The sequence below is a fragment of the Ammospiza nelsoni genome, chromosome 17, assembly GCF_027579445.1.
Source record: "Ammospiza nelsoni isolate bAmmNel1 chromosome 17, bAmmNel1.pri, whole genome shotgun sequence".
NCBI classification, from domain to species: domain Eukaryota; kingdom Metazoa; phylum Chordata; class Aves; order Passeriformes; family Passerellidae; genus Ammospiza; species Ammospiza nelsoni.
The window spans coordinates 2,966,407-3,027,354 of record NC_080649.1 but is presented as its reverse complement, the minus strand read 5'-3'; the positions used below and the strand labels follow the sequence as shown (position 1 = coordinate 3,027,354).

General features: G+C 50.4%; 6 protein-coding genes across 8 annotated transcripts; 3 read left to right on the top strand and 3 right to left on the bottom strand.

Annotated features, from left to right (window-relative positions):
• Positions 1-521: 521 nt before the first annotated feature.
• Positions 522-7,383, top strand: ARPC1B (actin related protein 2/3 complex subunit 1B). Its single transcript, XM_059484238.1, has 10 exons — positions 522-799; positions 3,190-3,263; positions 3,858-3,962; positions 4,471-4,693; positions 4,988-5,095; positions 5,376-5,582; positions 6,102-6,177; positions 6,269-6,465; positions 6,870-6,960; positions 7,081-7,383. The coding sequence occupies exons 2-10, from the start codon at positions 3,200-3,202 to the stop codon at positions 7,117-7,119; spliced, it is 1,110 nt and encodes a 369-aa protein (XP_059340221.1). The 5' UTR covers positions 522-799; positions 3,190-3,199; the 3' UTR covers positions 7,120-7,383.
• A 1,796-nt stretch (positions 7,384-9,179) lies between these two features.
• PDAP1 (PDGFA associated protein 1) lies at positions 9,180-16,686 on the bottom strand. The gene is made up of 6 exons (XM_059484214.1): positions 16,554-16,686; positions 13,478-13,569; positions 11,559-11,666; positions 11,108-11,229; positions 10,118-10,269; positions 9,180-9,526 (listed from the first exon to the last, which is right to left on the bottom strand). Exons 1-6 carry the CDS (start codon positions 16,561-16,563, stop codon positions 9,468-9,470), a joined length of 543 nt encoding a protein of 180 aa, XP_059340197.1. The 5' UTR covers positions 16,564-16,686; the 3' UTR covers positions 9,180-9,467.
• A 99-nt stretch (positions 16,687-16,785) lies between these two features.
• BUD31 (BUD31 homolog) lies at positions 16,786-20,151 on the top strand. 2 transcript variants are annotated; one of them, XM_059484728.1, is made up of 5 exons: positions 16,786-16,879; positions 18,519-18,670; positions 19,107-19,229; positions 19,417-19,583; positions 19,880-20,151. In XM_059484728.1, exons 2-5 carry the CDS (start codon positions 18,577-18,579, stop codon positions 19,928-19,930), a joined length of 435 nt encoding a protein of 144 aa, XP_059340711.1. In that variant the 5' UTR covers positions 16,786-16,879; positions 18,519-18,576; the 3' UTR covers positions 19,931-20,151. The 2 variants fall into 2 exon arrangements, with proteins under 2 accessions (XP_059340711.1, XP_059340712.1); XM_059484729.1 differs by lacking the exon at positions 16,786-16,879 and adding an exon at positions 18,268-18,396.
• Positions 20,152-20,592: 441 nt separating this feature from the next.
• PTCD1 (pentatricopeptide repeat domain 1) lies at positions 20,593-25,064 on the bottom strand. Its single transcript, XM_059484164.1, has 8 exons — positions 24,503-25,064; positions 23,832-23,972; positions 23,431-23,649; positions 22,980-23,081; positions 21,959-22,708; positions 21,606-21,722; positions 21,118-21,300; positions 20,593-20,918 (listed from the first exon to the last, which is right to left on the bottom strand). Exons 1-8 carry the CDS (start codon positions 24,965-24,967, stop codon positions 20,739-20,741), a joined length of 2,157 nt encoding a protein of 718 aa, XP_059340147.1. The 5' UTR covers positions 24,968-25,064; the 3' UTR covers positions 20,593-20,738.
• Positions 25,065-25,248: 184 nt separating this feature from the next.
• On the top strand, positions 25,249-31,887 carry CPSF4 (cleavage and polyadenylation specific factor 4). Of its 2 annotated transcripts, XM_059484165.1 has the most exons (8): positions 25,249-25,537; positions 26,461-26,511; positions 26,970-27,122; positions 27,856-27,951; positions 28,075-28,168; positions 28,860-28,932; positions 29,486-29,578; positions 30,673-31,887. In XM_059484165.1, the coding sequence occupies exons 1-8, from the start codon at positions 25,435-25,437 to the stop codon at positions 30,739-30,741; spliced, it is 732 nt and encodes a 243-aa protein (XP_059340148.1). In that variant the 5' UTR covers positions 25,249-25,434; the 3' UTR covers positions 30,742-31,887. The 2 variants fall into 2 exon arrangements, with proteins under 2 accessions (XP_059340148.1, XP_059340149.1); XM_059484166.1 differs by lacking the exon at positions 28,860-28,932.
• Positions 31,888-32,797: 910 nt separating this feature from the next.
• ATP5MF (ATP synthase membrane subunit f) lies at positions 32,798-34,457 on the bottom strand. The gene is made up of 4 exons (XM_059484167.1): positions 34,400-34,457; positions 34,199-34,306; positions 33,267-33,383; positions 32,798-32,942 (listed from the first exon to the last, which is right to left on the bottom strand). Exons 1-4 carry the CDS (start codon positions 34,410-34,412, stop codon positions 32,914-32,916), a joined length of 267 nt encoding a protein of 88 aa, XP_059340150.1. The 5' UTR covers positions 34,413-34,457; the 3' UTR covers positions 32,798-32,913.
• Positions 34,458-60,948: the final 26,491 nt, after the last annotated feature.

Sequence of the window (60,948 nt, the reverse complement as noted above, 5' to 3'; positions counted from 1 at the left end):
TCCTCTCCCTTCTAAACATAAAATAATCAGTGTTTCATTTCTTGCAGTCAGGGGATCTGGGGGGTAGCAGAGAGGGAAGGGGTGAGTGAGTGCATCCCTATGCCCAGAAGGGAAAAGGCATGAGTGCATCCAGGCAGGAATGGGATAAAAATGAGCTGCTCTGAAGCAGGAGGTGACAAGAGCAGAGGGCTGGCTGTCTGCTGCGTGGGGACACGGGCATGGTGAGCACAGCCAGCCTGGCTCTGGGTCCCAGCGGGCTCTGTGGGATGCAGGAACCAGCAGCAGCTGCTGCTGAGGGCTGCCGGATCTGGCTCCGCGGGCTCCCGCGGCTCTCCCCGGCCGTGGGAGGCGATGCCGGCGGGCGGGTCGCTCCGGGCACGGCTGTTCCCTGGTGGGCACCGGCACCGGGGAGTTCCCATCCCTCTGAAAACTCATCGGGGCCGGGGGTGAGCAACACCCAGATCCCGGCGGGGATCCTTCCCTTCTGTTCTGGCTCTGTCCTCCCTGGAGCACCCAGGGCGCGCTGCCCACGTCCAGCGAGGGCCGGGAGCGTCCCGGGCCCGGGGCCCCTCCACGTGCGGCGGTGCCGGAGCTCTGCGGCCGCAGGCACGGGGCAGGGCGCCCCAGAGGCGCTCGGCTCCCCCAACGCCCACGTAAGGAAGTGGTTGCATTTCTCGGAGAGGAAAAGGGAAGTCGGTCGGGGCAGGCACAGCTCCCGCCGCTCGCTCCGGGCTCCGTTCGTGTCGACTGCCCAGAGTCCATGAACGAGCCCCGCCGTGCAGGAACCGAGCCCAGCAAGGTAAGGAGGGCTCTGTGCTCGCCCGGAGCCGGGGCTGTCCCTGGGACAGCGGCTGTCACCGCTCCTGGCGCCCACACCCCGCTCCTGGGCTCGGGGGGTCCCCCCGGGCCGGGGTCAGGGGGGTGCAGGCAGCCCCTTGCCCCCTGCGAGCATCGCTGTCGCTGCGGTTTGGATATTTGGGGTTTTTTTCCAGCTTTGTCAGCAAGGTTCAGGGTTTTTTCTCTTGCCGGCGGTCTGACAGCTCTGGGGGGATGGAAAGAGTCCTCCTGTGAGGTCCCCTCGGGGTTAATGCCGGCAGGGACAGGGCTGCCACAATCTGTCCTCCCCTCCTCGGGAATCAGCTGCTCCCCGCTTCGCCCGGTGCGAGGAAGAGGAGGCTCAGAGCCGCCTTCCTCTGCCCTGGGACTGGGCTGTCCCCTCAGGGCCAGGCTGGCTCATGGGGTCCTGTTGCAGTGTGATGAAATTAGGGTACCCCCCCAGCAGCACTGGGCTCTGGGTGTCCCCAGCGTGGCCGGCAGGAACAGGGGCTGACACCTTCAGCTGCCGCAGGGAGCACAGGGGCTCTGGGAGTCGCTGTTGGGGTCCTGGTGGGGCAGGGGTCCCCCCACAGTGTCCGGGGAGAGTTTCGGGGGGTCCCAGCTTCCAGCAGGATCCTCACTGGGTGCAAACCCTGCTCCCGCCATCCCGCCAGGCTCGTAAAACCCAAACTCCATCTCCTCGGGTGCGCGGCTTCCTCCGGGACTGGGAGGAGCCCCCGGCCCCGGGCTCTGCCAAGGTTTGGTTATCTCCTCCGAGGATGTTTCCGAACTGCTTGGGCTGGCTGGGGAGATAACGGAGCTGTTCCAGCTCCCAGTCCCGCCCTGTCTGGCCTTCGGAAAATTCCCATTTTCCTCCCTCAAGAGCCTCTGGTTTGTTGGGGTGCGGTGGGGGATGTAAGCACGGCTCCTGTGCTGCTCTTCCCAGCTGGGAAGGGGCCGCCGAGCCCCGGGGGTCACTCTGGGCAGGGCAGGACTGGCCAGGGGGGCACCAGGAGCGGGGACTGGCTCGGAAGGGGCCGAGGGGAAATAAAAGGGCTCTGAAGGGGCCGAGGGGAAATTAAAACTCCACCCGCGGCCGGGAGCGGCCCGGCCCTCGCAGCCCTCGCTCCTTCCCGTGGCTGGCAAAGGTTTCCGTCCCTGGCCCGGCGGCTGAGCTCGTCCCTTCGCGATGGCACTCGGCAAGGGAGCAGCAGGGACCCCAGCGAGGAGGGTTAGTGCCTCTGAGCTCCCAAACCACCCGGAAAAAGTAAAAGTATTGCTGTTTTCCTAGCGTCAAAGCCAGAACGCTCCTCGGTGTGTCCTCCCTCCCATCCCTCCTCCCAGGAGCCCTTTCAGCCGGGTGCCCATTTCAGCCAAATCCCTTTTTCAAACATTTTTCCTCTCCTGATCTCTTGCAATGCCCCTGTCGCTGATGGTTTTGTCCATCCTGCTCCATCCTCAGGGCTCGAGGCAGAGTCCTGTGGTGGCAGCTGCAGCTTTGTTCCCCCTTGGGCCACCCTGTGCTGCACTCCAGGGGATCAGTGGGGCTGGGTAGGGAACTGCCTCCTCATCCATGTCCATGTCCTGTGTGACAGCCGGGCTGTCCTGCATCAGCTCTGGAATTTCTCAACATGCAGAAGGCAGCTGATGGAGCTCCTCAGATTTTCTTTTCCCCAGCTCAGGGATGGAGCTTTGCTAAGAGGGACTTTTTTCCTTCCCCTGTAACGTTTTTGCTGCCAAAGAAAACGGGACGTGCTCGGGGAGTTCCCAAAATAGCCGAGAGCAGGCTGTGAGTAATTGCCGTCGCCAGCCACACCCTGGCGAGGTGTTTCCCTGCCTCCCTGGGCGGGAAGGTCAAGGGGCTGTGATGCTGCTTGGAGCCCTTCCTGCTCCCGTGGCACCTGGGGGGGCCTTTGGCACAAACTCCCCATCCCATGGCAGCTGGGGAGCAGCAGGACTGGTGGGAGCCCAGCCCGGAGCAGGGATCAGTCCTGATGGGATGGAAATGCCTCCGTGGGGCTTTGGCCCTTCCTAAATGAGAGGTGTGGAAAGAGGGAGTGGATCTGGCGCTGCTGGGCTGGAGAGAGGAGGTGCTGCCCATGGTGGGACCCCAGCGTGCACATGGGGCTGCTGGCACCATTCCCTGTGTGCCCAGGCAGCTGGAGCAGGGTGACAGCGGGGTTTGGAAGTTCCTGGAAATGGACAGTTTGAGCTTGGAGATCCTCAGGAGAACCCTCTCCTTGGCTGAGAGACACGGTGGGCTGCAACACAGGGCTGATCCCAGAGGGATGGATCATTCTGTGGGGCTGGGGTCTCACCCCTGTGGCTGCAGCAGCCTGTCCTGACAGCCTGGGGCTCTGTCCCTGTCCCCAGCCCGTGAGCCATGGCCTACCACAGCTTCCTGCTGGAGCCCATCAGCTGCCATGCCTGGAACAAGGACCGCACCCGTGAGTTCGCCTGGGGCTGCCCGAGATTCCCGAGGGATCCCCGGGCACTGTCCGGGCTCAAATCCCCGGGGCAGGGCCGGGTTTGGGGGAGCAGATCCTGCCACGGGCGGGTTTGGGGGCTGGCACAGCCCATCCCGGTGTCCCCGGTGCCCGTGCGGGACCGAGCCGGGCACGGGGGTGCCAGGGCAGCGTCCGGCCCCAGGCAGCGGCCGGGGAGGGAGGGAAGGCGGGAGCGGAGCCGGTGATTCACGGGCGATGGCATTTCCCGAGCGCGGCCCGGGGGATGAGGGAGAACAAAAAGCGCTTTCTGTGCTGCGGCCGGGAGCCGGGCAGGCGGGGCGCGGTGGATGGGGCTGCTTTTGGGAGCTGTGCACCCCCAGCAGTCCCGGTCCTGCCCTGTCTCAGCCCACCAGCCCCATGGGACCGCACTGACCCTGGGCTGTGGGGTTCTCCCTTCCCATAGGGACAATGTGCAGGAGCAGGGTTAGGGGCTTGGTGGGGACATGGAGCCCAGGAAGGGGTGGGGGGGTTCTGGTTGGCCTGCAGAGCCTGTGACCCAGGGGAGGGCTTTGTCCTGGCCACTGTCACCCCCAGAGATCGCCCTGTGCCCCAACAACCACGAAGTTCACATCTACCGCAAGGACGGGGCCAAGTGGAGCAAAGTGCATGAGCTGAAGGAGCACAACGGGCAGGTGACAGGTGAGTCGTGGCTGGGAGAGGGGACAGGGACACGGATGGTGTCCCAGAGCCGCTCCAGCCCTGCTCGTGGCACTGGCACCCAGTGGATGGGGCTTGTGCAGGGGTGGAGGAGAATGGAACAGGTTGTGTGGGTGGGATGGATGGGATGGGAGAGGTGGAGAGGGATGAGGAGGAGGGATGGATGGGAAAAATGGGATGAGATGGATTGAGATGGATGGGAAGGATTGGGGTAGGGTGGGTGGATGGATGGATATATAGGAGAGATGGTTGGAATGGAATGGTGTGGGTGGCATGGGAAGGGATGGGGTGGAATGAGATGGATGGATGAGAGAGATGGGGTGGGATGGGTTGAGGTGGGAGGGATGGTCTGGGGCATAGAGGAGCTGTGGAGCAGAGACCACCCAGAACAACCCCACCTTCAGACACCCCCAGCCCTGAGTGCCACCATTGCCATTCCTGAGGCTCCCTGGGCCACCACGGGCCACCATCATCCCCCTCTCCCTTCCAGGCATCGACTGGGCCCCCGAGAGCAACCGGCTGGTGACGTGCGGGACCGACCGCAACGCCTACGTGTGGACCCTCAAGGGCAACGTCTGGAAGCCCACCCTGGTGATCCTGAGGATCAACCGCGCCGCCCGCTGCGTCAAGTGGTCCCCCAGGGAGAACAAATTCGCCGTGGGCAGCGGCTCCCGCCTCATCTCCATCTGCTACTTCGAGCAGGAGAACGACTGGTGAGGCTCTGAGGGGGTCTGTCCTGAGGGGGATGGATGGATGGATGGATGGATGGATGGATGGATGGATGGATGGATGGATGGATGGATGGATGGATGGGGAAATAAGAAACTGGAGGAGCTGGAGGTGGAGACAGATGGGGAAATGGAGGGATGGACTCCCCATGCCCAAGCTGCTACTGCAGCTCCTGGCACATTTGGAGCCCTAAACAACACCAGGCAGTTCCCCAAAATCCCAGGGGGGCTCTGGGAATGGTGATGCTGCCCCTCTGCTGCCACCCCCTCTGCACACAGGTGGGTTTGCAAGCACATCAAGAAGCCCATCCGCTCCACGGTGCTCAGCCTGGACTGGCACCCCAACAACGTCCTCCTGGCCGCTGGCTCCTGTGACTTCAAGTGCAGGTGAGGAGAAGGGGCTGGGGGATCGGGGGGACCCATGCATCCCCAAGGATGGGTTGGGGGCAGGCTTCACCCCAGGGGCTGTTTGGAGCAGGGAATGGAGCACTGGGGAGATGCAGGGAGGTCTGGGCACCATCCCAGGGGTACAGCACCCATAGGGGGTAGGGGGACACCCTAGGAGCTCTGCCAGGGAAACTGAGTCACACAACTGAACCAAGGGGCAGGGATGAGGGTGGCACAGATCCTGCATCCAGGCACACATGCAAGGCTCTCTCCCTGCCAGGATCTTCTCAGCCTACATCAAGGAGGTGGAGGAGCGGCCCAGCCCCACGCCCTGGGGCTCCAAGATGCCCTTTGGGGAGCTGATGTTCGAGTCCAGCAGCAGCTGTGGGTGGGTGCACAGCGTGAGCTTCTCTGCCAGCGGCTCCCGCGTGGCCTGGGTCAGCCACGACAGCACCCTGTGCCTCGCTGATGCTGGCAGGAAGATGGCGTAAGCAGGGCTGGGACACGAAGGGGGATTGGGGGAGGCTGTGCTGGGGGTGGCAGCAGGGCTTGGCCCCCAAACCAACACGGGCATGGAGGTATCTGGGGTGGGTTGGGCCAAGAGCAATCCCAGTGTCCATGCATGTGTGTCTGGGTAATGGAAGGGTTCAGCCTCAGGAGCTGGCTTAGTCCTAGAATATCCCTGGAGCATCTGTGAGTGTCCCCTGAGCATCTGTACTTGGGTGGGGGAGGTAGAAGTGTTCAGCCTCAGGAGCTGGAAATAGCCCTGGGTATCCCTGAGCATCCCTGAGCATCCCTGGATCATCTCTGACCATCCCTGGGTATCCCCTGAGCATCCCTGTACATGGGTGTAGGACACAGAGGGCTCAGCCCCAGGACCTGGAACGTCCTCAGGTCACCAGGGGTGGAGGAGGTGGGGTCTCCCCTGGTGGGTTCCCCCCGTGTGATGAGCTGTGCCAGTCTCAGCGCTGAGACTGGAGCTCAGCTCGTGTTTCTCACCTCGCAGCGTTGCCTCGCTGTGCACCGAGACGCTGCCCCTGCTGGCTGTCACCTTCATCACCGAGCACAGCCTGGTGGCCGCGGTGAGTGCGGGCAGGGAGGGACACGGGCTGGGAGCCGCGGCCGGAGCCGCCCGGGGTGCTGAGCAGGGCGGGTTTGGGGTTTGCTCCCCAGGGCCACGACTGCTGCCCGATGCTGTTCACCTACGAGGAGAGCCAGGGCGCCCTGAGCTTCGGGGGGAAGCTGGACGTGCCCAAGCAGAGCTCCCAGCGCGGCCTCACCGCTCGCGAGCGCTTCCAGAACCTGGACAAGAAAGCGAGCTCGGATACGGCCAATGCCACCCTGGACACCCTGCACAAGAACAGCATCAGGTGGGGCTGGCCAGGCTTGGGGCACCTCGAGGTCGATGGTCCCTGGGTGTGCCCAGGAGCTGGGACAGCCCTGGAGCATCCTTGGATATCCCCAGAATGTCCCTGGGCATCCCAGCACGTGTGAGGGAGAGACTGAGGCTCCAGCCCGAGGAGCTGTGACAGCCCTGGGTACCCCTGAATTTCCCAGGGTATCCCCAAAGAATCCTTGGATGTGGGACAGGGAGGTACAGAGGTCTAGTCCCAAAAGCTGGGATGGTCCTGGAGCATCCCTGGGTATCCCCAAGTGTCCCTGTCTATCCCCAGTACCTTCCTGCACTGTGGGGGAGACGAGGGGGTCCAGCCCCATTCCCACCCCTAAGGGCTCAGCCCTGGGACTGATTCCTGCTCCCTCCTTGCACCCACAGCCAGATCTCAGTGCTGACTGGTGGGAAGGACAAGTGCTCCCAGTTCTGTACCACAGGGATGGACGGGGGCATGAGCATCTGGGATGTCAAGGTAAGGAATCCCCGTGGACCCCTCAGGGTTCCCCCTTTCCAGCTCCCCAGCCACCTCCAGTGTCTCTGGGAGGCCATGAGCTGCTGGACACCTCCTGTTTCATTTCCTGTTTCATTTCAGAGCCTGGAGTCGGCGCTGAAGGATCTCAAGATCAAATGAAGGAGCCACCTGGGAAGGGCATCCCAGCTTCCAGCTGCCCCTGCTGTGCCCCTGCTGTGCCCCTGCTCTCCTGCTGCCCTGTGCCACCCCCACGCCGTGCCACACTGCCACCAGTGCCTGTCCCCGCTGCCAGTCAGCCCTGGTGGCTGTTTCCAGACATAAAACCTCCATTTTTCTTACTATTTTTGTTACCATCCTTCCCGATGCTGGTCATACATTGCTTGGAGAAATAGCAAATAAAGGATTTTCCTGAATAAATCAAAATGGTTTTCTTTTTTTGCACTTTCTTAGAACAAGTTCAGTGCAAACACAGGTGTGATCAATGCAGAACACAGTGCTGTGCCACATCTCACCATAGATGTCAAATCCTTTCTGCCACCAGTGCTGAGGAGGAATTGGGATTGTGGGGATAAAAGGAATGTCACTTTTCTGTTCCCTGCTTCAGCACCATTTCAAACCTGGATTGGTGTTGAGGAAAATGGAGGGCACAGGATGGAAGTGGCCAGGGAGCACAGGTTTATCATTCTCTCAGTTCCCTGGTAAAGTCCTGGCAGGTGGGCAATTCCCAAACCTGGAGCCAGCTCAGAGACCTTGGGCTGCCCAGCTAATCCTGCACCTTCCCCTGCCCTGGGACGGGAGCAGTGGCTGCAGAGGGACAATGACATTTGAGTTCTGCTCCAGCCCTCAGTCAGTGGGAGCTGTTACTTGGAGAAGATTTTTCCACCCCTTTCCATGTGTTCACAACCCTCAACCCTCTCCCCTGTGGCTCCTGCCCTGCTCCATCCCAAAACCTCCCCATGTCCTGCCCCATCCACCTCCCTGTGCTCCAAGGGTCACCCACTGTCCCATGCCAGGCTGTCCCCACCTGACCAGCTCCTCCCTGCTGGAGCTGAGAGCACAGGCACCTCTCCTGCAGCACCTGCTCATCTCCCACACCTCCCTGGGAGCATTTCCTACCCCAAATCTTGGCTTGGTTTGAGCTGTGCTTTGAGCCAGCAGCTCACACTGACACTCCCTGGGGCACAGTCCTGTGTCACACCCTTGTGCCCAAGTCCCTGCAGCCAGGCACAAGACCAAATCCTTTGTTTGTCACCCTTCATTTCCACAGCTGCAACTGCTCTCCCTGTGACTTCCAGAGCTCCAAGCCCTGGGGCTGGATGATGTCCAGCCTTTGGGGAGTCTGGGAAGCACTGGTGTCCCTGAACAGGCTGGCAGCAGGGCTCCCAGATCCCTGGGGCACAGCAGGCTGGAGCTGGTCCCCTCCACAGCCATCTGAGAGGAGGTGACAGTGCTGTGACATCTGAGGGGAGGTGACTGGGGACCAGGCCAGACATGGCCTGAGGGTAATTGTTTCCTCCACCGTGGTAAACAGATTGTGCAAGACATCCATCAGAATCAGCAGGAAAAGCTTTTTCCCTCAGGCTGTGTGTGCTCGGGAGCTCCTGACCCAGAGCCAAACCCCAAACATCACAACCAGCAGCCCCCCAGTGCAGCTGAGCTCCCCCAGGACCCCCCAGCTGTGCCCTTCACACACACACGAGGCCACAGCAGCTCTGATAACTTACAGTTTAATCAGCCAAATATACAAGTTCTCTTGGTGGTTTTTAAACTTGATCAAGTTTTTTTTTTTTTTGCTTTTTGTTTTTTTTTTTTTTTTTCCATCTGGATCTGACACAATAAATGTTGTTTGTTTTTTCTCCTTTAAACAAAGGATGATGTGGTTAAAAACTGGCACTATCCCTAATAAGGAGGAGAAGAAGAAAATGAAGAGGAGGGAAAAGGGGAGACTGGCTGCAAGAAAGGAGGGATGAATCCAGGAAGGAACGGCACTCCAGATGTCCATGAAGTCAGGCTCCCAGCTTATACTGCAACGCCCTGCAGCAAAATTTGATGGGCTCTTTGCCAACTGGATTCCTCAGATACATTATCCTTTGGGATTTCATACCAAGTCAGTTCCCCACCCCATGCCCCACCCCCAAACGACCCCACAATCTATTTTTCTTGCAATCTAGTATTTGAAGCACCTCCCCTCCCACACAGCTCCCTCCCACCCTGCCCCCCTCCCACCGTCTATGACTTCTTGATCCTAAAAACAGCAAAAACATTCATGTTTCCAAACTGTTACAGGGAATTGCTGTCCAGCACAGCTCTGCACTGCAGAGAGCAGCTGCCCCTAACCCCAAATGGAAATCTGTGCCAGGATGAGGACAAACACATCGTCAGTGTCTCTTGGAGGTGGAGGTGAGGTCAATGCTGCAGGGTGCCCTGCGTGGCAGCGATGGAAGGCAGAGCTCCTGGCAGGACCAGGCACAGCTCCCTGGTGTTTCCTCCTCTTGCATGGCCTGTGCTTACTTGTTAAGGGATAGTGACTGCAGTCTTTTACCTGCCATGGCTGCTTCGTCTTTTGCTGGGGAGGAGAACAACAAACAGAGTTTCATCATTTCATGGTGCACATCAGGGACTGGGGGAGCTCTGGCAGCCCCAGGGATTTGAACCCTGCCAGCTGGGTAATGAAAAAATCCCACCCTTCCCATCAATTTCTCAGAGGTAAGAGGCACAGCCCCTCTTGTTGTTCCCTTCCATCCCTGGCCTCTCTCCAGGTGTCCCCAAATCACCCTGATGCCCAAATTTCTCTGTGGAAGGCACCAAGGAGCCGTGCTCAGACTGTTGGCTCACACCTCCCAGGGAAGGAGTGCTGGGAACTCCCTGGGCAGTTCAGAACCCCGCATGCAAACCACACAAATCACCCAGCACAAGGAGCCTGCCAAACCCCCAGACTGGAGCCAGCACTGCCTGGGAGGCAGGGGACAAGATGGATATCCAGGGCAATTCCCTTCTCTGTTTCCCTGGTTTATAAAGCAAGAACTTTATGAGAGGGAAACAGCTGAGCCTGGCTTTGCTGAGGGCAGTTGATGGCACTCAGCAACATCACACAGGCTCAGAGGAGGGATGTGTGCCTCTTGGAAAGGTAGGAGAAAATGATTAATTATTCTCTAACCTTTTCTTTCTTCTTCTTTCTTTCTGGCAGCTTCTTCCCTTTGCTTCCGAATGATGGCTAATCGGGCCAGGTCTGCCTTGGCTTGCTCTGTTTTCCCAGCTAGGTGCATTTTCATGTATCTTTCTTTTGCCTTTTGCTTCTCTATTTCCTCTCTGCCCAAAGGAAACACACCAGTCACCAGGGTATTCAGGGGAACAGTCAAGAGTGGGGCTTTCCAACCAGTAAAAAACCCAAAACTGGGGGTCCTTCACCAGTTTTCAAGCACAGGTTCTGTTTATTTGCAGGGTTTTAACAGGGGTGAGGTGAGAGATTATTTCCACCTTCCTTCCTCCACACACAAGGAGGTGAAATGATTTAGCCCCACATCACAAGAACTGTGACATGTTTTTCCCTGCCTTACCCTCAAAGGTGTCCTTCTGCTGAAGCAATCTATCCCAAATAAAAAAGATTAAACCTTCCCTTCCAAACCTTACCATTGCTAAATGAAACTAGAAGATTAAACTTTGGGTTTCAGATAATTAATCTGGCCAGATGAAAATATTTGGAATCTGGGAAACTGCTACCTGTCACTAGAGAACCTTCTGCAGCAGAATTAAAGTGGATCCAAAGTGACCTCTGGTTAATGGATTTCTGCTCTGATTTTTGGCATAAAACTGCAGGAAAGGAATGGCCTAAATCCCTTTCACAGCAGTGTGATTTCAGGGTTTCTGTTAGGTCTGATTTTTGGCATAAAACCTCAGGAAAGGAATGGCCTAAATCCCTTTCTCTCAGAGGACCAGGGCAGGCTGCCTGGCTCCAGGATAGCCCAGAGGACAGACAACTGTGAAGTTTCTAAGGAACCACATTTTGAAGCACAGTGAGCTCAGTCTGCTGCTGCTCAGTGCCTGCCTTAGGCAGCAATACACTTCTAAGGATGTCTCTGAAACACTGCCACAGAGCAGGGGAAACACCTCCCTGCACCAAACTGCAGGGTGAGCAGGGAACACTCACCTCTCTCGTCTTGAGAGCTCCTTGGGTCCGTCCAGGTCCAGCTGAGTGACTTTTTTGGTTGTCTGAATGACACGGTTGGGGTTCTCTATGTCTATCAACCCCTCCACTCCTTTGCGCTTTTGCTGTCAAGAACAAGAGGGAGCTTGAGGAGCTCTCCCACCCCAAACACACTGCAAAGCACCCCAAAAGCACAAGGCAAGCTTTTACTACAAATCATTTATGAATTAAGGCACCTTCAGCCTTTTTAAAAATCCTGTTGTCTTTGTATTTCATTTGTAAATGTTCACAAGTTCTCATTCTGAGGGCAAAATGCTGTCAAAGTGAGCGTTTTTTGGTTTCTAAAAGTAGTTCTACAAAAAATGCACTCCAGGTGGCTCTGCTCAGAATGCAGAGTGTGCATCCCCCCCCAGCCCAAGTATTAGGTACATTAAGTGCCCTGAGAATGCAGTACCTGATAATCCTCATCATCTTCATCACTCTCATCCGAATCTAAAGATTTCTTCTCCTTTTTAGGGTCCCCTGTTGCTCCTTCTCCTCCTTCTTCTTGCTCCTCCTCTTCCTACAGAATCAGAGGAAATTTATGTCACTAAAAACCCCAAACCCAGCTCTTAAATGAGATTTTGGGGGGGATGAGCCAGCTCTGAGCACTGGTGCTCCTGATGTGGCCTTGTGCCACCAAGGGGGTCTGGCTGTCAAAGAATGAGGGCTCCTCCTCAGCATCACCTCCAAACAACTCTGCTGTTCTCTATAACAGGAAAATGACTCAGAAAGACACCACTGGCACTTTACTTTCCCCAAATCAAAGCTCTCCAGAAGAATTTTAGCCTGGGCTCCCAGTGCACACTACCTCAGAAACTGGAAACTACATGGATGCAGCTTTGAGCTTATCCTGTGGATAAATAAAAACACCTAGAGGAGAAAATTGACAACCATCAACCTGAATATTATTATCCAAGGAATTAAAGCCTTTTTAGCACAGCTTCCACCAGTCAGAACCTGGGAATTAATTTCTGAATCATAAGAAGAACAAGCATGGGTGTGAACAGCTTGTTTTACATACCAACATCTCTCATCAAACAACCAGCAAAGTGGATGAGCAAGGAACAGTAAGAGGAATAATTTTGTTAATTGTAGGGGATTTTAAAAGCTTTCCTTAATGTATCAGTGTTAGATGTAACCATCACTATGTGATATGGATCATCACAAAAAATAAATCCTTCTCAAAGAGCAGTTCTCTGGTTTGCTGTGAAACAAGACACACATTTCAAGTGGGTCCTGCTTTTGTGTTCCACTTCCAGTATTTTTATTAACAACATGGAAGCAGAGAACACTCACACAGTTTGTGAATGACATCACACTGGTAGGAGTTGGAATTATTTTGGAAAACAGGATGAGACTCATCAGTGGTTTCAGAATTTGGAAATATGGCATGAAACCAAGAAGGTGGGATCAGAAACCAACCAAGAGGAGTTACAGTTTGGAAGAAGAAATCCAACATGAAGCTGGAATATGTGGCTAAGCAGTAAACCAAACAATCATCTCGAGTTGCAGCTGGGCAAAACATTAAAAAGGACTCAACACTATGGCTCAGAACTGCTTGAGAGTCATCTCAGAGGTATTCACCAGGATTTCCTACATGGGGTGTAATTATCCTCCTGTGGTCAGTGCTGTGAGGCCTCAGCTGGAATTGTGTATTTGGGCTGAGGCAGCACTTCCAGAAAGTCACAGAAAACATCAGAGTGTCACCAGAGCTGTGATAACTTGGGATTAAAGAGAGCAAGAGCCCCAAAATGCAGCCAAGGGTTTTATGACAGCAGTCGGGTCGTGGTGGAAGTGGGGGGAACTGTTACAGTCCAATGCTGGGGCACAGAAATACACCCACACAGAAAACTTATCTCTCCTACAAAGCAGAGGCAAATATGAAAATCATGTGTTCAGGAAGAAGTAAAAGGAGTTTGGTCCATAAATCTATGATAGAAAGAGGGCAAAGAGTAATTTCAATATACAGTAACATGTCAAGATGTGGCTCTTATTCTCCAAAGCCAAACTGCAGAACATGGATAAAAAATGAGCTGACACTGGAGACTGAAATGATAAAATATGGGGAAAAAAGACCTCCAGAGCTGCTGTGTAATCAGCTCCCTGTCCTTCAACCTTCCAGTGCTGCCCTGGGTGCTCTCCCAGGCCTCAGAACCAGACTGGGTGATACCCTGGAGCCTCCCCAGCTGGAGATGTTTGGGATCCATGCTGTGATCCCTGCTGGAATGATCTGCAGCACTTGGCTAAGCTGCCATTGCTCCTGAGCAGTGAAAACCAGGCTGGAAAAGGCAGGAATTGGGACAGAAAGCACACAAAGGAGCAAACACATACCCTTGCCTTTTGCTTTTCTGCTTGGAGCTGGGCATCAATCTCCTCGGGACTCGTGTACTGCCTTGCTCGGCCTTTGTGGCCTCCTTTTCTACCTGCACAGAACAATAAAAATAACAAATGGTTTAGTGCTAACTTCCAGAAAGGTCTGCTCCTCCTGCAGCACTCTCTGGACTTTAGGTGTGGACAGGACAAACCAAAATAACTCCTCTGATAGACCCTACACAAAACCCCCCAGTGAACTTGGTGAAATGCTCCAAGATTTTTAGGTGAGACACAGAGAATTGGGATTATTGACATCACCCTTCCCTGCCTGTGCCTCTCCAATTCCCTTCCCAGGCTGGGAGGGGATGCTCAGTCCCACAGCAGATCCCAGTTTCCTGCACAGGAGGAATCACAGTGTGTTCCTGTGGTTACAACCAACATTCCAAGAAGCTTGGCTGCTTAACCACTCCCACTGTGCCAGGAAAAAATAGGAAGCTAATTGGACAAAAGCTTTGGGAATTACAATGGGAGCTGAAGGAGTCCTAAAAGGAGCCTCCAGTTTCATTGCTTTATTAGGAAAAATAAAAACAAGCTCTAGGAACCCAGAAGGGGAGTCACTGTGGCTGGCACTGCCCCAAGTTCCAGATTCTGTTATTAATGAACTGCTGAAGCCATTAATGCTCCCCTCAAGCCAATGCTCTGCTTATTCCAGCCCAAAGAATTGGGAAGCAAGTTGGACAGAGCCAACCCACAGCCCTGAGTGAGGGAGAGAGACTGGCACAAAGCAAACAGCTCTGGCAGGGCAGCTCTGCCACTGCAGCAGGCCTGGAGTGCCATGGGAGGAGCAGGGAACTCTGGATCTGCCTCATCCTCCCCATTTCACCTGCCAAGGACAATGGGAACCTTACAGGGATGGGAAGGGATGAGGGATCATCCATCCCTCCCTCCCTGGCACTGTGTGGGATCCATGGGAGAGCTGCTCTCTGTTGGACTGGGAGCCTCAGAGATCCAATATTTCCTGACCAATTTTCCTGGCTCAGCACAGACAAACTCTCACAATGCCTTAGTTCTGTCCCCAAATCTCACTGTGAAGCTTTACAGAAACTCCTAAGATACTTTCCCAAAAGACAGGGAAGTGCAGAGACCAAATTCCAGTCCCTGGGGAAGCTCATGGGCTCTCCAACCCTAAGCACAGGCAAAGCTTTGGTGCAGGCAGACAGGAGTTTGTCTGTCTGTCTGCTCCCAGCCATCCCACAGGGGAGCTCTGGCACCTCTGGAAGGAGATCAGCCCTGGGAATGCTCCTGGGGAGACAGGACCTCCCTGCCCAGCTCCTGACATCACCCCGAGGGAACAGCAGCGACATCTGGGACACAGCAACCCCAAAGAGCCAAACTGTGCTCCCAGCCTGGCCAGGGCTCCTCACCCAGCTCTGCCAGAACCCCACACTGGGCCCAGCACCAAGGAACACAAACTGCTCACAACTGCAAATAAACACTGCTGATAAGGGGGAGAAGCAACTAAAGAGAAATTATTTTATGTTAAAAGCCTAAAAAGAAGCAAATGGAAGAATGAAGCCCACAAGAGCTCAGCACAGTGCAGGGATGGGGCTCTGCTCCCACAGGGAGATCAGACCTCACATCAGACACGGGGAGCTGGACCAACACCACTGAGCAGCTCTGTGCCTCAGTTTCCCCATCTGAAAACAGGGATAATGCTTCTTCTCCACCTCTGTGAAGCACTTTTAAAGCAGAGCAGAATCACCTGCAGATTTCACCTGCAGCAAAGCCCAGTGGTGCCCGGGCAGGCCCACATTCAAACACATTTGTCTTCAGCTTTAAACAGCCTAATTAAGGAATTTAAATGGAAGACAGTGGAATAATACTGATGGAATCTCTTATTCTTAAAATCAAAGTATTAGGGGGGGGAAATGGGAAATTAATTTTAAAAAATCCTGTAAAATTTTTTAGTAGCTTCTTTATATCCCTCCATTTTATATTAAACAGTGAGTGCCAAAATCCACTCTTCTGCCACCAATCCAACAACTCCCACTGACTTGGGGGAAAATGACCAAAGCCCCTCTTCTTCCTAAAAGCAAAAGGTTTGAATCAAACACTGAAATCTGTACAATGAACTGAAGAGCAGGAAATCCTGAGTTACAGGCATTTAAATAAGAAAAATGGGGTTATAACCCGCCATGGTTCTTTGCCTTCACAATAACCACGTGAAAGCTTCAGCCTCATCTCCTATCACTGTGCAAATGGACCCAAAACGAAGTGGCTCAATAAAATCTAAACAAGAATCAGTTTGGTGCTAAAGGCTAGGAAGTGCTGATGAAACAAAGCAGAGCAAGCTGCAGGAGGAGGAGGAACGATGCGGGCTGGCTTTAACGCGTGTGCCCGGCTTCGCGAGAGCCAATTCTGCGGATGGTGCACGGGGAGAAGGTTCTGGGTGGATCCAGCCCGGCCGTGCCCCATCCCCGCTCCTGAATCACACCGGGAGCAGCAGCAGCAGCAAGTCCGTGCCCGCTCCGCACACCCAACCCGCGGCAGCATCAAAGAGCCGCCTTTGGAGCCCCGAGCCCCGGCCGGGCTGGCCGCCAGCCCCCGGTGCCCCCGGTGGGGCGGCTCCCCCTCCCCGTGAGCCCCACGCCCCGAGCCGGGGGAGTTCCCGTCCCAGCACACGGAGCGGGCCCGGGGCCGCGGGCACCCCCAGGCGCTGCCGCCGCCGCCGCGGCGCTTTGGGGGGCTCGGGCCGGGCCCGGCGCCGTGAGGGGCGGGGGAACGCGGCGAGGCAGCCCCGGAGCCCCCGAGAACGGGGAAAGGGAGCACGAGACCTTCTCCAGAGCGCAAACAGAGCCGCGTTTGGGGCCCGGTGAGGGGGAAAGGGACCCCCGCAGGCTCCGCCAAGGCCGGGAGAGCGGGAGAGCGGAGCCGCCGCGGCACCTCCACAGCCGGGGGCGAACACGAGCCCTGCCCGCGCCGGGGCCGGGGCGGCGCACACACACGGCCCTCAGCCCCCTCCTCTCCCGTGTCCCGTGTTCCCCCCGCCGCCGCTCCCCGCGGGGCACGCCCGGCCCGGCCCGGCCCCCACCACCTTTCGGCATCGCGGCGATGGCGGCGCGGCCCCCCCGGCCCGAGCGGCGCCGGAACCGGAACCGCCCCCAGCGGAGGCCCCCGCGCTGGGCTGCCCGAGCGGCGCCGCTGCGCTGCCCTCAGCGCCGCCCTCCCGGTGCTCCCGCCGGGGCAGCACAGCGCGGTCGGTTCCCCCCGGCGGCTCTCGGCTCTCTCGGGGCGGCGGCGCGGGCGGCGGGGAGCGCTTTGCTCAGGCAGCGCGCGGGGCAGCCCAAGGGGCGCGGCCACGGGCGGGGCGGCTGCGAGAGGACCCCGGGTGACGGCGGCGGCGGCGCGACGGGAGCGGCGGTGAGCGGGACCGGGATCGGGATCGGGATCGGGATCAGGGACCGGGGAGAGAGACAGGGACCGGGATCAGGGACCGGGATCAGGGACAGGGACCGGGGTCCGCACAGGAATCGGCACCAGGACCTGCGGCCTCCCCTCAGCCCGCCGGCCCCGGGTTCCGTTGTGGGGCTCTCGGGCCGGGCCGGCGGCCTCTGCCCGGAGCTGTCATCTCGGAGAAGGAGCGGCTGCCGCGCTTTGCTGAGGAGAAAAACTGACTTATCGTGCGGCAGGCACAGAGCTTTTCACGTAAAAGCTCAATTTTATCCTTAGTAGAAAACGGGCAGTGAAATAAACAGGGCCAGGAGACTTCTCCTTTTAAAAAGTGATCAGCTCAGGATTGGGCAGCTCGGCGGGCCTGCAGTCTCCTGTCGTGTCTCCCAGGGTGACTCAGAGGAGGAGGATAAGCGTAGCTTTGTCCACTCGGGGCAGAGCTGGGGATCAGGCCCTCGTGGGAGCCTTTATCGCGTGGTGATCCCATCCGATGTTACTTTTCCCGGCGCCGTACCTCTCAGTCTCGGCGCTGGGGACGACTCCCGTGGTCAGGGCGAGAGGGACTCCGAAGGTGTTCCGCATCTCTGCAGCCTCAGCACTCGGCTCCTCACGTCCAGACATCACTCCAGTCTCCCAGCTCTTATTTGGCTCGTTGTTTTTGGGGTTTTCTCAGTACGTTTGGAGCCGTAGTCCCCCACAACATGCTGGTCCTGGAGTCACTTTGCATAACCCCCCCACCCAGGTCTCTTCTCCTCACTGTTCGGGAAGGTCCCCACCCGTTACTGTCTCAGAGAAGGGGCATTACCTTGCCTCAGCCAGGGCTTTTACTAATACAAAAACAACCATTAACAACAACGACCCGTAATTACCATAACACAGGCAGCAGCCCAGCAGTAGTGGTAACCTTTTTCTCACAGAAAAAAATCAACTGAATTTTTGTTCATAACAGGAAGGGAGCACACAAACCTTAGCAGAAATATATCTGACAGTTGATTTCCTTCCTGTTGCGGTGTGTTGTAATGTCCTGTTTTAGACTTCCAGGTCACCTCCCAGGTGTGCCTATACCTCTCTCCCTTCCCCCTCGCCCCCTTGCTGAGTGAGTCCTGTCAATCAGGCTTAACATTCCAGGAAGGTCGTCGTGTCAAGTTCAAAAGATGCCCCTATGCCCAGAGGTCATTGGCCTGTCTGGGTGTCATCCTCCCCTGAGACCCTGCCCCTCCCACCTGGTTGGTGGCTCACCTGCCCCTTCCCTTCCCCTCCCCCGGGAGCTTTAAAAGGTAATCAGACCATGTGCTCGCGGTTCTGTTGGAGCTGTTGCCTACATTCAGACCTCTGTAACCATGGAATAAAGCTCTGGATATAACCCTCTGGCAGAATCCGTCTCCTTTTCCTCCTCACCATCGCCTGAAGCCTTCCCTCCTGAGATAAAGTTCCTACCAAGCCTGGACTTGTTTCAGTGCCCAGCTGCAATCTCCAGCAAGCTAAAGGTGTTTCTGGGGTGATACACCACAGTTGCTGCCTTTGGCCTAGCAGCAAGGGTCAGACTGGCCCAGGCACAATCTACCTGGTAATATTGGGATTCTTATTCTAATCCCTTCCGTTTCCCCAGTGGTTCCGAGGGAGTGCTGGCAGTTCCCCTCGTCGTTGGCCCTCTCGCTGCCGAGGCAATGCCCAAAGTGAAGAGGAGCAGGAAGCCTCCCCCGGATGGCTGGGAGCTGATCGAGCCCACGCTGGACGAGCTGGACCAGAAGATGAGAGAAGGTGAGTGGGTGTTCTCAGGGATGGGACCCCAAAACAGGCTCACAAGAGCTGCTTCATGAATACAGGGGAACCTTTTCTGTGTCTGTGCCTCCAGTGGTGCTGCAGGTTGATCCTGGGCCATGCTGGTCCCTAACTTTAAGGTTATGGAGCACAGAGGTTTGGTTACAGCTGGTTGGGGGATGAAGCTCATGGGTGTGTGGTAGCTCCTGTAAGGTGAAGTCACTTCTGATCCCAGTGTGGGTCATGTCATCCCATTACCACTGGTTTTATATCCTAAAGGAGCTCTTCCAGGTCAGGTCTCTCTCATTTGAGTCTCCTCCCATTAATCTCAGTTTTATCCCTGCCATGTAATAAAGTTATGAGCATTCTTGGAACAGTTCACTGCAGAGTGAGTGAGGGAAGCACTTGGTCACCTGGTGTTTGTGTTCCCTCCCAGCTGAGACGGAGCCACACGAAGGGAAGAGGAAAGTGGAGTCTCTCTGGCCCATCTTCAGGATCCACCACCAGAAAACACGTTACATCTTTGATCTCTTCTACAAGAGGAAAGCAATCAGCAGAGGTGAGGAGGGCAGGGCCAAACTGGAGTGAGTGAGGTGTTCACCTGTGGATGCCACTGAACTGGCAGCTGGTGGGAGCAGGTTTCTGGGGAAGGAGGGTGGAGGGAAGGCTTGGCAGCTGCCCAGCTCTACCTGCTGGTTACTACAGCTGGTATCTCCTGATAACTTGTGACTGTCTGCTCCCCCCAGAGCTCTATGAGTACTGCATCAAGGAGGGCTACGCTGACAAAAACCTGATAGCCAAGTGGAAGAAGCAGGGCTATGAGAATCTCTGCTGCCTGCGCTGCATCCAGACTCGGGACACCAACTTTGGCACCAACTGCATCTGCAGGGTCCCCAAAAGCAAGCTGGAAGTGGTGAGTCTCCAGCTTGTTCCTCTGCCCTGCTGTAGTTCTGACTTCTCCCGGCCCAGGGACAGCAGAGTAGTGCTGTAATTCCTGGTCATTTCCTCTGCCTTTGCTGCTAGAATTGGTGTCCAGCTGGTGCTGAAGTTACTGTCAGCTTTGGCATTCATTTAAGGTTGTTAAAAGTATGGGAAATAACACCAGACTGTGGAAACCCTTCCCACCCAGAGCCATTCCCTGCCTGGGGGTCTGAGCCTGCTGCTCTGGCTGTGCTTGGCTCTAACACCCTCCTCATGTTTGTTTTTCAGGGCAGAATCATTGAGTGCACTCACTGTGGATGCAGAGGCTGCTCTGGATGAAGCCTTCTGCCATCAAACTTGTATTTTGAACTCTGAGGGACACCCTCCTCCTTCTCCTCAATGGACTATGAGTGCAATTACAGCCATTTTCTGTGATGGGCTATTTCTGTATTAAATTAAAGCATCAGCATGATCACCTGGATTGTGCATAAATGGGGGGGTGCTTTGGAGTAGGGTTTTGTGTAGCCTTTTATTTTAAAATAAAGCTTGCCTTCCTGAGAGAGTGCTGTGATCTTCTGGTGAAATATTCCTGTGCCCCTCTTCTCCTGTTGGATGTGTTTTGGGTGCTTGAAGGTTGCTCTGTACAGCGAGCTGCTCTGGGTTTTTTCTCAACTGAGTCAATTTAAAAGGCTGTGTGGAAAGGAATTACAGTTCCCAAATGTCCAGTCTGGGTTCTTCCCTGACCATGTGCAGATGGAAGCTGCATTTCAGTGGAATTCTCTGCTGAGGTCTGTAACCTGGAATTAATGCACAGATCCCTTCAGGAATGCCAGCAGTCTAGAGATTTAGAAGTCACATGTGAAGTGACAGACACAGACAAAACCAGCACTGAGCTAAGCCCCTGTTAACTCTGATTTTGCTTCTTCCTTGTTTTGCACGGAATTTGCTAAACTACAGCCCATCTAATCCTCAGCAGTTGAAGGAAATTCACTGAAAATGTATTTGCTCCTCCTTAAAACAAAAGGAAATATTTTATTATTTCACTATTGCAAGAGCTGGGGGTTGGGGATACACAAAGCAGCTTTACTACAAGCCAGTTCAAAGAAGCAAGTCATGCATCTTCCTTGTGCTGGAAGAACTTGAAACTTCAGCATCCTGCTCCCTTTTCCTGCAGAGCCTCTGCCTCGCTGTCCTGCCCCCCAGGCTTTGCTGTCCTGTACTTGGCCCAGGGGTGGGGGGTCTCCTCTCCAGCCATCACCTTTAACCAGCGGTAGTAGTAGCCACGGAAACCATCAATCTTCTCCAGGTATGGGTTTTTGTGCTTGTACTGCAAAGAGAAACCCACCAGAACAAGTTTCTGTTAGATGAGAGCTCACTTCAGCACCAGCCTGCAGGAGCTACAAGATCCTACAAAGAAACAGTGATCAAGTAATCATCAATCAGACCAGGCAAACCCAGAGGACACTCAGGCAGACATTAAACCATCATATTTATGCCCTCACAGCCTGCCAGTCATGGCTCCTTACCCTGTCAAATTTGGGAGGGTACCGTGCTGCAAACTCCAGCTGCCGGATGATGACTTCATTGGGAGGCACCTGCCTGTTCCTCATGTCCCGCAGGATCTCCGTGAGGTAACTGTAATCCAGCTGCCTCACAGCTGCAGCTATCAGGCTGCTGTAGATGTGCTTGTTGGGGGTTATTCCAGACCTCTGGAAAGAGCAAATGCTATGGGTAAACAAGTTACCTTCTGACTAGTGCAGGAAGGAAAAGGCAGAGAGGCACTTTTTACTTTTTACAGCTCTCATCACAGGACCTGTGAAGCAGCTTGAGCAGTGCCAGCACAAGCTAAGACAGACCACTTGAGCTCCAGCTACTCTGGAGCTGCATGTTTTTGTGAAGAGAACAAAACCACTCATCACAAAAACCTCATCAGGTCTTTAAAAAGCATTAACACTTCACTTTGCCTCTTCCTGCAGCCCAGACCCCAAGCAGCAGAGCAGTTTTCTTTGATTACCTTCAAATCCGAGAGCAGCTGCAGTCCATCCTGCTGGTTGTGGCAGGCAATTGCCAGGTTACAAAATGTGTGGAGGTTAGGTGACAGTCCCCTCTTCACCAGAGCTGGCAGCATGCTCTGCAAGATACAAGTGTTGGCATCACTTCCCAAAAATTCTTACTGTAGCTTTCCAGACAGGGGGCTGGACATGCTAGAACAGAATCCATAAATACTCAGAAATTAACCCAAGCACCACCTTGTGGGAAATGGTGTGAGATCCCAGTTTCTACTGTGGACAGAGAAATGGGTCTCAGCAAAAGAGAAGCCTGAGACATCAGGTGGTGATGAGGCTGGTTCTGAGGTTTTTCTCTCACCTTTGCTCCCTCCAGGTCTCCCAGTTTACTTCTCTTCCTCATTAAAGTATTAAAGAAGGTCACATCTACTTTTACTTTATGATCATCCAGCAATGCCAGCAGAGAGGACTCTGAGGGGCTTTGGGGTTCCACCAGCTCCGCCAGTAATGTGAATGTTTTAATGTTGGGCTCTGCATTGTCCTCTTTCATTTTGTTCAAGAATCCCTCCACATCCCCCATCAGAGCCAGTCTGTGGGATGGTGTGGCCACTGTCCCCAGGGAAACCACGGCTGTGTCAGCCACCCTGGAATCCAACAAGTTGGGCAGGTTGCACAAAGGCAGCTTCTGGATTGGGTGTGGCTGTTCCTGTTCCATCTCACTCTGGGCTCTCCTCATCAAGGCTCCAGCCCTGCTGTGAGTGACTCTGGGGCTGTCAGGAGCAGCTGGTTCTGCTTCAGCCCCAGCCACATCTTTATTTCGTGGCTGGATCCGTTCCTCGGGCTGCACTGAACTCTCCTGAAACAATTGCTTTTCCATAGCTTCCACATCCAGCTGGACAGGAGCACTCTCTGATCCCTTCTTCCTCTGATTTTTCACCTTTTCCTTCCTGCCAGGTGGCAGCTTTAGCTGAGGTGGGTTCTCAGGGGGGCTGAGCAGGAGCCTGGAGGCCACAGCGGGATTGCCGATCCCGCAGTCTCTGGCTGCACGCAGCATCAGGTTGTAGGTGTGGCTGTCAGCCCTGATTCCCAGCTTGTTCATCTGCTGCCAAACCTGAACAGGGGAAGATGGATATTAAATAACAGGAGCATCTCTAGCAGCCTGTAAGCACATCTGTTAATGGGATCTGTGTGAGAAGGAGTGAATGTACAGCATGTACAGAATGTACAATGTATGACATGTCCTGAGCAAAGTCTGGTTTGCAGAACTCGTGCTAGGAGGAGCTGAACTCCTCCCATTCCACCACCCCACTGCTATTTCCAAGTGTTCAGGTGATGAATTAAACACAGCAGCACTTTCCCTCCCCTCAGAACACAAGACAAACCTGCAAGGCAAATCTGAAGCCATTTTCGGTGTCTTTTATGCAGCTCATGAGGAGGAAGCTGAAGGTCTCAGCTGTGAGGACATGGCCCTTCTGCACAATTTCCTGAAAAGAGCAGAGAGAGCATTAAGCTTCCCAGTTACCCTGTGTGGTGAAGTCAAAAACCACCTTCGTCTTCTGGGGATAGGTGTAACAAGTTTTGGACACACCCAGCCAGTTTTAAAGCCAAAACTGCCTGCTCTTAGGTAATTAAGTTTAGACTTTGGTACCAATACCAATTGTATTTGGTACATACAATTTCACTGTATGACAATAAGGATCAATTAAACAGAAACACATGATCTGTAATTATCTCTGCTGGAAATGAAAACAAAACCTGATGCAACGTGCCAACTTCCAGGAGCTTTAACCACAGCACAGAATAGGTTTAATAGGAGAAAAGTAACCAGTTTACCTTGAGTACATCCAAGCACATCCTGAGGTCTGAGCAGAGGGCACAGACCTTCAGCAGGGCGTGGTAGGTGATGAGGTTCAGCTCCTGGTTTTTGCTCTGCAGCTGCTGCCGCAGTTTCAGGGCACTCTGCAGCCCCGAGTCCTTCCAGGGGGACTCAGCACAGGCATTGAACAGGGCTGTGTAAGTGGCCTCTGTGGGGATCAACCCTCGTTTTTTCATCTGAAGGAAGAGAAGAAGGACTTGAACTGGCTTTTTTACAAAAGGACAGCTTGAATTTTTAAGCTTTTTTTTTAAGAAGGTGCCAACACTAACACAGAGGCGTTTTGGAGACAAATAAACATGACTGAATGCTTGAAATACTTCTAGCTTAGAAAATACTTTGAGAGAGAAGTTAAACCTACATCATTGTAGAGCCTGAATGCCTTCTTCACATATCCAACCCTGCCACAGCCACCAATGAGAACAGTGTAATTGCCTTCTTCTGGCTGGACACGCTCCTCCTTCAGCATCTGCACCTCAAACAGCTCCAGAGCCTCTGCCAGCTACAAGGATGAGAAAAATCCATCAACAGGCAGCAAGAGAATCAACTACAATGGGTATTAATAAATGCACCTGTGGGCAGATTGTAGTGCAAGTCCTACAAAGTGTGGGGTTCCTCACAATAAGGCTGGAGAGGGTCTTTGGACCAGGGCATGTGGTAACAGGACAGGGGATGGTTTTAAGCTGACAGAGGAGAGACTTAGGTTAGATATTGGGAAGAAATCCTTTACTGTGAGGGAAGTGAGGCATTGGTTGCCCAGGTTGTTGTGGCTGCCCCTGGATCCCTGGAAGTGTCCAAGGCCAAGCTGGACATGGTTTGGAGCACCCTGGGATAGTGGAAGGTGTCCCTGCCCATGGCAAGGGGTGGAACTGGATGTCTTTAAGGTCTCTTCCAACCCAAACTGTTTTATTATGATTCTACAGGAAATTCTTATCTTAATTCTTTCAGTAAAGATACCAAGTGATACACAGCAAGTCAGAGCTGCATCTTTCATCAGTGCTATTAAAAACAAGAGAAGAGCTGGGCTCAAACCTTGTCCTCTTTGATGAGAGCCTTGCACCGTAGGAAGTACCAGTATGGAGTATTCTTAGGGCCACGTCGAGGTTTTCTTTCTGGTTCTTCTTCTCCTTCTTCTCGAAGCTTTAAATCCCGAAAGCACGCTGTGGTTTTGTGGTAATATTTCCTAGAGGAAAATTTATCAGACAGCGTCCCAAACTCCACACCTTCATCATCAACATCATCATCGTCATCCTTCTGCTCCTCGGCAGCTCCAGCGAAGCTTCTAGCACTGATGTCTTTCGGGTCGCTGCCGGGCAGTCTGGAGGAGGCCTGGGAGGAGCTGCACGTTCTCCAGACCGGCAGCAGGCCCTGGCCTGGGGGCCGGGACAGGAGCGGCGCCTGCCCGGGTCCCATCCCGGGGGCTGCGCACTGCGCCCGCAGCCCAGCGGGGGAGGCGTAGCGGCACCAGCGGGGGACGAGGAGGCGCAGGGAGCCCATGATGTGCCGCTGTCCCGGAAGCGAGAGGGTGCGGAGCGGAAACAGAACCGGGACCGGCACCGGGAGCGGGATCAAACCCGGAGCCGGCCCTGCCCTCACACGGTCCCTCCTCACCCCGCCCCTGGCCCACGGCGCCTGCGCGCACGGAAGGGGCGTGTCCCAGCTGGTCTCTGATTGGCCGGAGCGCGCGCGCTGCCCGCCGGGCTGGGGCGCCCCGAGCGCTGATTGGCCGGAGCGCGCGCGCTGCCCGCCGGGCGGCCGTGCCCGCCGTGGGTCCCGTCATTCCGCGGGCGGGCGGCGCGGGGCGGCCACGGGGCTGCCGCCGCCGCCTCCCCTCACTGCAGGCGCTGCCGGCGCGGAGTGGAGCGGGGCGGGCCGGGCCCGCCCGGGCCCGCCCGCCCGCCGCCTCCAACACCGCCACCATTCCGCCCCTACCTTCCCGTTGCCGGCGGCCCCCAGCTGCCACCATGCAAGAGCTCATCGCCAGCGTGGATCACATCACGTTCGACCTGGAGCTGGCCGTGGAGCAGCAGCTGGGGGCACAGCCGCTCCCCTTCCCTGGCATGGACAGTGCGTGTGGGCTCTCTGCTCCGCGGGGGGCTCGGGCCGGGCCGTGGGGCCGAGCAGGGTGGGCAGGGCTGGGCTGGGGTGCCTGGGAGGTTTGCAGGGATCTGAGCGTCTTCCTCGGGTCCTACCCGTAGATCTACTCAACTTCTGCTTTCCCCGTGAAGTTTCTGTCATAACCCAGATGTTTGTCTTTTCTACTTGGTGAAATTCGTAGTTACTGCTAGCCAGGCTGGAAAAGTAAAGTTGAGATGTTACTGTAAATAAACATCACTCTCCTGCACAGTACTTTATATTTCCTTTTTCATTCCCTTTTGGTAGATGAAGCATTTCGATGGGGAGAGTCATCTGCTTTAGGTTTATCCATGGCTGACTCTCTAAATCTTTCCTTCAGTCTGACACAAACTCAGGAGACTCAGAGTTTGCTGAATTTTTCTGGCAGGGCTACTAAACTTGTGTTTAACTCCCTTGAATGTTCCTTTTTGTCAGGATCTGCTAGGGATAACATGCCAATATTGTTTCAGACACTTCTGGTAAAGAAATATAAAACTTCTAATGCCATGACTATAAATACAGGGTTCAGGAGTTGGACTGTGATGATCCCTCTGGGTCCCATCCGACTCAGGATATTCTGTGATAGGACTGACTTAACAGCAGGAGAAAACCCAGTCAAGAACTTAAACAGCTGAAAAGCAAAACAAGCACCTCCAAATCTGCAAACTCCCCTTGCTGTCCCTCAAGAAGAAAACACATATTTTTGGGTGCCAGGCTTTCACAAGAAACTCCTGCAGGAAAGCAAATTCCTCAAACCAAAATGCTGCTTTTCTCTTGATGTTGGAGATCAGATTTTCTTTCTAGGGCAGGAAATGTTTTAAAGGTTGCCATGAAGCTTTGATAAAATAAATGATGTTTCCTTGTTCTCTCCACAGAATCGGGCGCAGCTGTCTGTGAGTTTTTTTTAAAGGCGGCATGTGGAAAAGGCAAGTGGTGTGGAATATTGGAAAAGGCAATTATTCTCACAGGATGGGGGGTGAAAACAGATTTTCCAGCACTGGTTATAGTGCTCTTGTTTTGTAAAGCTGGGGGGAAAACCTAGATAGAGGAGGAAACTGAAGGATGTTGGAATGTCTGCAGCAATTGGGAATAAATAAACAACGCTATTGTTAAAGGAAGGTTTGAACTCACCATAAACTGATTTTGCAGTGGATCTCCTCTTAGTTGCTGTGGTTTGTAGTGTCCAGGATTAAGAGCTGGAGACTTTGTTGTGAAACTCCTTAGAGGATATCACAAATCTGTTTTAAAACTCCCTGTTTGCTGTTATCACTTAAGCCTGAAATCCTAGGTGATGTTTTCTGAAACCCCTCTTGCAGAGAGATTGCTGTTGCCCTGTGTGACACACTTTAATTGCTCTTTTTTCCCTTCTCCCACCCTTCCACAGGAGGCATGTGCCCATTCAGACACATCAGTGGGGAAAAGACAGTTGTTTGTAAACACTGGCTACGAGGACTGTGCAAAAAGGGAGACCAGTGCGAGTTCCTGCACGAGTATGACATGACCAAGATGCCTGAGTGTTACTTCTACTCCAAATTTGGTAAGCAGCTCCTGCAGGTGTGGGAGTCTGAAGAAGATCCTCCTCCTCATGGCATTACATTCTTCTGTGGTTTATGTTAGGCTGACATTTTCCCAGATCTGCTTCACCTTATTATCCACGTAAATTTGTGATGTATTGTAGGTGTCTTCACTTGACTGCTTGTCCCTTGCAGGAAGAGGGGGGAACTGCTCTTTTTACTGTTTTTTTTTGCCTTAATTCTCTTTTTTGGGGTATGAGATGAGTAGGCTGAGCAGCTGGTCTTTGCATGACTGTGATTTTGGGGAGCTGATGAGCAGCAGAGGGCATAGGTGTGCAAAACTTTTGTGCACTTGCTTTCCAGCTCTGGAGATCTGGACATAATGGGGCAACTTGGTGCCAGAAACTTACAGTCTTGTAGGTTTCCTTGGAGTGAGGTTAGTGTGCAGTTTGTAGTTTCTCCACACTTCTGGTACACTAAGTGTTTGGGTTTTGTTACCATGACTGCTCTTTCAAATTTAGTTCCCCCATTGTTTTTAAAAACATAAATCATCCAGTCTGGTAGAGCTTTGCTGACCAGGGGTGAGTCCTTGGAGCTCTTCATGGAGGTTAAGGCAGGCAGTGAGAGTGTTGTGCCTGAAGTTACAAAAGTTGGTAACAGCTCTGTGGGAGCTACGTGATCCAGGTAATGTTTTGAGAATCATTTTGATCTCAGACCTGCACAATTGACTGAGAAGTGTGTTTGCCTTTGGTACAGGGGAATGCAGTAACAAGGAATGTCCATTCTTGCACATTGACCCGGAGTCGAAGATCAAAGACTGTCCCTGGTATGACAGAGGCTTCTGCAAACACGGTATGTGCCTGCCACAGCTCCTGTGCCTGCAGATCAAGGGGGGGTGTTGCTGTTCCATCTTGGCATGATCTGCTGGGATGTGGATGTATGGAATGGGAACTGCTGAGCTTTGTGCTGTTGCAGGTCCCCTGTGCAGACATCGGCACACTCGGAGAGTCATTTGTGTGAATTACCTGGTAGGATTCTGTCCAGAGGGCCCTGCCTGTAAATTCATGCAGTGAGTATGCTCCAGGCCTGCCCTGCAGCCTTGTGTTACCCTTGTGGTCTGGTTCATGTCAAACAAGGGTGCTCCCGTGCTTCCCAATGGTTTGGAGATTTGCCAGTGTTTAGTTGGGCCAAATTTTTACTGATTTGAGGATTGAAAAATATTTAAAAAAGCATGTAGTGACAGGACAAGGAGGAATGGTTTCAAACTGAAAGTGAGTAGGTTTAGATTAGGAATTAGAAAAAAACTCTTGCCTGTGAGGGTGGGGAGGCCCTGGCACAGAGAAGCTGTGGCTGCCCCATCCCTGAAAGTGTCCAAGGTCAGGTTAGATGGAGCTGGAGCAACCTGGGATAGTTCAAAGTGTTCCTGCCTGTGGCAGGGGGTTTGGAACTGAATGAGCTGTGAATCCCTTCCAATCCAAACCAATCTGTGGTATGGGGCAGGGCCTCTCCAGGGAGGTCCCAGTGAGACTGGCATGGTGATTAGGTGCCATCAGTGCAGTGGAATCACATGGATTTATATTCCAGAAGGCAGAGGGATATGCAACACATATGTAAAGAGAAGTGGGGAGGGGGAGGTCTGTTTCCTGTGAACCAGATTTAACTGGCTGAATGTTTTGTTGTTTGGAGTTACTTGACTGAGCTGATGATAAAATGTTGGCATATGATTTGAGAATCAATGTTCTTGTTTCCATCTAAACCAGCCCTCGGTTTGAACTGCCAATGGGAACCACAGAGCAACCACCACTGCCTCAGCCAACACAAACACAGCAAAAGGTACCCAGATTCCCTGCCTCCCCACACAGCCACCCTCAAAGCTCTCCCACGGTGCTTTAAATTAGATTAGGTTGTCAAGTGGTCAAAATTGGGCACCCAGGCTCTGGGGTTTGGAAGGGAGAATTAAACAGTGAGCAACCCTGAGTGCCATTGTAGTGATGAAACCCCACAATTGTTCCAACTTCACATGGAGATCATGTCACAGAACACTCCCACGCCACACAGAAACACATCAGATGTGGTTGTGCAGCAGTCTGCCAGGTTTTGTAATCAGGGTGACATCCCTCCGTGATGGCAATGATATTTTAGCAGCCTGAACCTACTCTCCAAATCTGCTTTCCAGAGAAAAACAGTATCACTGGGCTTTGTAAGGCTCAGTGCTTGATTTCTGCTTTCTGCTGCTCCAGCTGGCAGAGCACCCACACACAGATTTGGAGGAAAATTGATCATTTGACATATGGGGTGCTCTTTTCCCTTCTTAACAAAACAAAAACCACAAAGATCTTTATCCTTGATGCACTTAACGAGTCAGAACTCTTCTCCTACCCAACAGAGGACACCCCAAGTCATTGGAGTCATGCAATCTCAAAATAACAACAGTGGGAACAGAGGACCCCGGCCGTTGGAGCAGGTCACCTGCTACAAGGTAATGCAAAGGGGAGGGCTCAGGAGGGAAGGCAAAAAAGCTTTTTCACAGTGTAAAAAGGTCCCTGAATTCTGAGCTTTGCTCAGTAGACACTGTGTGGTGCCTGGGTACAGCTGTGGGAATTGGCCTCGAGTTCTGAGGTCGCTGCCTTGCTGTGACAATGACAAATTCTGTAGGACTTTGCTGTCTGCTAATAAACAGGAAAACCCTGCCCCAAAGACTGGAAGGAGACTGCCAAGCTGCACATTTCAAAATAAGAGTTAATAGAAATTTTTTGTCTCATAAGCTGGCTTGCTTACACTGGTGGGTGTAGATTTTCTTCTCCTGGAAGGTCATTGAAAGTAGCAAGTTAAGTTTGCAAAGCCTGCTCAGTGTTTGAGCTGTAAATGCACCCTGTGGAGTCAAAGCAAGGAATGAGTTGTTCACCTTGGTTGCTCATTGAGGAGCACCAGAAAAATTTGGACACAAGTTTCCATCTCCTTATTTTTCCACAAAAGCCACAGTCACTAGAAAAGGACAAAGAATCTTCCTGTCCCTTTTGCCCTGACAGTTACAACATTTTACATGTCACCTCTGAGCCTTAGGTGCATGTTTGGGTGAAAGTCACTGTGATTGGAGAGGGATGTTAAATAGCTGAATCCATTTCACTGAAAACGTTTAATAGCTGCCTCTTTAATCTGCAAGTAAATTACAGATCTGGAGAAGGCTGTTGCACCAGGCACTGGCATTTCTGTGTTTGAGTAGCTTCAAGATTCAAAAATCACGAATCTGTGACTTTCTCAAGTTCAGAGGTGCTTTTCTTTGTTTATTCATGAAGATCGGGAGAGTTCCCATGGATATGGTGCATATCACATGGAGTAGTCTTAGAATAACATGGCATCAGGTTACTTCAAGCATAGAAGCAGTTTTTACTCCTGCTAGCAGCCCATAAATCCTGTCCCTCCTGACACCCTGTTTCACTGCACCTGCTAAATGCTGCATCTTCCACGTGTGGAAAAGCTTCCAAATGGGAGCACTTGCTGGGTGCTTTAATAAAGGCAGCTAAGAGGAAAGAGCTGTGTCTCTGCAATAATTCCTGTCTCTTTCTCTTCCAGTGTGGTGAAAAAGGTCATTATGCCAACAGATGCACCAAAGGACACCTGGCCTTTCTCAGTGGACAGTGAAGGAGCAGCAGGAAGGTGCAAGGGAGCTGTTACCACTGAGGAAAGGTTTCTGCCTAGCACAATGTCTGGAGCTGTTAATCAGGTTGTTTTTTTAATGCCATTACTGAAAGAACTGGTCAGAGGCTGGCGGCTGCTAAGCAACATTTTTGTAATTGTTCCCAACTTTTTTTAAGTTTTAACCTTTTTAAAATCAATTTTGGCCTCCGCCTGTGTTCATTGAGCCCTTATGAAAGGTAGATCTAAAAGCCAGTAGATAAACCAAGCCCTTACTGGTGCAGCACTCCACATAAACACATCTTAGGCCAGTGTTTCTTTAAAATATTTTCCTTCTGCCACTTCTCTTTGGAGAATCTGCAGCGTTTCAGCCCTCCCTGTGGAAGCAGGAAGACTGACTGGGAAGACTTAACACTTGCAATGCCTTCTCCTCAGTGAGGAAGCAGGGATTCTGCTGTCATGTAGCTCTTCAAAAGCCAAGTCCTGTTTCCAGGTCAGCCTGGTGAGCTTGTCCTGGTGGCTGACAAACCCTCACCTACATCAGGCAGTAAAACCTGTGTCCACTCACTTTGTTTCTGTGCTTCTTGCTGTGCTGAAGGTTAGAAATCAATCTTCTGGGAGAGAACTGATCAAGGGGAGAATAAATTGGCATCTCTCTGGTTAGCCAGACAATAAGGAACAATGACTATAGGAAAGCTGCAGCTGTGCTCAGTTTCCACTTGCAGAAAGGAGGGACAAGAGCACAGCTTGGAGTAGGAATAGAAGAGCCTTGTCTCAACCCCCATCAAACAGCTCACTCTGAGCAGGTATTCCCACACTAGAAAGCAGAAGTGGAGCTGTTTATTCTTATGGGACACAGCTTTTAAAGTGTTGGTAGAGATCCCTTCTGAAAGCATTTTTTTTTTTTTTTTCATCACAAACCCCATTTATTTTGAGATGACTATTTCAAAAGGGCCAATGACAAAATGTGAATTAAAAGAAAAAAAAATACCCACAATGTGAGCCTTATTGATTCTACCCCATCTCTTCATTTGCTGCCTGCCTTTATACTTTGTTTTTATGAAATGTACTGATGGCAAAAGCTGGCTGTGAATTTATTTTTCTTGAAAAACAAGGTAAATGTGGCTGGATTAAGAGAAGTGACCAGAGCCTGTGTTGGTGTCAATGACTGCAGTTATTTCATTGTGGAAGTTTGAAGTCTGAAGTCACAGACCATCAGACACTTTGATAACACTCTGTGCCCCCCTGAGACTGAGCTGTGATCTGTTTGTAACTGGGTATGTGGAAAGGGAGCTGAAACAAAACACTCCAGTGCCTGATCACCTTCCCCACCCAGTTCAGGAGCTTTTGGGTTTCAGTACCATTTTCCAACACTGAAAGCCTTCCTGTAACCACTGAAGCTCTTGGGAGATTCCTCATGTCCCTCAAGAAGTGGTTTTTACCCTCCCTGCTGTTCAGACAGGTATGGTTCAGGTGGGCAGCAGTGCCCAGCTCCAGGTGCTGGTGTGATTTTGGGGCATGAGGAAGCTCAGAGCTGGGGCCACACCCACAGATGCTCCTTTGAGCTGCATTTAAGAAGGAAAGTTTTCCTTTATTTTGAAGCTTATTCCCACTCAGAATGACCTCCCAGTTTTGGCAGTGAAAGGAGTTCTGATAGAAATTTTGGGTTACCTAAGGGAGTGACAGCAAGAGAGCTGCAGCCCTGTCTGCTCTCAGACAGTGCTGTGCAATGATGGAAAACTGCCCAAAACACCTGCAGCCCCTGGTGACAGCCTGACTGAGAACCAGAAACACCCACAGGGCACACAAAGCTCAGATATTCTTTCAAATCAAAACACATGCTCTCAGCCCCTTGTCCAGCCTGTCCCTAATGGCCAGGAAGAAGCAATCCCATGCTATCACTTTAATCAAACAGGAATCAGTTACCAACAGTTCATGATACAGCCAAAGGAGCAGCTGCTTTCCCTCTGAACTTACCTTGAGGGGTGAAACTCTCAGAAGACAAATTTATTTGCACAGTACAATTAACAATTCAATTAGGAGAATGTCAGCTCAGGAAATGTAAAGTGTATGCACTTTATTATTGGTCACAAGAGTACAGGTTTAGTATCCATAGTTCTGATGTCTTCTGTCAGGGCAGCTGTGCCAGGAGCTGCAGCTTCACCTTCTCAGGGTGTCTCAGTGGTATTTCCTCCTGCGGTCGTGCTCTGCAGCAAAGCACAGCAATTTAATTCTGCTGAACTCTCAAGAAAAAAAAAAAACAACCCACCACACCTGAAATTCCAGGCAAGAAAGCATTCTGAAAAACCCCTGAGCATTTATTTCCTAGGTGCTGTCAGGTCAGACAGACACCAAGGTCTAAACTTTCTCCATTGCCAAGAAAATCGCATTCAAGTTTTCTACAGCTAAAAGAAGTTTGTTTGCCAACAATCTTTCATTTTATTTCGAAAAGCAGCAGCAGGTGATTGTTTTTATCCCCCAGGCAACCTTCCAAGCTGCCCTGCACACACTGAGCCATGGTTTTTACTTACTGATGTGACTGTAGCTCCACATGTAGCTGAGGACAATATACCCAGCCAGCAACATGGAGAGACCCCCGAGGCCCCCCTTCCTCACGTTGATGTATTTGTTGTAGTATCTCTGGTGACCTGTGGAGGAGGAAAAGGTTTCAGAGCAGCCAGATGGGTTGTGTGTTACCCTGTGAGAGAAAGAAGCAGCCTGGGTTCACAAAACTTCAGGAAATTGGTTCTAATGACACATCTGAAGGTCTCAGAAGCAAGTCTGAGAGGAGGCAACCTGTGTATTGGTTGAGCAAGGTGATCCCAAGTTAATAGACCTAAGCCTTAAAAAAAAAAAAAAAAAAGAAAAAAAAAATTCCCAATTTTTTCCTAAATATTATTAGGACTTTCATGAGCTCAAGCTTCTATTGAATTATCTTCCATACAATATATACATGCACACATGTATTATCAAAGGCAGACACATTTGACATTTTGTGTTTAAATCTACCTGAATGACATTTGTATCTGCAGCAAATGACATTGGTCCCAAAGTGATCCATAAGGGCTCTGTCTCCTCTTTCACCATCTTTAGGGATCAATTGCCTTTTAATCCTTTTTTGTTTACTTGTGATGCTGTAAAACCCCAAGATTTCCAGCCAAAGGGTTCAGGACTAAAGGCACCCCATTTCCCCTTTATACAAGAAGGAACACTGAGAACAAACATCTAGCGCATAAAACCCACACGAGAAATAAATTTACAGATGGGAAAACGAGATGTTACAGGAGAAACTGCTCTGGGAAGCAAAATTGGCCATGGAGCAGCCCCTGCGCTGCCAGACACCCTCCCCTCAGGCATCATCCTCTCTGGCAGGCAGGGATTACTGTGCGCTATTATCCCTGGCTCCCTCAGGAGAAAGAATGAAGGTCCCGCACCCTCCGGGCCTCCCCCGCATCCCCCTCACCTCTCCGGATGGCCCCCAAGATGCCGCCGGGGGTGAAGTCCCTCATGGCCAGCCAGCTGCCCAGCTGGCCCAGCTTCACGTCCATCAGCTTGGTGTCCTTGAGGAGAACTGCGGCAGGGAGAGGGAGAGAGCCCGGTCAGCGCGGGGCTGAGGGAGGGAAGGAGGGGAACGCCGCGGTCACCTTGATCCCCCCGCACTCACCCGGCTTCGCCATCTTGGTGTGCCCGGAAGGGACGCGCGCGGGGGCTCATGGGAGGAGGGAAGGGCGGGAACGCGGCGGGCGGGACGGGGCCGGCGCCATGTTGGGTGTGTCCCGCCGCCATGTTGGGTGTGTCACTGTTCCCTCAGGAGGGACCATGGTGGTCCCGGTGCCGCCTTGAGCCCATTCAGCCCGTCCTAGGGACGAGAACGCGGCCGGCGGGCGGGACGGGGCCGCCGCCATGTTGGGTGTGTGTCCCGCCGCCATGTTGGGTGTGTCCCGCCGCCATGTTGGGTGTGTCCCGGCCCCCTCATGAGGGCCCATGGCGGTCCCGGTGCCGCCTTGCGCCCGTGCAGCCTGTCCTAGGGACAGGACAAGGAGTAATGGGTACTAATTGGAAGTGGGGGAAATTTTGATTAGATATTCAGAAAAATTTCCTCCGTGTGAGTGTGGTGAAACCCTGGCACAGGTTGCCCAGAGAAGCTGTGGCTGCCCCCTCCCCGCAAGTGTCCAAGACAAGATTGGACGGGGAATGTAGCAACGTGATCCAGTGGAAGGTGTCCCTGCCCATGGCAGAGGGTTGGAACTGGATGATCTTTAAGGTTCTCCCAATCCCTCAACATTCCATGATTCTGTGATCTCCTCTCTGGGAGTCAATTCCCCAGTGGGGGCTGCACACTCTGCCCCAGGTGCCACAGGCACTGCCAGCCTGGCAGAGGGCACCTGAGGGATTTTCCCTTCATTTGCAATCCAGCAGGTCCCTTCATCAGCTGTGCTGTTCCTCAGGGGATGGTAAACAACTCCTGATCATGTCCCTCAATCCCCCAGGGCAGCGCCTCGCACCGTCCCACGTTACAGGGTGTCAGGTGCCCTCCTTGCAGGGCTTCAGATTGTGAGGAAATATAGAAAAATTCACAAGTTGTCATCAGCATCTTCACACGTCTCCATCAGCAATCTTGTCGATGTCCCACAAATGAACCTTCTCCAGTGTGTTCTTAAGTTACAGCTCTAACACGGTAAATATGTGCTCACAGACAGCATATACTGCAACATACATTGAAATTGACACTTATTGTACTCTAAGAAGTTAATTTTCAGTGCCCACTGAAGACTTTTCCCTGTGGGAATACGCTGTGTTCCGCTCCAGCTCCTCTGGAAGGGTGTCAAAGGCAAAAGGAGAGGCTGGGTTGGGGTACACAGTGTAAATAAACCCGTATAACCAGAGTGGTTGAGCAGTTAATGTGCAGATAAAGATAAATTTTATTTTCCTGATACATGAATATCCAGAGTTGGAAGGGACCCACAAGGATCAGAGTCAAACAGAGTTGTGCTGGCCCTGCATGGAGCAGCCTGTGCAGACCTGAGAGTGGCTGTGACCATTTCTTGGGGAGCCTGGTCAGTGCCCCACTCCCCTCTGGGAGTAGAACCTTTTACTGATATTCCCCCTGACATTCCAGCCATTCCCAGAGAGCAGAGATTGGAGCTGCCCCTACGCTGCCCCTCGGGAGGAGCTGCAGCCCTGATGAATCTCCCCTCAGTCTCCTCCAGCAGAACTACCCAAGTCACATCAACCACTCCTTCTTTTGCTTCTCCCCTCGACCTTTCCCCATCTCTGTAGCCTCCTCTAAATTGCTTTATATCTTGTGTTGTGGCGCCCAAAACTGCATGCAGAATTTGAGGTGAGACTGCATCAGCTCAGAGTAAAACGGGAAAGAGCCACCCAGATTTATTTCCTTTTCCCCAGAGCCTTGCTGGGGAGTTTGGGCACACCTGCAGCCCTGGGTGGTGGCACCAGGTGTGACTCCAGCAGGTGTCACTCGCAGGCAGCGGCTGCGGCTGATGGTCCCCGTGTAGTGACCTCTAGAGGCTTCAAATCCTCCCGTGCAGGTTCATGGCAGTGTCAGGGTTTGTTGTTGTTTATTGTGCTGAAGCTGAAAAGCCAAATGCTGCAGCGGTAAACAGGGAGCAGCCGCTCCCCCGCTGCCCCTGACAGGTCAAACAGCACCCCGGGATTCCGGGATATGAAATCTCCATCCCACAGAGGACTGGTAGAGCGGATCAGAGATGAAAACTAAATTAAGGACGCTGAAAGGAGCCCACAGGGCTCCCACATAAACACTAATCTCTGCAGCTTTTACTTCTCAGCTCACAGAGTCTTATTCCATACTCCTCCCTCCTGCCACTGCAGGATTCTTGGAGTCTGCAGGGTTTTGCTACCTGGTATTAAATGAGCTGAGGGACTTGTGCTGTCTGAAGATATATGGAACTGTGTCACACATCAGAGACTGGTATCTGTGTCTAGTTTCACCTTCTATTTTACCAAAATTAATTTATTTACATTGAGTACTTCTACAGCATAACATAACATAGCATAACATAACATCACATCACATCATATACTTTTTTTAAAAAGGCAGAAGGAATACATTGCTTGCTGCTTGATTTTCAATTTTTTTTTCCTTATTAACAGAAAGTAAGATTAGAAATGTATAGTGTGTCTGATCACCTGAAGAAAGGGTTCCAAATTTAGACCCTGCTAAATGAGTTTAAAATCCTCTTATGAGATTATCCTTTATTTTATTATTGGACTTTACCGGTAACTGTCGTTTTATGGCTGAAGTGTCCCCTGATGAACTACTATGTGCCCTTTTTACAGTACTTGCAGAAAATCATGCTCCAAACTTGCTTCCCTCATTCTTGCAAGGCAACCTATTGTTTTAAATAGGATTACTCATGCAAGGCAGATTAATTCACCTACAGGAAGAAAGCCAGTGGCGGGGGCCTCGTTTTAAGGAGTTCCCTGCAGATCAGAGGAGCACATAAAGCTGCTCAAACTGCTTATAGCAAGATCTGGGGAAATTTGGATTGTTAGGGTAAGACATCCTTAATGAGGATCCATCTCCAATTCAATTAGAGGCAGCAGTGACTCAAGCCTTGGCCTGAGCTGCCCATGCTGGCAGGGTGAGAGGAGCAGAGCTGTTCTCTTTATGCCACCTTAACCTGACCCAGCAGGAAGAAAAGAATGGTACAGATGTGCAGGAGGTTTTGCTGCACATTTCCTGCTTTTGACCTGTGCTGCTGGCCAAAACTCAGGGTCTTGTTGGTGGATCCAGATGGGAGGATCTGTGACAAAGATGTTTCTGATGTGTTTCTGTTTGCTTACAAGAATTCTCGTGGCTCTTTTTTCCTGACCACAGAAGAATTCACACACTGAGAACCAGTTGCCATGCTTAGAGCTCCACACCTGCTTCAGGCAGCAATGTGACCCCAAATCCTTGTATTCATTCCAGGTCTTATATCAATGATTGTTCAGGCTCTTTGAAGTTTCCGTTCTCTGATTGTTTCCATACTCTGTCTTTCTGTCTCTTCCTCCACCTGAACCATAGCATCCACACATAACCTTCTTTCCTTTTAATATCCTACTCCAAATTGTCCTCCCAGAGCCTTCAGGTTCTTGAGCAATCTTGTATTGTGGGTGGCAATAGACTTAATGTCTCCTTCAGCTACCTTAAATAAAGGAATGCAGTTAAACCTACCAATTTCAAGAAGGTTTAACCCAACCTCTAAAAATAAAAGCCTAATGGAGTGTTGCCCTGAGGTTTTCATCTTAGTGAAGACCTCTCTAGAAAATGCTGTGAAGTTTGTACGTAATGGCATAGAAATAATAGAAGTAGAAATAAAAATAGAAATAAATTCAAAACACACAGAGCATTTTGCAAAACACGTCAATGGATACAAAAGAGATTTCCTTCCTCCACTAACAAGGGTAACACATAATATTGCAGCTTTTAGTCCAAAGATTCAGATGTGGCCCAAAAAGTTAAGTCACACTTCATCTGAGTTGCTGAAAAGGAGAAGTAAAAAGCAGAACAGCCTCCCTCAGAGGTTGGGATCATGTTTCCTGTTCCATGTGCCACCCTTTGAACACTTAGGCCCTCACCTGGGTGGGTGGTCAGTGGTCCTGCAGGAATACACAGACACAGTGTCTGCAGGTGTGTGAGGGAGCACAGAGTGGCCTTCAAGAAGGTCAAGAAACGAGGATTTACCTAAATGATCCCGTGCCCACTGAAACTGATGACAAAGCACCTAGTGCTTTTAATAAAGGATCAAACCTTCAGTGGTTTGTGGACCAGATACGGTTCTGAAACATGTGGTTTGGCACAGGAAGCCTCTTGGCTCCAAAGCACTCATTTCAATCTGATGAATTCCCACCAGCATAGGTTAAGGAGCTGCAGCCATCAAGGAGAAAGAGAAATCACAGGCTACCAGCTCTTGCAGAAGCTCAACAGAGAGATGCACATTCTATCAGCCAGTAATTTGGAGAAAAGTTATGGCCCCAGGTTGCTTCATCCAGTCAGTTATTTTTTAATTGCATGAACAGTCTGGTGTGGTGAGAGCAGAGCAGCTGCTGGGGTTTCAGCATCGTTCATCTAAAATTGTGCTGGCAGTGGAAACCAGACTCCAGCATTGAATAGGATAAGAAAAGGGAGTGGAGTTTGAAATCTCTTCCATGGCCAGACCTCCTCAGGAAATGGTGAATTGCCTTGCAGAGATAATAATACCTAGGGATTGACATGGCAAAAGCAGTTGAGAGAATGAACCTGTGATTGCAAGCAGATTGCTTGCTCTGTGTTATTATAGAGCCATTTTCCTTCATCAACCTCAAAACACTTTGCAGAGGAGATCACTTACCAATGATTAATAGTTTAGCATGTACATAGTTCTTTTCTCCTTCACAGCACTTGAGTGTTGATGCATCTTCATGCTCCTGTGATAAAATGTGTACATTAATGTTGTGATCATCTTTTTAAGTGGTGAAATTTGAGCCCTGGGTTTAGGAGTGTGGAGGGGGAATTCCTCCCTCCTCCTTTGGTCCTGCCTTGCTGGCCTTTGCTTGTATCCGGTGTCAGTTGCAAAAGTACCTTATTTTATAAGTCTTTGATCAGCCTGGTGGTTAGCTAAATATATACCTGTGGGGAGATAATTACATGCTATCAGTAGTAAAGTGTACTAAAATAATGTACGTTAATTAAAACACTTGCAAAACCAAAGCAGGAATTTTCACAGAGATAAATCTGCTGCAGCAACAGCTGTATCTGAGGCTGCTTCCCAGAGACAAACATGAAAGCAGAACCAGGGACCAGTAAAACCCAGTTTCTTCATGCTAAAAAGAGGAAAGGCATGTACCCACTGGGAATGGCACGGTGATATCAGTCCAGAAGGGCAGGGCGATCTGCCTTCATTAGTGGGAGAAGATTGGTGTGATAAATTCCATTTTATCCACGTGTCTGTTTGGCTAAGTGTGAGTGGGCCAGCAGGGAGGATGTACAAATGGGCCTCATATTATCAGGGGAGGGTTTGGAGACTAATTAAATGATGTGACAGAGGTTAAAATAAATCACCTTGTTACCATCTTCATTGTCAGTTCCTCCAGCACAATCCTTGTACTTCTCTCATCCCACATTTATGTCTGATGAAAATAAATGTGGAATTTGTCTCTCTGACCTTCCAGCTGAAGCAGCCAACGACTGTTCTCTCTCTCCTACCTTGTTTCTTGGAAGAAGCTCACTTGCTGACACTGAGCCTCACTCAAACCAAAGGCACTGGTGGCTTTGGGAATTATTGCCTCCAAAGCCCTGTGGCACCTGTTGATGTTGTTTCCTGCAGATCCCAGACCACAGCCAGTCTCAACCCAGCACATCTTCCTGCCGAGAACTAGCAGGGTTTGTATTCCCAGGGTTAGGTGAAGGCTTTTTCTGTAATCCATACATGCAGTTGCCATTGGATTCACAGCTCTGTTGATCACTGGTGAATGAGTTGGTGCTGCTCTATCCATTCCCCTCCATGTGTTTGTTTGGATCATTCTCTCCTGGCACATTTCCCTGTGGTTTTGTTGCCATACTTTCTCACTAAAGCGATCCTTTGCATTCCCTCCCCAGCCTGCACCAGATCAAATTCTACCTTTTCCTAGGTAGTGAAAGTGGCATAACAGATCTGCCTAATCAGGTTTGCCCCATGGCCGTGTTATCCTATCTGCTCCTAAAGGCAGGGTGAGAGGGAGATTCCTCTCTAAAGATCACCAAGAGTCGGGTGGGATTTCAGCCATGAGACACTGACATTCAAGCAGGGCATGTGGGCACCCCCCTTCCCTCTGCTCTGCAGGGTGGACTGGGAGGGATCACAGGGGACCAGGACAGGGGAGCCAAGCAGCAGCAGGAAGCATTTAAATGTATTTCATTTCAGGGTGACCTTTAACAGGTGTGGATTTACAGATGGGGAGGGGAGAGGGAAGTAAGCGAGGGATTAAAGGGACTTTACTCTCCCTCCACTTTAAGCACCAGCTTGCACAGCATTCCAGGACTGTGAGATGCAATCTGTAGCTGTGTGGCTTTATATCTTCTGCCTCCTGGGTTCCAGCAGGGTCGTGGGTGCCCCTGGGCTTTAGCACTGCTTGGGATTCAGTGGAAGGCATTGTGCTGCCGAGTGCCTCAGATACAAACCTGGGGAGAGGGATGGGGGTGAAAAATCCCCCTCTTCTCTGCAAGAATTGGCATTTAACCTTTTGTGGAAGTGCACAGTTCATGCAAACACAAGGTGTGGGATATATTCCCTGAGTGACTTTGCCTGGAGATGTTCTCTTCTTGATCCAGTGCTGCTGTGTGCTGCTGAAAAGCTGCTTTCCTCTAACCCAGCACCTGCTGCAGTTCAGTGATGGATTAAAGCATCTCTCCATTTTCCTTATCCCTCTCTGGGGGGAGTTGTAAAGTTTAATTAATTACATTTTGTAAAACATGATGAGATTCTTGGATGATAAATGCTACACAAATGTAGAGTATTTTTTAATGAGCACTGTATGATGGCTGCAACAAAACGCTTGTTTAATCAAACTGATCTGAGCTGCAGAAAAAAATCCTCATCCTGCTGCTATCCAACAGGAATCAAGTATTCTGTCTTTCATGGGCTATTGGTTTTGAGGATCCCAAGACATTTTTCAAAACTTTAGCAAAACAACAAAGCAAGGAGCATATTTGTGTCTGTATATTTTACAGATCTTTCCCTTTATGTGTGCAGTTATATAACAAACCCCTTGGCAACAGAGAATGGAAGGATCAGAATGGTGTGGCTGGATGTCATGGCTGTGTGATAGGGTGTGTGTACCTGCTCCAGTATTACTGGGCCACATCAGACACCACACTTCTGGCACTGTATATGTTGTGTTTTAGATGTTTTCCAGTTGTAGTTATGTTAAATCATCCAGGCTGCAGCATCTCTGGTTCCCTCTCCTAAGCAAATGAGGATCAAATGAAGCCTGGGAATGTTGGTCTTTGTTGCACATGCAATGTAAGCCTTCCAATGGAAGCAGTAGTTTCCATGCTGGAAACTGCAGCCTGGGGTAAGGACAAACAGGATGCCATTTTTTTCCCCCTGGAATTCTGTTAGGAAAAGAAAGAGTAATTTCTCAAGGTACAAGACCAGCCTTGGGCCACTCGGAGGGTAGAACTTCAGCTTCTTGTGGAAAACACCTTCTCCTGTTACTGGAATGCTGAAGTGTCAGATCACCAGTGAACAGAGATATGACTTGAAGCAGCACTTAGAGCAGAGCCTGGAAGGAGCAATCTAAGATTTCCATCCTGTGATGACCCAGCCCAGTCCCACAGCCTTTGGGATATTGGGATGCTCCCAGCAGAGGTTACTTTGGCTTCTGGCACTGGTGTTGCAGGACTGAAGTGATGGCAGCAGCCAGGCCCTCTGTGTTTCATCCCCACCTTAAAGCTGCTGCTTTCCAAAATTTGCCTTTTCTAGACTTTTCATAATCTCTGCTGCTTTTGGCCAGATGGATTTTTCCTTAAGGGGAGAAAAACAGGAGGAGAATGGCCTCGATATAGATATTGTCTGGCTGTGCTGGGAAGGAAAATGAAGAGAGAAGAAATGAGCTGTTGAACCCATGGTGTTATGAGAGGGATGAGTGAGACATTTTAAGGAATAACCAACCAATCAGCCAATCTCACAAGCAATTTGTCTTTCCTCATTAAAAGGCAACACCATAGTGGGAGAAATGTAGAGCCATTCTTCAGAAGATTTATTGCCCTGTAGCATCTGCGCAAGAAAACTCTTAAGTGCTGAGTAGAGCAGGAAATTGGGAGTAGATTGCACAACCTGCAATTCAACAAAGTTCTTGGATCTTCTGTGGAAAGAAAGTGCTGGGATTTCAGAGCTGCTCAGTCCTGGGAGAGGTGCGCATTCAGTTAAAGCTGATGGAAGTTTTCTTATTTACTGGTCTAGCTAGTAAGAGCATCCTAGAGTGCTGCCTTAACCAGAACAGATGGAAATACTTCCCAGTGCTGAGATGGATCTAACTGTGCCTATGATTATTGAACCAAATACACTGATATGAGCTACTGCAGTTCACTGGACCTCTGACAAGAGAGGGGTGCCTGTGCTCCCTGCTGTGAACATATCTCTTTACAGCCCTCTGTATGTACAGCATTTTCTCAGAAACCAGCCTCAGGGACAATTATACATTAATAGCTACTTCTTTCAGAAGCAGCCAGCCCTGCTCCTGAGAAACAGCTATTTTCAGGCAGTCTTGTTCCTGTGGAACTGCTATTTTTAGTGAGTTCTATTTCTGAGGCCAAAAAAAAAGAAGAAGAAGCCATTTCTGTATCCCTCCACCATGGCCCAGACCCACTGGCTGTGGTTGACTTGCATTTTGCAATAAACATTTCCTCTTTACATCTCAGTAGCCTGAAGAAAGTGCCTCTCCAGCCATTACAGAAAGCAGCAATCTGAGCTGGGGATAATTATGCAGGGAGGGCTTGTGGGAGGCAAAGCCGTGCTCACATACTATAGATTCCATTAGAAGGAGTAGGGAGATGTAATGGGGCTCTCCTGGGAGATGCAGGACTTTTAGATACCTAATTTGGAAGTCCGTTCTGGTATCCATTTTCAACATCCCAAGAGTAATGATTAATCCTGCACTCCAGGTTTCTCTGAATCAGTTTGTAGCTGTAGTAAATATGGGCTGAGCACGATAACGTCACTGGTGCTCTGGGTAAATGACTTGAGGCACGAGGAGCTCAGGGTCCCTGGCCAGTAACTCACTGTGCACCCTCCTCTGGCAGTAACTGCAGCTCAGGAATCTGCCACGGAGATAAAAGAGGCTCTGTCAGAGCTGAGGAATGTGGTGTTTTGCAATATAAGTATCTCAAATGCTGAAGGCCCCATAAATGCACCCCAGCAGTGCCGTGTTCTCATTCCTGCAGCATCCCAACAGCTGGGACCTGGAGATCTTCTGTGTGTTCTTGTGGCTGTGGCCTTTCAAAGGGCATGAAAATTCCTGCAATACCTTTTTGTTATTTGTGGGTTTAATGCAAATGCTGTGTCCTGACACAAGGGTGAAGAGAGTCTCACAATGCTAAATCTGTCCTGAATTTCAGCAGTGCCTGAACAAAGTTCATCTCAGGTGTGTTGTGATCTCTTCCTGACAGCTGCTTCTGCCTCTGATCAGTGTGAGGCTGCAGGTAAAAGGTTTAGATTAATTTTGTTGCCCACAGAGCTGGCTACCTCACGTTTGGAAGTGTCCAAGGCCAGGTTGAATGGGGCTTGGAGCAACTTAGGATAGTGGAAGGTGTCCCTGCCCATGGCAGAGGCTGGAACGAGGTGAGCTGAAGGTCCCTCCCAACCCAACCCAACCCAACCCAACCCAACCCAACCCAGCCCAACCCAACCCAACCCAACCCAACCCAACCCATTCTACAATTCTGTGGACAGTGACATCAGCAGCGAACACAGACTGGAACCACGGCTTGCAGGAGTGTGTGCACTGGTAGATCTTTCCTTGGCAGGGTGCTGCTTTCTGGATTCAGCAGAATCAGCAGCTTTAGTCTTTGCACAGGGTCACAGCAGCGCTGAAAAGCCGCGCCCGTCCTTGCTCCAGCACCGTTTGCTCAGGGGCTGCTCTCGGAAGACACTGGGGTGTGTGTGTGGTCTGAAGGTCACTCTTTCTCGGGAAGAGGCTCTTCTTTCCTGTCTGAATGAGAAGGGGAGGCTGTTGGCAGTTCAGCCTTGTAAGCAGTTTCCCTTCTCTTTTGTGCAGGCAATACTGATGAACTTGGTCTCTAAGTGAAGATCATTTATCTTGTTTTTAACCCTCAGCAGGAGAGGAACTCAGTTGTGTTTGTCCTGTAAAACCAGACACTTCTCCCGCCCTTCTTTTTATAAAATATTCCTCCTATCCTCCCATCTACAGGAAAAGTCATTATCTCTGGACAGTTTCTTGAAACCCAATTGCCTTTGTATTCTGGTCATAAGCAGAGCATTGTTCAAAGCGTGAGTGAATCGTGGCTGCTTTTATCACAACGAGAGCCCATTACTGGCACTTTTCCCTTTTTACTGCTTCACTAGAGAAAGGCAGGCAAAAATGGGACAGAAATCTAGGAAATGAAGGGTAATTTACAGTTCACAAAGGAGCAGTAAAAATTAATTAGCTGTCTGAGGATCCGTTCTGACCTGGGCTGTGGAGTTTGTGCCAGCTCTTTGTGTTGCATAAACTGGCTGTGCTGTGCTAGGCTGCTGAGATCAGGCTTGTGCTGTGAAATTAAGGCTGTTGCTGAGGTAGAAGTCCTTCAGGGCATGCAAAATGTGTATGCACATGTAATTTGGTGTGCCAAAGAGACATGATGGTGCATATAACTCAGGTCATTACATGCTCAACTGGCTACTTAAGTTGTTCACTATTAGTTGTCACAGTAACTGCTCATGCAAATTACTGATGCAGTTATTCACATAATTTAGCACTAAACTCCTTTGGAAATCCAGGCCTAATTCCTCCTCTTTTTCCAAGATGGTGTCTGCATGAATGAAACACACTTTACACACCACATCCATATGATCCAAGTCCAAAAAGGGACAGAGCCCCAGAGGGATCAAAGAAGTGATGAGACACTGTCCCAGCTGGGCTCTGGGCCAGTTTGGTCCTGCTGTGGGATGCAGGAACTGAGCAATTCCAGCATCTTGCCAATCATGTTGCCAGCCCTCCAGTCAAGCCTGAGATCCCCACCTGGAGAAAGAACTTCACAAATCAGAAATGTCCTAATTTGGATCCTTTTTTGGTACATAATTTTCAAAACTGTAATTTCCATTTGAGAACTATTTGTCCTGATCCTGAGCGTCAGCTGAACTCTTTTTTTTTTTTTTTTCCCTGTAGTTTAATTTAGGCAGCAGATGCCATCAGAATGTTAATGCCTTCTTAATTCTCACCTACATGCTTTTATTCTTATTAATTTGTTATCTGGGGCTTTAATATTCTATTTTTTTCCTGATTTGATCAGTTGAAATAATTTGATGGCAGCATTTCAACAGGGCTTGCACTGGGGAATGTGTAATGGTGCATCACCAATGTGTGTTGCTGTGTATCCTGCAGCGTGCTCAGCTGTTGTACTGCCAGAGCAGGAATCATGTGATGGTTTTAGGTGATTATAGATGAGGCCTTACTTATCCCTGCTGTGAACAACTAGAGAGGGAACGAGCTTTAAGGGCAGCTTTCCTGCTCTAGGATTTTGCTCTCTGCAGTCAAGGGTTGGAGGTCCAGGAGTGTGATCCCTGTGGAAGCACAACTGAGCTTGGATCCAGTGTGCTTGGACGGCTGCCCAGCCACAGCGGATGCTTTCAGTCAGCACCCTTAAACCACTGCTATGGGGAGGCCACAGAGGTGTCCTCACAGCATTCCCTGTCCCCAGCTCAGGGATGGCACCTCCTGACTGAGAGCCATGGGGAGTGAGGCAGGGATCATTGCCAGCTGCAGGATGGCACTCCCAGAACCAGGGGGCAGAGAAATGGAGGTGGGTGGGCTCTTTGGTGCTCCCCAGGTGATGCCAGACCCAACTGCAGGGGAGTGTCTCTGTCACTTGGGTGCAGGGAGGCAGCAGGTTTGGCTTCTGAGACAGATTTAGTGAACGTTACCTAGGAAAGGGTGTTCTGAGCTGTCTAGAAGTAACAAAAATAAAGTTAAGGAGTGATGGAGAGAATGAATGGTTTTGCTAGTTTAATCAAAACATTTCTAAAAGGAAAAGGAAGGGAAGTGCCCAAGTCCCAGACAGTTTCTCAGTGTGGTTCCCCCCCTCCTGGCAGCAGAGAGAGGGGAGGCCTCAAAAAACTTTACTGCTACTTTGGTACAGCCTCAATAGGCAAAGAAACCCTTGTGCCCATTAGAGGTTGGGAATGACCCAAATGTACCTACCACGGGGTAAATGAGTAAAGGGCGAGGGGACTATTTGACCCTTTACCTTGTGACAAAACTCTGCTCTTAAAGCACTTGGTCATGGGTTTGGGGTGGGCAGCAGGAAGGTTCTTTCATCATGACTGAAAGATACAGTGAGGTTTTTCTAGAGAGAGAAAAGACAGAAGAGAAGGAAAAGGATGAGGATGGCAACATTTAACCATCTGTGTGGCTTCTCAAGCCCAGTTTCTACAGCATCTTCCCACATGTGCAGACTCAGCACTCCCAGTTGGCATTTTTACCCTTTTAACTCTTCAGTGTATCCTAGCAAATCTAATTCTGTGAGTTTGCAAATGCACCTTTTCCTAATGCCCCTGCCTTAGTTTTCTGAGACAGGAATAAGGATGTGACTTTGTGTTCTTGTTATTGCTTGTTGTTTGGGGAATGAAATGCAGAATGATAGAATCATGGAATGGTGTGGACTGGAATGTACCTTAAAGCTCATCCCGTTCCAATCCCTGCCTTGGACACGGACATCTTCCACTCTCCCAGGCTTCTCCAAGCCCTGTCCAACCTGATCTTGAACACTTCCAGGGATGGAGCAGCCACAGTTTCTCTGGGCACCCTGTGCCAGGGCTTCACTTATGGTTTTCTGGGAAAAACATGGGACCAGGTTCCATTTTATCCCTTCAATATTTGCAGATACCAGGGGGTCAGAGCAAACATGTCTTTTCACTGAGTATTACCTGCAGCATGAGAGGTGTGTGAAGTTGCCAAAATCACATGGTTGGCTTTTAAAAGGATTTTAAGGAAGTTTTTAAAGGTGATGTTTGTGTTCAAGCAAGCAGTGGCTGCTCTTACACTCCCAGATATGTGTGAGTTGAGTCCCACTCCAGATGTGCCTTGTATAGACTGTTATGAATAACTGGCTGCTCTGTGTGGAGTTTTACACTGGACCTGTGCTCCAAGCCAGGCAGATTCCAGCCAGTGCAGTGTGCTGGGAAGTGCTGATGGAGTTTATTGGAGCACAGAGCTCTCTCATGTCCAGGCAGCCTGAAGGGAGACTGAAATGGTAAGAATCTTCTGAAGGAAAACCTCTGCATTCAGAGCAAGTGCTGCCTAAGGCAAGGGCCTGGGTAACAGCTGCATCCAGCAGTTTGGTAGGAAAATCTGAGCAGGGTGAAACTGTAGCTTTCATTTGGGCAGATGGAGTCCATCTGTTGATGGGATCAGGGATGGGACAGCATCCTCTGGAAAGCTGGGATTAAGATACACAAGCGTTGCATGCAAATTAGGCATCAGATTATGCACATGAGAAGCACAACGATCTTCTGGTATTTTGGTTGGCTTCCAGGTTTGCATTTGGAGTCCTTTATTTGTGGTGCATGAAGGCAGCAGCTGATGTGCTGAGCTTCAAGAGATGCCTCTGCCCACAATGTCCGCATTCCAGCAGGACCCGATGGAATGGCAGCACACACCCTGCTCAAGCTGTTCCCCAGCTCTGTACCCCTGCCATGGCACAGTGGATCCTTCTGCAAACCATTCCGAGCCTGGACAGAGGTGCCAGAGGACCTTGTGCAGGCTCTGCCCTGCCCTGCTGGCAAGGCAGGCCCATTAGGAGGTGACAGCTTTCTGGCTGCTGTGAGGTGCTGCATGACACATCGGGTATTGTGTGCAGGACTTCAGGAGGTCGGTGAGAGCTCTCTGAGTCATTCATTACCCACCAAAGTAGGTGAGTGACTGCTGTTGTCCTTATCCTTTTACAGAAGGATGCTCAAGCACAAACAGGTCAGGATATTTAGTGAAAGTCCGGAAGAAGGAAGAATCAGAGCTCAGAAACAGTGCTTGGTCCCATGCTCAGACAATTATTCTTTACTTGCTTCTCTCTAAAATCATGTACTGAGCATTAGTGTTATTAAGGCTGGTCAGCTCATGCTACATAAACACCATAATGTGAATTTAGTGTTTTCTACTGTTTTTCGGTTGTCCATGAATCAATCCCAGTTCACCCAACACCTCCCACTGTGTCTGCATGATGAGCTTCCTCTCTTGGTGTTCTTTGTGCTTGGTTCATCCAATTCACATGGGGTTTTTTTCTCTGATTCTTGTTCAGAGGAACAAGCCTTGCTTTAAAAACAAAGAAACCCTGAATATTTGCTGCTAGCATTCCCAGGGGCTGCATGGAAGGATTTGTTCTTTGGGCTTCCTGAATGGTTTCTTTGGTTTGCAGGAGCTCTCACACCGGTCCTGAACAATGTTGTTATTTGTGTCATTATTGCATCCAGACACTGTCTGGGGCACCAGTGGTGCAGGTGCTGGACAAACACTGAGCAGCTGGGTGGTCCTTGTCCCAAGGAACTTAGGAAATCAAGGTTTGCAATGTGCAAGTTGGATCTGTCTTCATCCTTCCGGCTCCAGTGCCTTGTGAGAGGTGAAAATTAGAAAGAACGGGGTGAGAAGGTCTGAGATGTGTATTTGAGGCAATCCCAGGATAATGGGGAATAGAGGTATTCATATACATACACTGCTACTATGTATAAATGAAGGATTTGTAGAGACCTTCTGTCTGTTTGGGAGCAACTAGAATTCCTGCTAAATAAGACTCCGCAATTCATGTGACAACTAGGGTGGTCTTGATTCTTAACTGATGAAAGAACCAGCCTCTTGATCCTCAGCTTTTCTGCAGTATGTTTCTTTTTCTCCTTTCTTTTCCCAGCCAAATCCTCCAACATACCCAGAAAAGCCTGTTCTTTTCCCAGCTGGCTGCATCTCAGCGGGCAGAATCTGTGGCCCTCTCCCATTTCAGGCCCGTTTGACCTTGCCTTGTAACCAGATGTTTCACTGGAGAATGTACACTTGGGAGAGCCTGGGTTGCACTCAGCTGCTGCTGACCTCCCTGCCTCGGTCGAGCAGCTGTAAACAAAACCAGCCCAAGAAAAACAAAACCTTTTCTAAACTGAGTTGGCCAAGGACAGAGCTGAATCCAGAGATGCAGATGGCCATGAGTATGTTGATGAGGCTGCAGAGAGAAGCTCATCTGCCACCCTTGTTCCTCCATCATGGGTTTCACTCAGCTAAGGAGTTCTTTTTTGGAGATTACGAGTATTGTTCCCCTGATTGCCAGGAGTTTGGGGATACCTGACACACAGACCCTTTCCAATGCTGCCCAAAGCATGTTGTACTGTCTGCAGCTGTCCATTCATTTGAGTGAATTTTTGACCAAGAATATTTAGAAAGTGGTGGCTTGGTGGCTTGGAAGTCTCAGAAGAAGGACTCACAAGAACACCGTAGCAAAATGATGCATTAGGGACATCCTTTCTTTTAGAGGTATGTTGGGATTATTCCCCTGGCATTTTTAGACAGGGTCTCTGCAGAAATTGTTCTGTCTTTTTTACTTGATCAGGAGAAGATGTGAGGAATGTCTTTTGGGGTTAAAGCAGGAGTTTAGGTTGTCAGAATGTTGTTCTTCAAGATTTGGAAGTGGTCAACCCTTGGAGTTCTCATTTTGCTCAAGATACAGTGGGATACTCATTAGCCGAGATGTGGGGAGAGCCTCACTTGCAAAGGAGACTCTAGAACAGCATGGCGTCCCCTCATTCTGTAGTGAGAAGTTACAGGAGTTGGGGGCAGCTTGATTTGGATTTGAAGTTCAGATCTGAGAAGGCTTTTTCCATTTGATTTGTGCTTGGCAAGATTAGAGAATGGATACAAGATTTGCCTCATATCTCTGAACAGAATTGTTCCCAAGCCAGAGCCATTCTTCAGGAAAAGGGTGCATTTTCCTGAGCTGAGGTCTCTGGATAGGGATTGCTTGGCACACGGATCCCTGTTCCAGGGGGATGGATGCCTGGGACTGAGCACTGGGCACACAGAATTCTGTTGATATCCACATCAGTGATTTCTCCTCCACAAGGGTCAGGCTTGCCTGTCCCTGAACATCTGCTACCACTCAGCAGACATCCACCACTGTGTTATTTATCCAATATTCAGTCTTTTTTCAGAGGAAAATTTGCCATCTCCTGCTCCTATTTGCATACCACTCCACTTTCTACAGCCAAGTACCAGCTTGCTGTAGGAAATGTCAAGGTTATGTGGCTACAGCCCATGGACAGTTTCTCCTCTGATCCATCTCTGGCACCACAAATCATTTTTAATAACCAGAGTGCTCTTAATCTACTCTAAAGTGGGCTAGAACTGTTTAACCTAATCTGAGTATTAAAACTGGTCACAGTGATATCTGAACACCTGTGACTTCCTCAGACCAGCTAAAATTCAGCACTGAGAAGCCAATGGCTTTTCCTGTCCATGCTGTACTGACACATCCCTCCTGGGGTGATTGATACCTTCCAGAGCTGGCATTAGGGTCAGTTACGCCGAGGTAAGAAGTGATTAATGGGGCCACAGGGCAGATATTCCTTTCAGATTCCCGAATAAAAGGGTTTTCAGACTCTCCAGACCTTGGCATCAGCATCCCAGGGAGCCACTCTTCTTTTGTAAGAGGCTCTGGGAGTTGCATTGCTCAGCCAGCTGGGCACAAGGAGAGAGCTGGAAAGAGGAAGGGATCTGCTAACACTACTTTGCCCTCTGTGCTTAGATCGACACTTCGCTATGTTTTAAACATCCGCTTCATCATTCCTGCCCTCCAATATCCCACCATGGCCCCAGCAGGAGCTATTTTAATCCCCCATCATTCATCAGGAGGCCCCTTCCTGTTCCCTTTCTATCTGCTCCTGCATGCGTGCGTGTGCATCTCTCCACCAAGAAATCCCCCGGGGTGGCTGTTGTCAGAAAGGTCACTCTGGATATTCACAAACAGCAGGTGTAAAATTAACAACTGGTGCAATTCCAATCATCTGGCAGGAAGGAAAACATTGGACAATAGGTAGAGCCAGGGTAGAGTTTCCAGCTGAGGGCTCATTGCCTGATATAGGATGGCAGATTGGTGGGCTGGGAACTCTCCTAGGAATGTGAAACCGATAGGGTATTAGCAGCCCCCCTGCCCCTCCAACACAATTGTTTTCAGCTTGCTCAAAAATATTTGGAAATGTTACTGAGTGGGACGTGTGGGTGAGAAGGCATCCTCCAGCCAATCAGCCGGGGAGATTCCAGCCCTCCCCTTGAATTTCAAGCTTTTGTTTTTCCTGATGGAAGGGAAGGTGAATCCTCCATGATTAATTTAGGGATCTTAAAGCATTTTGGATGAGTTCCTGCAGGGCACTAACAAGTGGTGCTCTCAAGGATTGCGGAAACTGCAGAGAGATGGCAGGAGAGATGGGTGGATATATGATCGATACGGATTCTGACACCTTATCATTTTTGTTAGTGGAACTGATTTTAGCTGTATGAAACAATGGGAGTTTCACTCAGTAAGGGCATCTGGATGGAACAAATCTTCTGGAGGCGTGAATGGAATAGTAGATCCTGTTAAACCCTGACTAATTTCAGCAACCAGAACGGTGGCTTGAGTCGAGGAGCAGAGGAGGAAGATTTACTGTGCTGTGGATGTGTCCAAGGAAAGCTGGCAGCACTGAACACAGGGAAGACAATGGGGAATGGCAAAGGCTGTTGAGAAGTTTGGTTTAAACCGTGGTGAGCTGAGCTGTTCTTCAAGTCTTGAAGTGAGTGCTGTAGCCATTCCCTGCATGGAGAAAGTTTGGATAGAGGTTTTACCTAACACACAGCCTTTCCTCTGCTGGAGTTCAGCATGGAGTTCTGGCCTATATGGAGTAAAAGTAAATGTGTGACTCGCTGCACCTCACATGCTCATCGGTGCCTACAGCTCTGTGGCGTCTTCAGTCTCCTCTGCCCCTCTCCTTCCCCACCCTCAACGCTCTCAGCGTGATGTGACACCAGGAATCCTTTGGCAAAATGCTGCCACACCACAACCAGAACTTTTAGGCTCCTGTCCAGCTCGCACAGAATCCATCCTCTGTGTAAACCGTTTTGTACAAGCTCTGTCCACCACAACACAATTAGTGCTGGAAAAGTTCTCTCACGGGTGTCAGCGCTTACATTGGGATCCCGTTGCTCTTGCTTGGCTGGGATGGCGCACGTGGATTGTGCTGACGAAGGGTGCTGGGCTGAGAGGGGCCTGATAAGGCAGTGTGACCCTGACATAGGTTGTCAGCAGCGCTGCCATCGCCAGCAGGAGCAGGGGGAGGACTGAAATTCTCCCGTTCAATTGGGCGAATTTGATACCTTCTCGTTCTTGTGTCCTCGTGGCTCGGCCACTTGACATTTCTAAACATTCTCAAGCAAGTTCACTGGAAAACTATCCCATGTCAGAAGCTGGTGATGTCAAGGCTAATAACAGTCCTGGGGTCAAATCCTTCTGATCCTTCAGGCAAGGACCTCAAGATTTGGCTCCAAGTCAACAACAAGGTCTGTCACGTCAATGATGGCTTATTATGAATCCCAGCGCAAGCCTTTCCCAAACAAAGTGCTTTCCCTTGGTTTCCCATGCAGGAAAAGGTTAGCAGTTTCCAAAGGCAGGTTCTCACTTCCTTGTGTGGAGTGGAGAGCAAAGCCAGTGAGCTTGGAACGGGCAACAGCACTTTGCCTTAGAGCAGGAGACAGGTAAATCTTTATCTGGGAAATTCTCTTCCCATTTGGAATGGAACAAGATTACTGTTTTCATTTCTAGAGGTACTGGGAGTTTTTTTCGCTGTCTCTGCCCATCGTTTGGATGTAACAATATCGCTGGGCTGCCTTTGTTAATGTTACAATGGAGCTCAGAAAGCCGAACGAGCAGTGCTGGGAACTGCACGGCTGGATGTCGGGGAAGGAGATAGCAGGGATCGGACTGGCTCACACTCTGCTGCACTGAAAAAAGGAATTGTAAATTGACATTCCCTCAGCTATTACTTTATAACCCCAGCACTGTGTTGAGAATGATGCCACTGGAATGGTGTCCAAAATGGTAATTATAACCACTTCCTATTTTTAATTTCTTCTTCATAAGGGACACAGTGGTCATCATCTGAACGATAACGATTCTGCTCTGCCCTTCCAGATGTCAGAACATTATAAAACATGGATTAACAAACACTGATGTCTCTCTGCAGACCTTCCTTGTGAACTGAAAGCTTTGGTGCTCCCCAGCTGACACACACACCCCACCAGGTACAAACCTGAGCGCTATGGGAAGTGCTGGACCTGCTTTGCTGTTGGCCTCATTTTGCAAGGGGGTATTTGAATCATGGAAAAATAAAGTGATTTGCTCCATGTCCCTTGGTGAGTCAGTGACAGAGAACAGATCCAGCTGTTTACATCTCCCCATTTTTCTCTGTCAAATGGTCTTTTCTTTCCCTATATTTTAGGATGCATTTGACATGACGTTCCTAAATATGTAAGCTGGTGTTCAGAATTGCTGAGTCCTCACTTGTTGCCCTCCAGGCAGTACCAAACAAGAAACCCATGGGGAAAGCTGTCTTGTCTTGAATATCAGCAACTACTAATAGTTATTTCTCTTTATAGACTCATCTATGTTTTTCAGGTGGACTCAAGCTCTGCACACTCACAGAATAAGCACAAGGCAATGAGCACAAATAGACCCAATTTCCTAAAGGTGACTATTTCCCAGCTATTTCCCTCCTAAAAACCTGCCTGGTGATAAGAAGTGCTTCGGCTGGGAGGGTTGTGAAAATTCTTAGCTGAGGGTAAACTGGTCCATGTGCTTGGCTGAGTGACCCTGTCCTTCCAAAAAACTCCTGACTCCAAGAAAAGTGGATTGCTCATTTTGCAAAGCGCTTATCAAGTGCTGGCTGGCTTCTAGGAAGTTTAAGTAGGATCTTTCTCCACTGAAGGTCAGATTTCACATATCTCTTGAGATCTTAGAACCAGGGTGCTTCTGAAGGAGAGGCAGAAAGGAGAAGACTGTCTGGGGTTAGGAACATCTGAGCAAAACTGCATTTTATGGCTCAGACAGCAATTCCAATTATCCAGCACTTAGGCATTAGAAAGATTGAGATAAGAGGTCTCAGATTTAGCTCCTTTCTTCTCTTTGCAAGTTAATGTGCCACTTTTCTTCATTTTTTTTTAAACAGACAATCAAATCTATGATAGCAAATTTCAAGTTAAAAGGAAAAAATTGTCTCTGCAGAGAATGGAAAGAACCATTTTGGTTCTAGTGTGAGTTTTGTGATCCACCTGATGTATGGGTAGCTGTCATTGCAGACACATTAAACAGAAGCTGGTGAGCTTCTTGCAGGAGGAGCTGGATAGAATTCTGTGGGATTTTTTATAAAATTATTTGAGTGCATGATACATACCAAACTGAGCTGCTGTTATGCTTCCATCAGGCTATTTATACACTGTGACAGTGCAGGAACCACGTTTTTGACTTCTGCCTTAAATTGGAAAAGAGCCAGTTGAAAATCATGTAGTTCCTTCAATCCTATGAAAACCTTCACAAAAGCTCTGCTCCAGAGCCCCATCCATTGCAAGGGGCCAGATTTCCAAAGAAAGAGATGCCATCACCAAGCTGATAGGAGCTGTCTCCCTTCCTTCCCTGGAGTATTTGCTCAGGTCAGTCCCTCTCATCTCCTGACAGATTCCTCAAAGGAGAAATTCCCAGTTTTCTACCTCTCCTCACTGCACAGCCACCCACAAACAGCTTCTCAGTTGTCTGAGTGCTCGTAGATCAGTAGCATATAGCAAAGATTTATGGAGCATGTGCAGCCTATACACTAATCCAACAGCACTGTGTGGAGGCTTGTATTTATTTTCTGGGATGGATAATCATCATCTTTTGAAGAGCTGCTGCTTCCTGAGCACGTTGCTCCTAGAAGGCCATCAGTCCAATCCTGAGTCCACCAAGATTTATGGCTTGGAACCCAGTCATCCTTCTGTGTGGTGCCTGTGTTTTTCTCACCCCTTCTGGCTACTTCTGATCACCTGGATATGTCAGCAGAATCTGCAGAGCTGCAGAGACAGCTGGTGTAAGGGTTAGACAGCAGAAAATCTCTGCTGCTCAGAGCCTTTTCTATCTACCCCAGAGCTGATTGAATCTCTCCCCCTGCTTGCCCTTGTGTTGCACTGTGGAGCGGAGAGGAGCAACCCTCTGGATCCAGCACTCTCCCTACCCTTCTTTTCCTGCACAAGTCAACTCCCAGCCCTTGCTGCTTCTGCTCCAGCCCCCTTCTGAGCGTGCTCTCATTAAGACCCCAGAGGGAGGAGGTGATGCTCTGAAATTGTCTTAATTGCTCTTGTTTATGCTGGTTACGATGGCAATAAGTTGCCATGCAGAGGAGGCTTTATTCAGATGTGCAGGTTCTCCATTGTTCCATACTTTGAAGGATTGTCTGTAGGCAGCTCCAAGTCATTTACAACAATAGATTAATATGAAGATCAGTAATCCTGGGTGACTCACAGTCACACACATGCCAGACCCGCCAATCGCTGTGACCTGCCGCTGGATTTGAGGGGAGGTTGAATGTTGCTGGCATGTTCTTGCAGGATGTGAGGAGATAATGCTCTGCACTGGCACAGCTTCTGCTCTCCAGGAGCCTCCCAAACATGAATGGAGAATGCTCTCTTTCTAGGGCAGACAATGACTCTTACACTTGCTGGAAAGCAGGGAACTGGGGCAGAGTGTGTCTTTTGTCCAGTGTAAGTTAACATGTGCCACAGTTTAATCATGGGTCAGGAATCCTGATTTTTAGTCCCTGATCTGTCTTCCAGGCACTCTGCCACCCAGGCCCTGAGGAGATTCTTTAAAGCATGTTGTGTGCTGCTTGTTCTGTGTCCCATTTATCACCCTTGGACACCTCCATCACACAGGTTCCTCTCCAGACCTCTGCAGTTCAATGTTGAGATCTTCATTTGGCAGAAACCCACTGGCGACAATGTTGGGGCACCTCAGCTGTGGGTTTGTCCCTTCTGTCACTGTTCACACTTAGAGCCTGTTCTGGGACTGACTGCACTGGATTGGGAGCACTTTGCTTTCCATTCCTACTTTCCTAGATAATCCCAGCCTGCATCCCACTCTACCTCACTGATCCGCCCTTGACTCAAGAGGTGTGTGTGCCAATTTCCCCCTAAATCCTTGGCTCAGGGATATATGTCCTCTGTGTTCTGTCCTTCACCCTGGACCCAGGCACCTCCCCTGTCTCCCTGATCCATCCCTCTCCCTGTTGTCAGGGACAATCGTTCCCCCATCTTTCCTTTCCCCCATCTTTCCTTTGACCCTTGCTGGGTGAAACAGGAGATGCCCTCTCCTATTTTCTCCCCGTTTTGGAGATACATTATTTAACAGCAGGGAGCACAGGCAGAGCTGTGAGGGAGGGCTGTGCTAGAAGGGATTAACAACTGTCATCAACCTGCTCTTGACTCTAAAGTCCATTACAGAGCCGGGTCAAGCTGTTGAAACTCCTCACCAGATTCCTATTTCCTACCTATTTTCAGTGCTTGGATGCTGACAGCAGCCCCATAATTTCCAGTGTCAGGTTTGGTTCTCTGTGTTACCATATTGCACGATCTCCAGCAGACAGACAAGTGCAGAAATTCTTTCCAGCTGAGTGTGAAAAATTGCCTCGCTCAGTCCATCAGTAATGTGCCTTGTTGAGTTGAGCTAATTTTCTTCCCTGTACAAAACAGTGAGGTTTCTGCATAATTTTGTGCATTACAAAAACACCACATCTCGAGGGCTCCATGGTGGGCCAGGCCCCAAGTGTGTTAGTGAGCAATTACTGAGTCTTCACCTGCCTCAAGCTGAATAAAACCTTGAGGGAGCAGCTGAGGACCTGACCCCTGCTTTTCCATATTCATACAAACAGGAGTGAGTTATACAGGGTCAGCAAAGGGCTGATTCAGGATCATGTCCTATGATCCCAAAAGAAGGCACCTCAAATAGACTAGGACGCCTTTTCTTCCATAAATATGTATTTAATGTAGAAACATAACTTATATAAATGGCTAGAAGTTCTGTGTAATTAGTAACCCTCACTGGCTTTCTCTTCCACAAACTTTTCCAGGTTCTTAAGTTCATATATATTTTTAGCCTTCTCAGCATCCTGTGGCAAGGAGTTCCTCAGCTTAACCACATCTCCTTCCTTTTGAACCTGAGATCCCCCCCTCTTCCTGGGAGGTTTTGAACCGCCCACCTTTCACAGTGGTACACATTCACAAAGATCCTGAATTAGTCATATATTTAGCGTTAATTTGTTTTCTAATATCTCCTTCCCTTTGAAGCCACCATCTGCTGTAAACCTGCCCTGCAGTGTAGGGAAGGAGGGAGGCTTCTCCGACCATTCTGGAAGGAGAAACACAAAGAACTCGAAGCTCTGGGGGTGAAATAGTGCAAAGCAGCTGCAGGAGGTCCCAGGGGTCACCTGTGAAACGGCTCCCTTGGGGTCACCAGTGTTGCCATCACTGGATGGTGACATCTCCCATCTTTGGAGCAGGCTTGGCTGTGGATCCAGAAGAGGGCAATGGTGGCACATCCTCACCGAGGCTCTGAGCACCAAACCCACCGAGGGCAGCCCCTGCAGGAATGGAGCCAGCAGCCAGGCCACCCTGGCTAGTGGATCTGCCTGTTCCTGGCTGGTTCGTGGCAAGCAGATTGAAGTGGGAGGCAGCTTTCAGCTACTGTCTCAGGTCAGATGGGACTGTCAGTCAATTGTTAATTATGACTCTTCTTCTTACTAATTTCTCTAACTTCTATCACCATGGCAGCTAACTGCCATGGAAAGACTCAGACAGAAAAAGGAGAAGACAACCAAACTTTTCATAGCAAGGGAACAGGAATGAGCTACAGAGGAAAGGGGGTGGAGGAAGAGATCTGTAAATTGTTTTCCAGGAGAGTCTAACACAATGTTCTGAATCCTAAAATGGCTTTTGTTGAAGGAACCTTAAAGATCATCCTGTTCCAACCTGCCTTCCACAGGCAGGTACACCTCCCACTGAACCAGGTGGCTCCAAGCCCTGTCCAACCTGGCCTTGGGCACTTCCAGGGATGGGGCAGCCACAGCCTCTCTGGGCAAACTGTGCCAAGGCCTCACCACCCTCACAGGGAAGAATTTCTTCACAATATCCCATCTAACCCTGCCCTCTGGCAGTTTGAAGTCATTCCCTTTTTTCCTATTATCACATCTGATCTGGCCTGACCTGGTCAGTCAAATCAGTTTTAATCTTTGGTGATGGCTGTGTGTCCAGAAAGGGCAAGGGGAGGAAAAATTTGACAGCACTTTGAGCTCTGATTAATTTTTAAACTTCCTCCCTTTCTGCTTATTTTGTAGCTTTTGTCCTGGTGCTGAATGTGTTCTTTTCCCCATGTGTCACTTCCAGAGGAATACTGTGGAGACGAAATGCCAGCTGGTCATCACGGGGCATTTCACCTGTGGGGGCTGGATGGAAACTCACAGGATGGGGCCGTGCAGGGCCCAGGGACAAGTGGTGACTTCTGTCCCTGCAGCAGCTCTCAGGGGCACGGTGACACAGAGCCTGAGTGCATCAGCAGCACGGGCCCAGCAGGTTGTGTGGGATCAATAAAACAATGGCCATTCTGTTGCTGTTTTGCAGCAACACCACGTAATGCTTGCTGAAATCACTGGCTGGTCCATTCAGCAACTTTCATTTCTGATTAAGCTTTCCAGCCTGTAGGTATCTTCTCTCACACCTGTCTTACCATTTCCATTTACAAGGGCTTAATTTAGAAACCCATTGTGCTTGGGCCTGCACAGACCAAGCTCATTTATTTTACATAATGCCTCACCACTTTAGGAATCAGTCTTAAGTCCATCCTGAAGGGAAGGGTGAACTTCTGCTTCAGGTTTTGGATTGAGTTTTGAGAGAAACAGACCCTGTTCTGACAGGGTTCACAGATTTCCCTGGACCTTTTCCAAATCATTTACCCTGCTTTGAACCTAACCTTTGAGTCTGGAAAATAATCAATATAGCAACTTCCCTTAGCCCTGGTTTTAGGATAAACATAATATCTAGATGGCCTCAAAGTCCTTGTGTTCTGTGCTTTAGAAGCAGAATAAAAAGCTGAATTCTGTGCTGGGGGACTTTGGTGCATAAGTGCAGGACGAGGACAGCAGGCAGGTGCAAGTCTGCTGAGAAGGAATGAAAGAAGGCAGAGCTGCCAGCCAAACAGACAAACCCTGGGCATGGCTGCTGTCACTTGTCCATCTCATCCCACCGGGGACGTGCAGGGAGAGCGCCAATCTCCCCGTGGGCGTTGGCAGGAAGCGGCCCCCGAGCGCGAGGGGGAGCGGCACGGGGCAGGGGCGGCTTGAGAATCCTGGTGGGTGATCCTCCCTGCCAACCTGGGCCACAGGAGACGCCCTGAAGGAGGCACAAACACCCCCTCCTCCTTGGCACGGGACTCAGCAAGATCTGAGCTTTGTGTTCGCTTGAGGTTTTTTGTTTGTTCACTAAAAGCCCCCAGACTTTGCTTCTCAAGTCTCTTCCTTCTCTGTCGTCGTCACTGCCACAGCAACAGGTGAGTTTGAGAAGTTACGCGTGGGGGAGATGAATCGCACTGAGGAAATGACTCAAATCCTCTGCAGACCCCACTGGGGCCAGTGGATCTGAAGACAGATGCCCTCCATCCCCGGAGCTGTGAGCCTGGATGAACCATCCAGGGCCTGTGTGCCCTCCAGAGCTCTCCTCACCACCATCAGCCGAGCTCTTCCCCACAAAACAGCAGTGCAGGAAGCTCCAGAAGTGTCTCTTCTTTATTTCAGTGCTGCCACAGTCACTGACGTCCTCGCTGAGCCTCTTGCAGCAGCAGGCTGCTAATCAAACCCTCTGCTGCTGCTGCTGCTCATCAAAACCTCTTTGCTCGCCACTTTGGCATCACTCTGGGAAGCCAGCAGAGCGCAGAGATGCTCAATTCCTCCCCCTCCACACACCTTCCATTGTCTTCAGGACTGACAGCTCTGATGTGGAGCAGTGATAGAAGCCAGCTGATGCTGTCAGGGCCTGGTACAATTGCACTGCAGGGAAAAAGGCGACTGGCTCTGAGTCATGGAGGAGCTCAGGATGCCTCGCACACGTGCTGTCTCCTGGCACGGCTCAGCACTCAGCACTGTACCTCTGGATGCTCCCTCTGAGGAGGGGATGACCAGAGGGCTTCAGAAGGACCAGGGCTGGTGGCCAAATGCATGGCCAGCCATGCTTTGAGGTGCTAGGAAAATTTACAGGGGTTAAAAAAAGGAGGTTTTTGTAGAATCAGAATATCCTGAGTTGGAAGGGACTCACAAGGATCATCAGTCCAGCTCCTGGCCCTGCACAGACACTCCAACAATCCCACCCTGTCCCTGAGGGCATTGGCCAAACACTCCTGGAGCTCTGGCAGCCTTGAGGCTGTGCCCATTCTCTGGAGAGCCT

What these genes read in the sequence shown, in the direction of transcription:
- BUD31 (XM_059484728.1), top strand. Translation starts at nt 18,577, where the DNA reads ATGCCCAAAGTGAAGAGGAGCAGGAAGCCTCCCCCGGATGGCTGGGAG. An exon ending in GAGGAAAGCAATCAGCAGAG is followed by an intron (nt 19,230 to 19,416) that starts GTGAGGAGGGCA and finishes TGCTCCCCCCAG; the next exon opens with AGCTCTATGAGTACTGCATC. An exon ending in CCAAAAGCAAGCTGGAAGTG is followed by an intron (nt 19,584 to 19,879) that starts GTGAGTCTCCAG and finishes TTTGTTTTTCAG; the next exon opens with GGCAGAATCATTGAGTGCAC.
- CPSF4 (XM_059484166.1), top strand. Translation starts at nt 25,435, where the DNA reads ATGCAAGAGCTCATCGCCAGCGTGGATCACATCACGTTCGACCTGGAG. An exon ending in TTACTTCTACTCCAAATTTG is followed by an intron (nt 27,123 to 27,855) that starts GTAAGCAGCTCC and finishes CCTTTGGTACAG; the next exon opens with GGGAATGCAGTAACAAGGAA. An exon ending in CAGAGGCTTCTGCAAACACG is followed by an intron (nt 27,952 to 28,074) that starts GTATGTGCCTGC and finishes GTGCTGTTGCAG; the next exon opens with GTCCCCTGTGCAGACATCGG.
- PDAP1 (XM_059484214.1), bottom strand. An exon ending in AAGATGATGAGGATTATCAG is followed by an intron (nt 11,230 to 11,558) that starts GTACTGCATTCT and finishes TGTTCTTGACAG; the next exon opens with CAAAAGCGCAAAGGAGTGGA. An exon ending in GAAAGAAGAAGAAAGAAAAG is followed by an intron (nt 9,527 to 10,117) that starts GTTAGAGAATAA and finishes TCTCCTCCCCAG; the next exon opens with CAAAAGACGAAGCAGCCATG.
- ARPC1B (XM_059484238.1), top strand. Translation starts at nt 3,200, where the DNA reads ATGGCCTACCACAGCTTCCTGCTGGAGCCCATCAGCTGCCATGCCTGG. An exon ending in GCACAACGGGCAGGTGACAG is followed by an intron (nt 3,963 to 4,470) that starts GTGAGTCGTGGC and finishes TCTCCCTTCCAG; the next exon opens with GCATCGACTGGGCCCCCGAG. An exon ending in TTCGAGCAGGAGAACGACTG is followed by an intron (nt 4,694 to 4,987) that starts GTGAGGCTCTGA and finishes CTCTGCACACAG; the next exon opens with GTGGGTTTGCAAGCACATCA.
- ATP5MF (XM_059484167.1), bottom strand. An exon ending in CTTGGGGGCCATCCGGAGAG is followed by an intron (nt 33,384 to 34,198) that starts GTGAGGGGGATG and finishes CCTCCTCCACAG; the next exon opens with GTCACCAGAGATACTACAAC. An exon ending in GTGGAGCTACAGTCACATCA is followed by an intron (nt 32,943 to 33,266) that starts GTAAGTAAAAAC and finishes GCTTTGCTGCAG; the next exon opens with AGCACGACCGCAGGAGGAAA.
- PTCD1 (XM_059484164.1), bottom strand. Translation starts at nt 24,967, where the DNA reads ATGGGCTCCCTGCGCCTCCTCGTCCCCCGCTGGTGCCGCTACGCCTCC. An exon ending in CATTCAGGCTCTACAATGAT is followed by an intron (nt 23,650 to 23,831) that starts GTAGGTTTAACT and finishes CTCTTCCTTCAG; the next exon opens with ATGAAAAAACGAGGGTTGAT. An exon ending in GAGACCTGGAGGGAGCAAAG is followed by an intron (nt 21,723 to 21,958) that starts GTGAGAGAAAAA and finishes TGTATCTTGCAG; the next exon opens with AGCATGCTGCCAGCTCTGGT.